Source organism: Argopecten irradians, chromosome 13 (assembly GCF_041381155.1).
Source record: "Argopecten irradians isolate NY chromosome 13, Ai_NY, whole genome shotgun sequence".
NCBI classification, from domain to species: Eukaryota; Metazoa; Mollusca; class Bivalvia; order Pectinida; family Pectinidae; genus Argopecten; species Argopecten irradians.
The window spans coordinates 24,810,958-24,883,046 of record NC_091146.1 but is presented as its reverse complement, the minus strand read 5'-3'; the positions used below and the strand labels follow the sequence as shown (position 1 = coordinate 24,883,046).

General features: G+C 33.9%; 2 protein-coding genes and 1 pseudogene across 2 annotated transcripts; 1 reads left to right on the top strand and 2 right to left on the bottom strand.

The window, feature by feature from the left end:
- Positions 1 to 261: 261 nt before the first annotated feature.
- LOC138305739 (uncharacterized) lies at positions 262 to 12,379 on the bottom strand. Its single transcript, XM_069246019.1, has 7 exons — positions 12,244 to 12,379; positions 8,528 to 8,743; positions 7,785 to 8,114; positions 4,081 to 4,221; positions 3,569 to 3,652; positions 3,067 to 3,234; positions 262 to 611 (listed from the first exon to the last, which is right to left on the bottom strand). Exons 2-7 carry the CDS (start codon positions 8,721 to 8,723, stop codon positions 262 to 264), a joined length of 1,269 nt encoding a protein of 422 aa, XP_069102120.1. The 5' UTR covers positions 8,724 to 8,743; positions 12,244 to 12,379.
- Positions 12,380 to 35,228: 22,849 nt separating this feature from the next.
- LOC138305738 (putative ankyrin repeat protein RF_0381) lies at positions 35,229 to 56,485 on the top strand. Its single transcript, XM_069246018.1, has 12 exons — positions 35,229 to 35,594; positions 35,879 to 35,954; positions 37,052 to 37,138; positions 38,719 to 38,796; positions 43,141 to 43,218; positions 44,976 to 45,053; positions 47,568 to 47,651; positions 48,710 to 48,793; positions 48,955 to 49,038; positions 53,710 to 53,793; positions 55,267 to 55,350; positions 56,022 to 56,485. Exons 1-12 carry the CDS (start codon positions 35,494 to 35,496, stop codon positions 56,058 to 56,060), a joined length of 957 nt encoding a protein of 318 aa, XP_069102119.1. The 5' UTR covers positions 35,229 to 35,493; the 3' UTR covers positions 56,061 to 56,485.
- A 472-nt stretch (positions 56,486 to 56,957) lies between these two features.
- LOC138306710 (piggyBac transposable element-derived protein 4-like) lies at positions 56,958 to 58,243 on the bottom strand (annotated as a pseudogene).
- Positions 58,244 to 72,089: the final 13,846 nt, after the last annotated feature.

Below are 72,089 nucleotides of genomic sequence, written 5' to 3'. Positions count from 1 at the left end.
GAATGCATAAGCATGTATCCCCTCCCAATCTAGAGATAGAGCGTCCACAGCCCAAGTCATTTGGTCTGGCACCGGGGAGACAAAAGTGGACAATTAGTGGCGAAGTGGCGAAAAGGTATATATGAGGTATGTTCCACACCTAGCAAATGCCCCCTAAGATCGGGAGATTTAGCTGCTTTTCTGTCACAACTAGCTTGCAACGCCTGGAAAGAGTATCCGCCAGAACATTCAACCTGTCTGGAAGATGTTTGACTAAGAGAGTCAACCGCATTTCCTGACAGAAGAGAAGAACAAGAATGACGATGTTACAAAGGACGTGGGACTTTGCTCCCCATCCTCTCTTTCCAGATACGCGACAACTGTAGACTTGGAATGTAGAATCTTCCGAAAAGTCTGCAGAGCCAACCGAACAGCCTTATCTCCAGCACATTGATGTGCTCGGAGACCTGATCCCCAGACCACTCCCCCGACTGGCAATGTTCGTCGAGGTAAGACCCTCAACCTGTCATCTGTCATCGCTTCAACGATTCCTAGACTCGGTGGAGTATGAGGGAATCGTCGAAATAGATGTGTACATTTATTTTCCCGGAGTGATGAAATCCTACGCCAACCTGCAGCAGTTTTGATGAAGCAACAGTTTTGATACCGAAAGGATTTAGTTTTGTGGTAATAAGCTGTGTTATACCATCGTGTATTCAGGACAAAAAAAAATCAAGTATAATAATTCGAACACAGTGGTACGTTTCGTTCTGGCACGAGCCGAAAATATATGAAAAATTCTATGTTTCTAGTTGTTCACTAAAAGAAAATGGATTATTACGGCTCTAACCACATTCTAGTTGTAATTGGGGCCGCGATAGCTGATTGGTATGATGTCTCGACACAAGCCCTCTACTCTGGGTAGCTTGTTCGAATCTACAGTGGCTGTTGCCAGGTATTGACTACTGGCGGTGTTTTTTTCTCCGGGAACTCCGCCTTTCCTCCACCAATAAACCTAGCACATCCTTACATGACCCTGACTGTTTAAAAATGTAATTGTAGTTTGGAACTGTCTGTATCATAGATCAGGAAATATGTAACTTATGTAATAATAATTATGAGATTTTTTCTCTAGGAGTAGTGTTGGGAGGGGGGATGTCCATGATTCTTCTGCTAAAACAACATAAAATCCTTTTAAAATACGCATATGTTTACACAGGTGTTAGTGCAATTCGAAATGGCTGTTACAAGGTGATTTGTCCATCAATTTTGTTTTACTTGTGATATAAATTATGACATGCATCGATTTTTTAGGGAAAAAAAGCTGAAACTTTTATTGTTTTCCCGTCATTTCACAAAATTGAGAAAATGTAACGTCATTATTATGATTTAATCGTATTCAGCATGATTCAATCATATTTAAAATATGTTTATTTGCCTCTGTGTGTTGTCTGGTTCTCTATCTATGCGCGTATATACGAATGTGTCATTTTGGCTATTTTTTGATAAATTTCTAGGGGGATGGTCCCTCTCTTTTTCCGACCTCATTGATGTGATCTATCATTTTATAGTACACATATGTTTACACAAGGGTTAGTGCAATTCGAAATGACTGTTACAAGGTGATTTGTACATCAATTTTTTTACTTGTGATAAAAATTATGAGATTTATCGACTTTTTAGGGGAAAAAAAGCTGAAAATTTTATTGTTTTCCCGTCATGTCACAAAAATGAGAAGATGTAACGTCATTATTATGATTTAATTGTATTCAGCAGGTTACAATCATATCAAAAAATGTGTTTATTTGCCTCTGAATGTTCTTTGGTTGTCTATCTATGCGCATATATGCGAATGTGTCATTTTGGCCAGTTTTGATACCTGAAATCCAAGATGGCCGCCATATGACCCCCATGGGACTTTAGTTGTCAAAATAAAATGAAACTAGACATCATACCGGTCCTAAAAAAACATGTTTCGAAAAACTGCCAGAGGGGTACATGGGAACCTATTTCTCCTCCCCCACTATGTTTATTTAATTGTTTCTGGTTCATGGTCCCTGGTTTATTTGCCCCGACCATACAAGTATAATACCCTATAGCCATTATTCACCAGTTAAGGAAACGAGTATCAATGGATTCCCTGCATTTTCTTTTTTTCCTCTCGGCTCTGGGATATATTTATACATGTTTATGCCATAGTTTTGCCACTGATGTGACCAAATTGACCATTCATGTACCTCTATGGGAATATAATGTGAACTTAATTTGATTTTCCATCTAATGATTAAGGTAAGTAAAATTATTTACAACACATTATATACTATTACTGCACATGTATTACTACCACCGCTATGCATATTAAGAGTGACAACCATTATTTTGGGGCGAGTCTTACGTATATCTGCTTGTTATAGAATTAAAAAGCACAACATCGTTATTTGATGCTTATTTTATAGCCAAGTTCAGTGCAATAAACAAATTTCCCATTGAAACGAGACATACTCCATTGTACATCAAAGATCAATTACAAAGATTCGCATCATCTTGAAAGAAAGAATAGTGTAGAAAATGTGTAAATTAAGGATTTACATAGCTATCCTCTAAAATATACTACTTTGTATAATTTGAATAAATAATGCTTTATATATAAATCAAAACCGTATATTGTACGCACATGATCCACTGCATTATCAGAACAGCATATATCGCACACAATGAGTAATTGGCAGAGATATAGAAAGCCAGTGACGTTTTATGTCAAGTGTAACGATAAGTTAATGCTTATTTAGATGTTGTTAATAATCAATACAATTGACAGGAGAACTAGTTATTCTGCGTTTGTACGATTTAGTATAATGTTTAATAAAAGTTTTGATATAATCTATGTATAACAAAATGGATAACACTGGTGTTTGAAATTTACCCCATACACATATCATCATTTCAACCGCAAACATTACGTCATTTTTCGTTTGTTTTGATTACTTATAAAATATGTCTCAGTGAATTTGGATAAAGATGATGTTATATGTTGATATACACTTACTTGTCAAGCTATTCACGTACTAGTTTACATAATACACTTACCAATGATGAACTCCACATTGACGATCCTATTGAATATTTTTAATGCTTCTTTGACTTGTTTCTCGATGCTTGTTTTCAGTTCCGGACTCGGTATACATTTCCCGATAATAAATTGCACCCTGCATACTCGTTGGTCAGATGGACAGTGATTGTCAAATTCTACAAATTCTAAAAGCATAACAAACATGAGGTATCAAGCATGTTTCTGACCATTTGTTAAACTAGTACAGAATTATTTACTATGTGTTTCAGGATACTAAACCATGAAAATGCTAGGGAATAGTCCGTCTTTCTCTCTTCGGTAAACTTTTAAAAGAATTTTAAATTTCAAATTACAAAAATGTATGATTTTATTCTTTCTCTCGTATCTTAAACGACGAATCAACCTTTCTATGGTTACAAACTCGTAATTTACAATGGTTTAAAGAGTTTTTTTTCTTCATACCAAATGCATAAGTATGTATAACGAATTTTCTTAGAATCGAATAACCATAACACGAACCTGATGTATCAACACAATCTCCCACATATCTGTTAACGTCATCCCTGGGAGCTTCCAATTTTGTCTTATCCCTGTCATCTGTATCTAGTCAATGTCAAAAGTGATACGTATATAAATTGGTGACAAACTAATACTACAATAGTAATGGCCGATTCAGTTGTTTACTGTAGCATAACATCAGCAAGTTTCATTTAAAACTTAGTAACCGAACAGATGTCAAACTAAATTACGAAAATATAATGCAATATAGAATTTACGGTATACACAATAAATAAAAAGAAAACTGGACCACACTTTGAGCGATCTCATTGTATCTAGGGATATTTCAGAACATGTATTCGAAGATTATTACGTCATTGCTACTGACGTCAAGTCACTAGTATATTTTCTCGCCTTATATCAATCTTACTATTCATTTGAACAACCATGTGACTGCCAACTTTCATTCATGGTTTTTCAATGTAAAAATATCCCTGCTTATTTCTATGTAAATGTATAGAACTTTAACTTACTCTGGTTCTGAATTCGTCCAGCATCCCCCAATATGACATTGTCGGCGCTTTCGATATAAGTGGTTAAATTCACGTTGATGTTTGCATTGACGTGTTTTGGTATCATGTCCTGCATCTGGTTCCTTGTCGGTACTACTGAAACTAGAATAGGAACTATTGATACATGAAAGGTGATAAAAACTCCTTTTAAATATGCTATCTTTGTGTCGATACTTGTTTATTGTGGTGAACTTTATGATTTCCAACAAAAAATACAGGTTGTATTTGACGTAATTTCAATAAAATGTGCTTGAAACCAAGTCCACAACGACCCTTGTCTAGAACGATCGCATCGCTTATCGCCTCTGGCCGTATATTCTGACGCATCTGAGACAAACAGTTGTGACAAGAGCCGGGAAATTCAAGGGGCAGTGTTGCGGTATTTGCGATTATAGATATTTAAAACAGTCGCGCTACGTGTAATTGCTATATTGATAAGTGGAAATGTATCCGTATATATAATATGCAATCTATAACATACCCTGATATAATAAAAACGATCGTTTACTCATTCTAATCGTTATGTTCTGGGCTACACAATTGTTATGTTCTTTAGGTCAAAAGTCATTTGACATCGTGTACGTGTATGTCAACTCAGGTTCGAGGAGGTTGCGGTTGACTTTTGTCTGTAAATTAAAACTCTAAACATAGACTTTAAAGTATATATCAACAAGAAGAAATATAAGTTTACAAGAAAATGGACCAAAACAACAATGCAATGGCACTACATGCTACATGTACATACATATAATGTATATTTATGAAAGTAGACCCCGCCACCCTTCATACCCTTTCTAAAAACCCTATCATATCGCGACAAACGTACCCATATCCCACCTTATGTAAATATGTACTACACACCTCAATTTCCTATTTGAAACTTCATCCTTCAGAACACCGCACAGAAAGAGTTAGGCTTATTTATTTTTTAAAGTTCTGTAATGAGGTTACGAATTTATTCGATAAAATTTCGGGGCTTTCCTTGTACGAAAACAGAATAACATTACAGTAGTAATAATGCACGCACGGCCGATATAGAAGACGGGACAAAACACAGATACTAGATACAATGACCAAATATGCATGACATGTATTCGTGGACAAGATATGCATGTTAAATAGTTCAACTAACACAGGGCCATGGAACAACATATTTCTTATAAAACCCAAACCATTTACATGACCGCTTCATTATATTATCTAACCGTGCGCAGTTTTGGTAATAACAAACCTGTCAACCTTAAGTAAATTTCAAAAGTATACGAACAGTCCACAGGGATTTGAGAATAAGTTAGTTTATATCAACATGGGCACATTAGATATCCTATTGACCATTATGAGACGATTTAGGGGTCTAGATAAAAAACAAAACGGTAAAATTCGTATTCTACAAATACGCAACTGTACTATGTAGAAATAACAGGAAATTAATGAGTACGCAAATTGGCCAAATTGGCAAGCATTGTGGTGTTTTGAGGGTTCGGGAGAGATACCCGGGAAAAATATTACGATTTAAGATATGAGTTTCACGATGTATTTTTGACGATTTTGCGAGCAGCGAAGGCGCGATATTTTGGTGTTTGAGAAGGAAAAAATATTACTATTTATCATGGTTGTGATGAGTTTTACGATGTATTTTGATGATTTTAAAGCTTTCTGTACATTGTAATTTTTCGATTTTTAATTACCTGTATTTAAATAATGATAATATTGTGAATATCGTCATATCACTATGCAACCCTGCTCGATCTGAACATACCGGCTTCACACCATCGGCACATTGTTGTGTAACGCAAAGTACAAAGAAATGTAATAATGAATTAATTGTCTTGCTAAGACTTATACACATTTTTTTTAAATACATATAGTAGAATCCCTAAAAGGAAGTATGAAAACTGTGCAGGAGGACCCTTTTTTTCTTTTAAATGCGCAGAACAATAATGGGGGCAAAGACACAACAGATAAATTATCGGTTTTTTTTTCTTTGAATCTGCGTGTATTTTTTATGTCTCCGTATGTTTGTAACGGATGATTTTTTTTCATCAAAACGTAGGTCGTTTTACTCCAAGGTGGACTGAATAGGAAAGTAATACTTATTCATTCGTGAATAATGACCTTATGTTTAACCCCTCACATGATACTCCATATGATATACTCGACATTAATGACATCATCATTTACATAAAGTGACGTCATTTTATAAGTTATGGCGTCAATACTGTGTCATTATGTAGGGGAAAAACACGCTACCCAATAAGTTAAAATAGAACATATTTTTCTCCGTGTGTATTTCCGTAAGTACTAAGACCTGTGGCAAAAATCAACATGCATGTTGGCAGTTCCGCGATCGGCACACCGGCTTCCGCTAGTTGATTGTCTCAGATGACGTCACAACTCATCGGAACTCAAGGGAGGTAAGTCATAGAAAAAAAACTGTCGTCAAAAAGATGTGAAGATTGCTTTCATTAATTGTACTATTTAGAGACAAAATATAAGCAAATTTCAAACTGATTTATGTTTTAATAGGACATACAGATGTTTTTAGCGTATTATCTCATTTTCCATTTCCCTTCTGTTTTTATCGCCTTTAGGTATTAAAGAATCTTAATAATTTCCTTGTTTCCTCGGAAATATTCTATTCAGGTATCAGAGCTAATTACTTTGTCTTAATAAAATTGAAATAGTATTTTGTCGATATAATGCTGTGAAGAACAATACTTTTGTATTAGATAATGAAACATGAATTTGACCAGGTCATCTGAGAGTGAAAGAGTGGTGTATGCAAGGTACATGTTAACTAGCAAAATTATTGAATAAGCGGATAGCAAAGCTGAAAGCAACTATGAATAAAAGATATATATTGTTGTAAGCCCTTCTTGGGTAGGTAATGAAAACAAATAAAATCGTGTATTACTTAAGTACTTTAGTTAGAATCGAAAATTGGTTATCATAGAAGACATTAACATAAAGCATACATAGACACATGTTTAATTAGTTATTCTCCAAAAAATGATCTTTATTTCAAAGTGAGAAATAATGTATTGACACAAATGTGTTAAAAGTCAAAGGATTGATAAGCCTATTATAGTGTTTTGCCTTATAAAGGCAATATATACAAACAAACTAACATGAAGTTAAGAGGAGGCAACTCGCTGACGAAGAAACACTATAATCACAATACTTATTTACAATCTTACTTGGATACTTTTTCCTCTTTTTTGTTTCAACTGTGTTTCTTAAATTAACAGTGTAGTCCGTATGTATATCATATTTGCTATTCATATAAATATGATACTAAATATGACACGGCAGTGACGATAGGAACTTAATAACAAGTAGATGTAAGATTGTTGTTAGACTAAACCCTAATACACATACTTTAAAAACTGGACTACAATAGTATGAGTTTTATCGGAAAGAAACTGTTCTTTGACTGAAATGTTTTGTTCCAACAATGGCTACATGAATACTTATTTTTCGAAACGTCATGAACTAGTGACGATGTAGAATATGAGTTGAGGTGTAGTTTCTGATGGAAGATAAACATACAGTAGTATGGAATGAAAGTGTGTTCAAATAAGCAACCAACTGATGATCGTTGCTGATATATGAAAAAAAATCGATGAGTGAGTAAGTTTTTGCTTATATTTTAAATCTATACTTACAATTGGTTGTTACAGCATCCCTAACGGTAACGTCAATCTCCCCACTTACTCCGTCTCCTGCATGATTTGTAGCTCGGCATATGTATGTACCGGCATCTTCTTCATCGACCGATACTATAACTAGGGATGGGGAAGCAACAGATCCGCTGAAATACTTTATGTTGTCTACTTTTATATCGGCGAATGTATTGTCATGCCGCGCTCTTTTGCTCCAAATCACCTTATGGATTTCCCCTTCAATCGTGCACTTTAAGATCGAAGTACTTCCAGCCACGGCACTATGACTAGTACCCGTTTGTATGATAGGAATTATCAAATCATTTTCAGTATCTGAAAACAACAACAAAATTGTAATATTTTTGTTCATTGTGTTCATTTCTAGATATATCCTGAGAACAGATACAAAGTAAAAAATCTTTTTTTCATTGTGTTCATTTCTAGATATATCCTGAGAACAGATACAAGGTAAAAAATCAAACATAAACAAATATCTATTGATGTAGTCAAATAGCAATTATCTGATATCTAATCAAATAAAACCGCTTGTTTCCGAAACTTGTTTCAAGGTTTCAAATTTATTCTGTTATCAAAATCGACAATCACGATTAAGACTTTTTGTGACGGTCCATTACAAAGTGTAAGAAACTGTTAATTGAATTTTTCAAAACCAGTCTCATTACATAATCATCCTCATAGCTGATGTTTGGCAAAAGCAAAATAATATTCAAAACCAGCAACTTAACCTTCAGAGTTATCATTACTCTCACACCCCGTTGGTTGGTGGTCCACAGCCGGTTGGTCTTTATCTGGGTTGTAGTCAGCTGACCTCTTAAGTCCGTCTTCCTGTGTAGCGTCTTGCTCTGTCCCACAGAAACATCGACCTATACTGCCGCACACACTACTGAATCCTGAACAGATGATCTCTCTGCAGGTATCCATATTTGATTAGGAACCTACAACTAACATATAATAGGTAACAGTGATTTGAAGGTCATAAAGTGTCCGGAGCCGATTATTCGAATATAATGAATTGTGTATTCCCTTGACGTTGCAAACAAGCATATGTCCATACTCGTGCTTCTTCGGTTACTTTCATCCAAGGATTATCTATAGTAAGATTGAAGGCAATCAAAGAGAAAAATCCTTCAAATATTATAGGGATACCGATACCTAATTTTAAAGCAAAACAAATGATCACAGATTACCGTTATTCAATTACTTTGGTTTACATAAAAAAGCTTAGTGGTAAAGTCTGAATTTGGATTTTGTTTTCATATATGATACCAATCTTCCATATGTGGATATGAAGGATCGGGATATATGCCCGAGGGTCACAGGCTGCTGTAAGATCCGCGTCTTGCCGAGGGTTTTACAATATTGTGTTGTTCCGATTTTACAACTTTGATATCGCGACGTTTTGCAAAACAAATCCCAAGACATGAACTTTCCGTAATATTTTCTACACAAATCCCATTGTTTGTATGTTAAAAAACAGCCTATTTAAAAAAAAATAACAGCGTTACCGATGAAATAGTTATTTCGTTGGCGGCGTGACGTCTCGAGGCTTTATGAAAATTACCATTTGCATTTAATTTCTATTTAGAATGGTTCAGAGAATCATTCTTAGCGTAGTATATACAGAAGTTAACAACATTTGGAACTAAGAAAACACTGAAATGTGTATATATAGTAGCTGGCATCACTATGATTTGGCTAGCAGTGTCCACTGTGATCGAAGTTTATGAAATGTTCAAACTCGCTCGCTGCATCTGTTACTACACATTGTGGTCCGACGTTTTGTATGCCGAACCGTGGTCGGCGCTTTTGGAATAAAAATAAATTTTATCTACAACTACGTAACTTACTCTTTCAGTAGAGTGTTTACCTTATTAGGCACATCATATTGTTTAAACAACAGTTTTACCAACTCATTCTTGGCTATTTGGTACATCTGTATAACTTAGGTTATACCGGCTCGGCTATGGGTATAGCGTGCATATTGTACTTGCTTAATCATATAGCTATACGACATTCACTTGGGAGCGTGGATGTATAACAAAACTAGCATTGTATCTTTAATGCTGCCAGGTATCTTAAATTTCAGATTGGCTGCCATTTTGCAATTCAAAGAAGAATCGGATTACTTTTCATCAAACACAGCAAAATATGAAAATTCACTTCATTTGATTATATTTAATTCGCTTAATGTCAGTTTAGCCAATTATCATACTAATATTATATACGGATACATGTACATAAGTATAAGTATATATAGGTATATATGTAAACAAAATGGAGTAGATTAAGCATGGATGGATGCAGAGCAGAAACATAACAATATATAATCTGGTTTTATGACACATCACCATTTTTAACATTTTGCCCGACGACATAGATCCCATTTGCTGTTGTTGTGATGTGAAATATAAAACGTGATACGATGTTAAAGGTTTCTCCTTGGTGTAGATAATGCCCTATGTTCTTTGAACTGTAAAATACGATCACGCTATACGTCTTTACTCCGTACAACATTTGATATTTTGCGGTTGCGCTGTTCTCTTCAATTTACAAAAGTTATGTTTATCACCATTGTCATCAAAATAACTGCCCTAATAGTATAACAACAAACAATAGTTGTCATATTTTTGGTTTAGCTCGATGTCACGGAAACGCTACCCTAGGAAATTCCATATAGTTGTGTCGGACTACAATTTATGATTTGCATGTACATGTAATGTAAATATTTGTCCTATAAACCATTTGTGCTAACTTTACGTTTTAAATATACCTCAACATATATATACTATAGTGGCAGGTCAGGGGATTATTAACCTAAAATATGACATTTTAACCTGGAGCAGGATACGATGTTCGTGTCTAAACAAACTTTAGTGTCTCTTTACATTTAGGGCAATTACTTGTTTATTCTACTAGAAAATTGTTTTCTCGCATTACAATAGCAGTATTGAAACAAACCCTCAGGATTAAACTGTTACATGAGTCGTTCGTCCGCTTCACGGTAAGTCAGTTTCCATACGGTATCGGGGGTAAACATTGCGCATTACTTCTATCAGCTCTATTCTACATTCCAATCAAAATATCAGTGGTTTCATTAAAACCATTTCATTGCCATTGGTTTTTGTATGCACTTCTCTTGTAGTCTGACATACTTTGCGATAGATATGTATTATTTTCTTCGTCACAATAACCACCAATACTTTTTTCAAACAATAGAAAAAAATATTTAGACAAAGTATATCAGAATAAAAAATGTGTCAATGTTTGATATGATCTATAACTTATATGCTTATCACGAGTCCATAGCTTGATAAAATATTTATAATCCATCATTTGAAATTATATTGATACGTATCATACATACAAATATGTTAAAAAAATTGATACACAATTACAGCTAGACAGTGATATTTAATAACATTCTTAATATCCTAGTTAGGTTATGCTAATCTTAAAAAAAAAGTTTTCATAACACGCTTTAATGAGACACATTGTGGAAGTTTGCACAATCACTAACCCCTAATATCTAAAAGCACAATAGTGAAATAATGAATTGTAATAAAAGTTTGTTATAAATTGAAATGATCAAACACAGTCGCAGAATATTGAATACTGTTTGAGAATTACACCGAATGATAAGATGCGAGTGTTGTTACTTATCGGTAAAGTGACATGTATGCTTTTCATATTTCTTATCAGTTAGAAAGTGTCATCTCAAAAACATTTTCACTATAAGTATCCAACCCAAAAAACTGTACATTCCTTGCTGAATTGAAGGGATTTTGTTTTCTTTTACTCTTTATTGTACCATAGGGACGTTTGATTTTACTCCTACAAAACAAAATGTGGCATGCGTATGACTATGCAGTTAGCTTGCCACAATATAAATTTAATTGAACTACCTTGTTTGCAATGTACGGGAAATATGGAGTTAGAAAACAAAGCCACGTATCTGTATCTTACATGAACTTATTTTTTTTACTCGTGATTGTCTTAATGTAAAAAATATTTCACTTTCAGATGAATAATCAATAAAAACCATGCGCTTTTTCACCGTTGTAACTACAACTCTATATTGCACTCTTATTCCCGTAAATTGTTATATGATTAAAAGAATCAATACATCAATTTCTTTACAAACTGATAGACGAATATGATATTAAATGAGTTATAATATATATCACAAAAAATGCAATTTACTCTTTATGAAATATATGTTGACGGTGCATACCTAAACCGAAACCGCTTTAATATAAGAAACTATGAATGCAAAACTAGGTCAATGGTCAAAGTTTCTATTTCATTCTGAAGTATCATCGTTTGAGACCTGCACGTGTCTTCTATTTTGAATGATAGCGGAGTTAAATACAAACTGTATAACGAGTTCAAAAATTTAGTAGAGTGGCAAACGTTATTTACTGTCCGCCAATAGTACACTTACCATCACATGCTGATCAAGGCTAAGAGTTGTTTGTAGAGATCACATTATCATAAAGAAATTGAGACAATCCAGTAATCCATTTCAACCATACATGTTTAGAACAGGTTCAGTTTAAGTATGACGTGCAAAACTTAATTATCGTTTAGCAATGGTAGCATATGTGCGCATGCGTATGGTTGACATTGATATGTCTGTCGGTGTATATGTTTTAAGTTAAATGCATGCCACAGTTGTATAACATTAGTTATGAATACTAAATTGTGCATTTAAAACGAGTTAAAGTATGCATTTAGTTATACTATATTTTACATCGACTGTGACCTTCACATAATAAACTCCCGCCAAAGTAGATGCTAAGCCTAATTGATATATTTTTGCTATGTCCACTTTGAGTTTAAACTTATTTCTAGAAGTTTTTTTTTCCTTTGATCATAGTGGTTATCTCTGGGTATGTTTATTTAGTTTATTAATTAACATATGGTTGAGGCGCATTGGTAGTAATGACGGTATAAACACCATAGGGTAGGTTACATTAGCCTTAAGAAATAAAAAAAATAAGATGCATTGCCTTAAAAGCATTTAAATTCTATATTCTAATTTAGATGACCACGCCAACCGATTTCACCTATCAACAGACATTTAAATAGCTAATGCTTATCGACATCATATTGTAAATCATTATACACAAGTATGTGTATCGCATTCACTTCTGCGTCGTGTCACTTAAAATACTTATACTTACTTAAAATATGTTCTATCCAGTAAATCTGTCTATCTGATTAAATGTTCTATCTTGGATTCTTATCAAATACCAAATTAAGCGAGTCTGATTTTGTTACATTAGTTGTTCTACCTGTGTTCCATCCAGACTAGGCCAGCACGCTTGATTCCGATGTCAGATTCCTGTGTGTTGTATCAGTGTAATTAAAGAGACGCGGAAGGTATAGTGATGGGCAAATGTCGCTATTAAAACAGCAGATCATCATTGAAATATTAAAGCAAATGATCGAAGATGTAACCGATTTTTTAATACGCCTGGTTGGTGTTTAACGTAAATAACCACCGTCACTGGATAAAACAATAACTATCCAATGCTATCCAATACCTAGACAAACAAACATCCATTCATATTTCAGGGAACCTACCGCAAGTGTTTGACTCTGCGCAAGGTACCTTTAAATGCAATATTCATAACAGTTTAATGGTGTCAATGGTATTATTATTTCCTTCCTATTTTATTCTGAAGTATGATGCTTGAGAACCGCATGTGTCTTCTATTTTGAATGATGACGGAGTAAAATTGCACATGTAAAATTAAAGGGATTGACAGGTATAATGATAAACAATCGTCGACAATTAAAATGCTCCGTACTGATCACAGTTAGAATATTAAAACAAAATAATGGTGATATATTCGTGCCAATTTCAATTGTTATGTAGACCTCTCTAGCTATGCAAATTTCGTTGCATTGATTCAGAAAGTTTTGGATTATTTTATAACGATTGAATATGGCAATGTGTCTTTTTGAATTTTAAATATCGTATCATCTAGCATTTTAGTTTGCCAATATTCATACTCGTATCTTTAATCATGTTTTTTATCGATCGTCTCCATTGTACTTTGTGACATTAAATGCAAATACCGAAAGTATTATATGCCAATTCGCGAAATATACGAAAAGAAAAAAAAAACAATCAGAAACACTGCAACGTAATTAATATTATAAAATGTCATTAAACACATTGAACGGTTTTTAATTATAAAACTATCATTGTATTTGAATGATTATGTTCCTTTATTTCAACAGTTACCTATAATAGTGGAGAAATATCGGTAAGCAGAGGGTAGATACCCCGTACAACAGGAAGTGCTTACTTTATTATCCTTCTAGGATTAACATTATGTTTGATGGTGTGTGTTAATAAGAAACACGTCCTCAGATACTTTATGCATTACATTACTGCCTACAGAATCCTAGTACCCGGAAAATACCTAATGACCGACATATACAGCTGTATATCATACTTATACAAAAATATTTCCATTTTCAAAATCTTTAAACAGAAGACTACCAACAGGCCTTTAACAGCCACTAGTTATATAAATTAAACTTCAACCTGCTGTAAATCGCAATATGTTAACTAGATTAAATAGATTATTGCATGCAGTGGGAAGTAAAGAGTGGATTCATCAACTAATCATAAATAAGATACACATTGTCGCGTACTCTCTAATCTGTAACATTATCTGACTACATATACAAAGTGGCACACGTTATCTGTCATTTCCGATTACACATGTCGGTAAAATAGATCATTACATTACATTGCGTTCACTGGAAGTAAAGAGTTGATAAAAATGGTCGTAAATAAAATACACAACGTCGCGTGTTTTATTTCGCTATAATAGTCCATGCTCTGTAGTATGTAACCTAAACTAAAGCGACTACATTGTACCTCACGTTTGTAAATATCTGTCTTTTCCCATTTAAGATCTTTTTGTATGTTGTCCTTGTCCAAGTAAAGGAACGGTGGGTTATATTGACATGCACTCGTCCTCAGATAAACTGCTCTGTAATAATACCATAAAAGTGTTGACGTAAAAAGAGGGAATGCCATTTCTCAATCATATGATGTACATTTTTGTTCAGTTAAGTGGTTTTAGAAAAAATGGGATTCTTTATTGATATCTCGCCTCTTTATTAGCAACAAATAGTTAATTCATTAAATTAAAAGATAAATTATTTGATCACCAGAATACTTTGGAATTGGTTGTATTCGCTGTTTAATGTTAAATAGGCGACCACTTTAACAATTGCAATTGATGTAGTTTGAAGCAATTGTCCTCGACTTCTGTCTTTAAATGATGTTCAATATCATCTTTGTGAATCGAAATAACATTTTCTTCTATCTCACACAGAGTAAATAACTTATGTTGTAATTCATTATATTTTCTTTTAAATCGGACCCATGATTGTTCAATACTTTTTATTTAAAGTTTACTTACATTTAATAGCCACATATAGACAATTCGTGTTCTCCATAACAACGACCTGTACTCCACAACATCTAAACCTGAACTGTCTAACCAAACTTCCCCCTAACTATCCTGACAATAGATCGCATTAAATCTTGAATACCTACTTACATTACCTGACAGCCCCTCATGAACCTAATCTCACCGAGGTCGTTTAAATTGACCCCTTTTGACGTGCACGCTCTCCTTACTGTAGACAGACCCTTACCAGCACTGATACAGAGCTTGTCTACCCTGGAATAGTGTGAGATAAAACAATACAGTCTTAAAACTAATTTATATTCAACCCTATACACTGTCACTTCCCCACGATATGTACTGTAACATAGAATTTCCCCTGCATTTGTTATGTATATATGCATTTAATGTAAATCATAAAATGTTGATTACACTATGTATTAAGAGTAGACAGCTCGATGTGTATAACACAATGGGCCGTATGTAATACAGTTAAATGCCTCTGTTTTCACTTCAATATCACTTGTTAACCTTAAGCTTTAAAACACTAGACTCTTAGTTTCGTAATGGCCGCTGACCCAAGGTTCCTAACGGAATAGTTTATACTATTAACCGCATCTATAACCGGGATCCATCTACTGTACCACAAAGTTTATCTTTTTTTTTCAGCTCAAAAACCCTGCTATGTTGTACTTGGCTCAATAAAGGGACGGGCAAAGATAAACAGATATGTTTCACTTAGTTAATCTTTTGTCAAGTTGTTTAAGCACACACCTATAGATTTCATTGAGTCATGTCACAGTTGACAGGCATTTTTCTTTCAGTCAATAGAGGCGTAGTTTATGTGTGGTATTTCCTGTTCTTCTACAGTGCACTAATATATACGGTGACTGAGAAAGAAAATGAAAAACAAAAATAGTACGTACGGACGCAATAATATATAACTGAGTTAGTGACAGTTAATTATCAGGTTTACCATTGTGCTCACACGCAATAGTATATTGCGTTCGCACGCATTGCTTTTGCGTTCACGTGCAACACTTTTTATTTTTCATGTCCATTCCCAGCCATCGTAAATATCAGGTACCCAGTGATATTAAAGTAATGGAAAAGGTAGGGACAATCTACGGAGAAATGTCAGATCATCGCACTTCATCTATGGTAGTTATACATATTTGTAAAGGAAATCGACGCTTATTCGCTTAGATGAGACACGAAATATTACACATTGCAGTTCCAAAATTCCATTTAAATCGCCGATTGACAACACTTCTAGCTATATTATGTAGAGGTGTTGGCAATTCTAGCTATGTTATGTTGGGGCCTTGGTGGCCGAATGGTTAAGATGTCCGGAAATAATATCACAAGCCCTCACTCAACCTATCCCATGTAGGGCAGGTGCCAGGTACTGACCACCGTTCGGTGTTTTTCTCCGGGTTATCCGGCTCTCCTTCATCAACAAACCTGACATGTCCTTACTTGACCCTGGTTGTTAATTAGGACGTTAAACTAATTAAACCAAACCAACACATGTTATGTATATATCCTGTGAATTGTTGTACATGAAGGTAGAAATATCAAGAATTTAAATGTGGATTGGTAAACTTTTGTTTTCTTATTATTTGTTTTTTTCATTTATGAAAGTATTTTGAATTTTCAGCACAAAATGCGGTAAACTGGCAAATACACACAGATCATACTGATCTGAAAAATAATTTTGGACGATATTACTTTGGCTTGTCCTGTGTATGGCCAAGATAATGAAATTACAGTAAAATATGACATTGTGTCAAATAGATATATATTGAATTTACAATAGAACCCCAATATATGAATTTTATTCCATTTTCAAGGTTCGTACTTCTTGTGGCCAGTTATCTATATTGGAATAAGTAAGTCTTGGGAAAAGATCCATTATTCAGAAAAATGGATCATCAAATTTCCCCCTTCATTGATCAATTTCCTAAATAGTATATCCATCGGCGTCTAGACCTGTCCTTCGATATTCACTCCCATTTATGGTTGACAAAACCTTGTTTTGTTTTGATCCGATACCACGCGTCTATAAATGACTTTCTCCACAATAAGATACTTCAAGAAGAGTTTTAACTGACTAGTTATTAGTTAGGGTCATTAGACACTGTTAAAGGGACAATTCAATCTAAGAGAACATTACAATTTGTACACATATCGGAAAAAAACCGTTCTAATGGAAATTGTACCAGTCGGTTTTACTATGATATGCCTGAAAAGCCCATGGTTGTGACATGTGTGTAGATGTTAAAACTCGCTCGCTGTCCGCCATTACACATTGTGGTCGAACTTCTTGTACGCCGAACCCTGTCCCTTGCTCGTAGAGTAATGCAACTTTTGTCTAGAACTGCTCAAATCGCTCTGACAGTAGTGTGTTTACCTTATTAGGTGAATTGTCTTGCCTAAAATCATTTTATCACCTTCTCAGTGGTTATGTAGTTTATTTGTTTAACGTGCGTGACTTTGGCTCAAGTATGGGTACATCGTCCATATTGTACCTGCTTAATCGTATTGATCAACGATTTGATATTTCAACGATATTAATTAAAATACTAAACAATGACGTGGAATTTGTCAATATTTTATGTTATATGTTTCATAAGAAATGTAGAACAATACATTTATGCCATATTTTGCTTTTTGGTTATGTAAAAGAATTGGCCTGAGTGAATTGTCCCTTTAACATTGTAACGGCGTAAAGATGATAAATTTAACATATGACAGATTTGTCAACGAGATTTATTTTTTATCAGAAACTGATCCAGAAAAAAATCATTAAAAGACGAAAGCAAAGAAAATTATCTCAGTTACTTTAATTTATTTTACCATTTAAAAAAACATTTTCATAATCAGATGCATTAATTCAAATCTAAAGTTTATGTTAATCAAACAAATTAACATAAATTATGTAATTACATCCAATCAAAGTAATGTACCGTATAGAAGTCAAACCCAATTATCATAAAATACATTCTACAAAAAATTCTCCACCGCCGAAGAGCATAAACGATGCCTCTCATTTGAACATTGGTGTTTAAACGTGTATATAAATTCTAATTAACACACAGAATAATACAAAATTAATATATTTTGCTTTTGGTGAATGCACAATCAGTATTTCATTCCATATTGGCCATAGTGTCACGGGTTTTTTTTTCGAAATGCAATTAGTTATTTTTAATATTGTTTATCTTGAAGTAAACTAAGAAGCTCAAATGCGTCAAAGGTGGCAATGGAGTAAAGTAAGTAACGTTTGTAACTGAAAGAAAACTATTAATTCGTCTGCTCCTGTTTTTGATAGAGAAAATATACCATTAGTCAGCGTAGGAGCATCTTTAACTGTGAGTCAGTAGGGATTGACAGTCGAAAATTTATTTAACTATGGTCCAAAAATAAATGTAATATTTCAACATTACATTTTTTGGACCTTCGTTCAAATTTTAGGTTTTTTTCTCACAAATTCTTTGGAACTGTGTTGACTCTCACATACTTTTGTTATAAATGTGCATTCTGTCCTATTTCATAAATGTGTGGAGGCCCACATGTTTGAACAGTTGTGAGTAGCTACACCTTTTTGACCATAATGATGTTTTGGGAACCAGAGTTACTTTCCATTTAGATGAAAAATGTGTGAAGGCCCACATGTTTGAATAAATGTGAGCGTCCATACCTTTTTGACCAGAATGAATGTTTGGGAAACAAGATTTACGTCCCCCTTAAAGAAATATGTGGACACCCACATGTTTGAAAAGTGGTGAGAATCCACACCTTATTGACCTTAATGGAGTTTTGGGAAACAAGAGTTACTCCCCCTTTAAGAAATGTGTGGAGGCCAACATGTTTGAAAAATGTGAGAGTCCACACCTTTTTTACCATAATGATGTCTTGGGAACTAGAGTTGCTTTCCCTTTAGGACAAAAATGTGTGGAGGCCCACATGTTTGAAAAGTTGTGAGCGTCCACACATTTTTGATCAGAATGACAATTAGGGAAACAGAGGTACTTCTCCTTTAGAAATGTTTGGAGGCCCACAGGTTTGAAAAGTTGTGAGAGTCCACAACTTATTGACCTGAATGAAATTTTGGGAAACAGAGTTACCCCATCCACTTATTAGTTTAGAAATGTGTTCAGGCCACATATTTAAATGAATGTTGGGAAACAAGATTTACGTCCCCTTAAAGAAATATGTGGACACCCACATGTTTGAAAAGTGGTGAGAATCCACACCTTATTGACCTTAATGGAGTTTTGGGAAACAAGAGTTACTCCCCCCTTTAAGAAATGTGTGGAGGCCAACATGTTTGAAAAAATGTGAGAGTCCACACCTTTTTTACCATAATGATGTCTTGGGAACTAGAGTTGCTTTCCCTTTAGGACAAAAATGTGTGGAGGCCCACATGTTTGAAAAGTTGTGAGCGTCCACACATTTTTGATCAGAATGACAATTAGGGAAACAAGAGGTACTTCTCCCTTTAAGAAATGTTTGGAGGCCCACAGGTTTGAAAAGTTGTGAGAGTCCACAACTTATTGACCTGAATGAAATTTTGGGAAACAAGAGTTACCCCCATCCACCTTATTAGTTTAGAAATGTGTTCAGGCCCACATATTTTAAAAGTTATTAGTATCAACACCTTTTTAACCAGAATGAAGTTTTGGAAAACAAGAGTTGCTTCCCCCTTTTAGAAACGTGTGGATGCCCACATTTTTGAAAAGTTTTGGGCGTCTATACCTTTTAGACCAGAATAATGTTGGGAATATAAGATTAACTCCACTCTTTCAGAAATGTGTGGAGGCCCACATTTTTGAAAAGTTTTGAGCGTCCATGTCTTTTGGACCACAATGATATTTTGAAAACCAAGAGTTACTTCCCCCTTTAAGAAATGTGTGGAGGCCCACATGTTTAAAAAGTTGTGAGTGTATACAATATATTGATCAAAATGAAGTTTTTTAAGAGTTACTCCTCTTACTTTAGAAAGATCTCTACAAATGTTACTTGAAAAATTGCAAGTTTCAATACAATGAAGTATTTATAAGCAAGCAGTTGCCATTAATTAAAGTTAAACATTGTAAAGCCTATAATTATGGGGTCGTCATACATTGTACAAGGTTCAACTGCAATCGGCATATCTTAAACATCATGACATGCTATTATATTTTCTCTACAGAATATTGTTGGAAATCGCGGTATTTTTAAAAATTACCCTAAAATGAAATGCATGTACATAATTTCCATGTGTGATATTAGGTAATACAAACATAAATAGAATTATATCGTAAGCAAAGTATCAAACATTCTCGGCCCTTTTGTTGCACATCAAATGAGTAAATATTACCCGTCCTGTTCTGTTGACTCCAAGTTTCCAAATAGTCCAGGGGTGTAGGGTTCGTAAGTGATCGGAACCCCTGGAGTATTAAGGATGAGTATCAAACAAAAAACAAATATGTTTACATTTCATTATTTGTATTTTAATCAAATCAATATGTTTCTTTTATATTCCGAGGCATAGTACAGCAATTAACAATAAGCGTATTTGCGTTGTAATTTAACAATTTATGATTAATGATATGCTATTTTCATTTATTCTGTGTCATCATAGTAAATTCAAGACTGTTTGATAAATATTCATAAAATGCTGTATATTTTTTTAATATTTAGTATGGAAAATTATATTCTGAAAACGAGATATACGTTTCGCAGTATATCGTGCATTGAAAAAAAAACTGTGAGTATAATAGTAGATATGAATTTGAAAAATAATTTCATTATCGCCAATGTACTTGTCATTAAATTGAATATCGCACAAACCGATTTTTCAAATGAGATATGGTGTAACTTATTAATCGCATTGAACATATTTAATGCAAAGAGGCAAGGATAATTTCTATTTCTATTAAGATATAATAAACATGTATATACAGGCACATTGTAAACCATTTAAAAATCTGGTGTGTGTATTGTTGACAAATATATCTTTACTGGTGTGAAGTTCACCAAAATCGATCGTGTTTCTGAGTTTATTAATAAAGGATTAAAATTCTAAAAGTTTTGTCTTTGTTTTTTATAGCTAAACCTATGACTATACTTGGAAAACATAACAATGTCAGTAATTAAATGTTTTACAATCCCAGTGACGTCAGCTTTTAGTCGTTTAAGCCTTGCTTACTGATGCTGTGAAGGAATAAGCATTCATTATTGGCATGCATGGTGGCAATTTGCACTTACATATAGAACAAAACATAGTATAGAATAATTGTGTTAGTTTATCCTCAAACATTATCAAACAGTAAACAACACTTCCTAAGATATATCAGGAGAAATGTAGTGCAAATTGTATCCTTCGATTTTGATCTTTTGATATGAAAATTATTTGTTTTAATATATATCATGCAAACATTTTTTGTCAGCAAATAATATCAAAATATTATGGAAATATCGATTAGCTTGCAATGATAATAATAATACGAAGAAGGAGAAAAAAACAGAACAAAAACAATAGGGATTTCCATCCCCGTCAGAGTAGAATTTGTAACAATGCATCGATTGTTGATCATCCCCAGTATCCTGTCCGTACCGTCCGTTCAGGTTACTATTAGTACAGCCTCCGTACCACCAGGCTCCGTGATGTTGTACAGCACAACTCTCACCAGCTCCCAACATATCATTATCATTGCCATAGGTAGTGAACTGATAACCGTCGTTGTGACGCATACCATCATCTGTCAAAACACGGGTAGGTTATACAGGATTACACCTATCATCGAGGTAATATTGTACTATTTCAGGATCCATTATGTATTTTCAGGATACAAACAAAAACAAAATTGAAACAATCGATCCTCACATCATAATCAACAACTTCATCATCATCATCATCATCATCATCATCATCATCATCATCATCATCATCATCATCATCATCATCATCATCATCATCATCACCAGCAAAATCATCATTATCATCATCATTGTCAACAACAACAACATCATTATCACACATCACTAACATCACCATCATCAGTGTCCTCCTCCTCCTCCTCCTCCTCCTCATCATCATCATTGTCATCATCATCACCATTATCATCATTAACATCATCATCAATATCATCATCACTATCATCATAATCATCGATAACAGCATCACATCATTTATAACCATAAACACAGAGAGACAAGATACATTATACAAGAGAGTGTGATGTGTGTGAAGAATACAGGCAAAGGAGGTTTAGAGAGAGGGGGCCGGATATTCAATCACTGTATTGCTTATATACTTAGACGAAGAATGGTGCATGGTATTTTATTTGACTGGTATTATACAAATGTATCTACATTCAGCAATGAAATGGTCAAGGAAAACTATAAACCATGAGTGAAAAGTACATGCAGTAATCGACTTATTAACAGTAACATGGTTATTGCATCATCGCCTTGACGACAAGCGCGTTAGATGGATGGGAAATGGGCTGAAATATTACTACCTTAATTTATTGAGAAACTTACTTTGCAATTTACATTTTACATTTCTATTCTTTGTGTTGAAGTACTTGTTGTAAAACTGCAGAACCAATACAGATGTTAATAGTATTGAAGTATAACACACATATTCTCAATGTATAGTATGATGATAATACTGGGTTAGTGCTGGATGTCATAGAGACTTATTCAAAATATTCTATACTCAAATTAAGCACATTTTCCCGTATGTAACGGTCTGATTAAAAACCTGTTTTGTCATCATTTATTAACATATCTTACACTGATCTAATTATCTGAGTAATTACTCCAGAAGCTATCTTATATGCAAATTTTAGAGGGGAAATGGGTCTCCAATTTATTGTTTAATTACGTGGTTTGTTTCCCTTCTGGTTGCATGTAATAATACCCTTTATATCATACATGTGTTATACTGCTAGTGTAAGGCAGCCCACGTGTCTCGTGAGGCTCTTTTTCATTGCTACTCATACAATAAAGCTTCGTGACGTCACAAAATTACAATTTTCTCGCTACAATTGACATTTTTTTTCTGAAATTACGTTGAATTTACTTTAAAAATTACATACAGCAGGATTTTGTGTTGAGAATATTAAGCAATTTCAATGTATGGAAAATTGACTGTCGCATTTTATTCCGTTTTTTTTTTTCAAAATGACGGAAAAAATAATAGTAAAGTTGCAATAAAACGTCGGGGTATGAAAGGGCAAATAGAGATATTCTACCCTCGGGATCATAAACCTTGGGTTTTACAACATTTTCTGACCCTTCGGTAAAATATCACTATTCATCATATATATATATGAAAGAATCTTATAGGCTTTGTAATGGACAACTGCCCGACTGCCCGAAAATAGCTGGCTCCAATTTGGAGGGAAATGTTGTAAAGTTCAGAAAGTACATAACATATACTTCCACAATAATACTATCTTTTTCATTCCATTGATGCAATATTTCTCACATATTTTATTCTTCATACTATTATTTAAGATATCAATTGTAATGAGATTGTTTAATTGAAGAAATCATTATACAGAAACAATATAGGCCAAATCTGATAAGCATTAACACTTCTTACAGAAGCCGGGTTTTCCGGTGTATGTATTGTTGCGCGACAACCCACTGCGTTTACCCAAGTGCAAACGATTTCCCAGTTGGTTTAATAGAAATAAATATTACTCAAATAAAATACAAAACTAGATTTCCATATCGTAATCCCTTTGCGAAGTTGTGTGATCGGCCCGAATCGGCCTTTGACAGACAGGGTACGTGTATGATAAGCCCGAATCGGCCTTTGACAGACAGGGTACGGTGATACGTGTACTGTATGATAGATAATTTTCAGTCATCTTTACAGATTTATTATTTCACGCATTGTAAATACCACAGTCCCGTGTTTCAGCAGGTTAGAGTGCCCGGAATGGAACATATGGTTTGATTAATACATATCCAGACATAATCATACGTATTTGAATTAATTTAAAGGGTCACTACCTTTCCGAAACTGTTTTTATTTTTTTAAGATGGGAATGAAAAATGAAATTAAAAATTGTATAGACTCACAGAATATACGTGTATGATAAGCCCAGAATCGGCCTTTGACAGACAGGGTACGTGCATGATAAGCCCGAATCGGCCTTTGACAGACAGGGTACGTGTATGATAAGCCCGAATCGGCCTTTGACAGACAGGGTACGTGTATGATTTCAATGACAGTGAAATGTAACTGAATGCTGTATTTCCGTCTGCTATATTTTGCAACTAACATTCAAATATATATTTGATAATACCTACGGTGAAACACAACCCTGTGTGTATGGTATGCGATGCAGTCCAATAACATGGTGTTTGTACAAACAATCCTTCGTACAAACTAACAACACATAAAATCAAAAACTCACTTAATAATACTTACCGGCCCAGAATTCCCCGTCCAAGTCTCCAAATCCTGTCTGGTAATCCGCCCAGTTCCGGTAGAAGTCTAGAGTACCGTCCTCTCTGCTCTGTATTACCTGAAAATGCAAATCACAAAATTATACATATCAATGTAGCAGATTCTTAATTTTCATGATCAGACGTCAGATGGCGACCTACCGTAATTAAAACGTAGAAAGGAAAATCATGGGATGGGGTGTGTTGCTTGGTGTCTTCCACTATACATGAAGACCAAAAACGAATATATCGCGGTTTCCCAAAACACGCACCTCGCACTTCACACACACAAGACATCGCAATAACTTTTTGCAAATCTACAAACTTATCAATTCTCGGAGATGACCTTAAATGACCCTGGTTATTTTAAAATAGGACGTAAGTTACATATAACCAAATTAAAAAAATAATAATAATAAGGACACAATAGTCAACCGTGATACATGTAACCATTGACTTATCGTGATAGCAATACATATATATGTATACTAAAACTTGTTTGTTCGTGTCTGAGGTTGATTATATTTACATGTATCCTAGTTCGTCATGGTTGCCTACCAGTTAATACTAAAAATATTTAGGAATGGAGGAACTGGCGTTGCTTGTCAAAAGTATTTTCTTACATAAAAAGATCATCTTGTAAATGATTATCAGAGGGTATACGTATATTAGAACAGGGATACAAACCTCTGGAACACATTGAAAAGGTGTAAGTCCGAAGTTAGCGCGGTTAAAAAATGCCTTGTAAATTAAAAATGACATGTTGCTACGTGTATGTCTAAATTATTATCTTTCATTATTGCAGATTTTAAAAGCAATTCAAGTGTCTTAATTGAGAATGTATTGAAAGTGTGCATTTTATAATTCCCATATATATAGTTCGCAAATAAAGGCAATTTATCACCTACTCCTTTATTTTCTTAAAGTGTTAATTTCTTCTGATGAAGTTATTTATATTTTTATGAAAGGATTGAATAATTGAAATTCTTACAGTCCAAGGCCCTCCGTCTGTGTCCATGTCACAGTAAACATCGTTACTGCGACCAGGGGTCAAGGTCACCCTGTAAATACCGGAAGGACTGCCAGGTAAGCCTTCATTGCTATTTGTGATGCCTATACAAGAAATATTAAAGTGATAGTATTTGTATTATATAAACAGTCCGCACATTAAAGTCTAGTTTCTCAAACAAAGTAATAGAACACCAGTGTAACGTGATTAATTATAAACTGGTCTGTGTATTTAGTGAAATTCAAAGGACAGACAAAGTAATTATAAGTGGTTGTTCTGTTTTCTGATTTGTCAATACCAAATAATAAATTAATCTAATGTCAAACTGAGAATTTGGGCATTTGGGATCATCGGGCATTAGTCACAATACATATGATGCGACATTGCGACATGATTCAGAATGTTTGCATGATATCACTGTGGTGAATTATGTCAGTAATACATTAAGAACCGGTAAATATAAGTTTCCATGATTATTTGTTTAATATTTAGCGATTGTGTTTCAAATACTAAAGCTTGTAATTACACAGGCATCGTTTGTATAACAAACTGAAACTGTTGAAAATATTTTGTAGGTTCGGTCTCTGGGAATATCACCTTTTAATGGTGTAACAATTCCTTGTAACAACCTTCACACTGACTACTCTGTGTCTATGCATTTAACGAGAAAAATATCCCGGTATTATCTGATTAAATTTTACCACAGGAGGATGAAGTTGTCCCCAGATTAAGGAGTTTCAGATGTATCTCCTTTATAACTCAATCGATAACCAATGGTAGGATTTATGGACATTTATTTATCAAACCTTTAGCATGTTTCTGGAATATCTAAATATATCATCAATCCGCGTACAAACTATTGGACATTTTAAGATGGTCAATACATATGTTATAATAGCATACAATTTATAATGTTTCCATATATTTTTTTTTACAAATCTGCTTCAAATAAGACTTAATTAGTCCAAACTTAAGTTTTTGTTCTTTTCTTACCTGGGGTTATTTGAAATCAAAAAGTATTCTCAACATTAAAGATACTGAGTAAAAACGATTTTTTTGAGTCTTGATCAATAATGTTTTCGATATTTATTCTTAACAGACACAAGTGAAAAATAATTTAGATAAAATGTCAATAACCTTCATAAAAGAACTGAACACATATATATATATATGAACAAAATTATATAAATATTTTGTTGTGCTTTCCTGCATTATACTGCAAAATACTCTAGATCGACCTAAGATACGCATGAACAATAGTAAAGTTAAACTGTAGCAATTATAAATCGCTAATATCAAATTGACATATGACGTGTATCACATAATGTTTAAATTTTGCTAGTAACGAGAATTTTCATTGCCTTAGCAATTTACTCTATCAGCCCATAAAAGAAAAAATGATGTCTACGATTGTAACGTAGATTATGATAGAGAAAAGAGTCCCAAAATGAATTTTGTATATTGAAGACATTATCTATAGTAAATTGAATTATGATGATAAGCTTGAATATATTTTTTATGTTGTGGAGATATGACGCAAACATATGCGTGTATTCTCATCATAAACTGCTTCGCGGTTTGTTTAGAGTACACTCAGATTTTTGTTTTACTTCTTCATCACATAAAAAAATATATTCAAGTAAACTCTTAAATCCGTCTGATATTCAATGATTTCTCCCGTGTAATATTTTGGCGTATGTCACTAGTGTAATATGACCTGAAGCGATTTCCATCGGCTGGCCATTCATGGTGACATCGGACAGAAACAAGAAGATGACGTCAGGAAAAATGACATGACGTCAGGATAACAAAGACGGCAGGACAAACTGCCGGCCTCTGTTGGATTTTCAAAAAATATTTTGACGTGAAATTCTTTGTTATGTGTAGTTATTTGTAGTTATGTAATAAAAAAGTATCTTAAATTTGTGTTAATTTGATACGAGATTTTAAGAAACTCGTCTCGCCAAAGCTCGCAAAAAAAAAAAAAAAAAATCTTAAACTCGTTTCATTAAATCTCATAAAATGAACACTCATGTAAGATCTTATATTTATTTCAACATTCTCGTCTTTCAAACAGTATATACTACTAGTACTGATTTTTATTTCACCTGTTGTACTTCATGGTTTAAATATACGTGAAGAAATGATAGTATGTGAATGATGAACAAGTTTGCTAAATTGTATGGGTGAATAAATATAAGATACAATGTAGATACAAAGTGGACAGTCAAAGTATAAAGTTTTACTGAGTACACTGCTGCATATTTCTTTTGAACGTGTTTCTTACATTATTATCGTTATATTTTATCTGCCTTATACTTATCTTCTCTTTCCTACAACCAATCATACATATTTACTATACACCAAAGTAATCACACGTGGAATTAAATCTTAAAAAAGATATTCTTAGGATAGTCCTACCATATAAGTTTAACCCCACGTGATGTTCACCTCTCTCAACAAATAGGGATGTGGAAGATATGTGTGTCCAGTTCGGAGCCGAGAGAGAGCGAAAAAAACTTTCTCTCTACGGTCTCTCCGACTGAACAATTTATGTTATGGAGATAAGCCGAAAACTGTACAATATGTTGGAGAGAGAACTGTATCGAGACCCGTCATAGCCGAGATCTGTTCTCTCTCCCACACATTGTACAGTTTGAGGCTTACCTCTAACTTAAAACATAGCACGTCTTTGCGGTAATAAAGTACACTTTTATTTCTTATATAAGCCAGTTTGTCTATGAGCCCAGGTAACTCTACCAATGTGCATTCAACCATGACAAATGCTATATAGACAATGGCAACATAAAATTACCTTTGCATGTGTTATATGTGATGAATAGCATTCATAAATTGAATGCATGAAGCATGGTTTTGGGTTGGACAACTATCTGTAAATTCATTTTCACCATGTCTGCCAACAGTGATGGAGGTATATTACTTTCTCAATTTAAGCGATATATTAACGTGGCTTTAGTGACTTTTATTGCTAAAAGGACATTTCTTTCCAATGTCTGATGTGGTAAAGAAATGACATATGAAGCTAGACTTGCAATTTAGGCGTTTGTTTGAAAGCGTCTTGCTAAAATGATCGCATATAACAGTGATTTTCATGCCAGTTCAAAACACTTGATGCACCCAGAAATGTAATTGAATTCAGAGGATTTAAAATTTCGGTGTCTCTAGGGACAATTTTGGATTTATTTATACCATGTGCAATTTCATTCAACAAGCCATTGGGATGTAGGTGAAATTCTGAAATACTATTGAAACAACACCAAAATAAGTGTGAAACTACAACTACAGTGTAGATGATTTGGAAATTTTAAATTAAAAGTGGTGTACAAAAACAGCAAGGTTTCAGAAAGCAGAAATTTAAATTAATGTTGTAGATAGGTGTTAAATGATGAATTCATAATAAGGAGGAAAACTGGGAAATCTGGGATATAAACAGAAACTCGGTGAATATGTTTAATTCCGCATCAATAGAGGATTAAATTCTCGTCATATTCATTGTGTGGGATTTTTTCGTAATTTGGATTAAAAAAAAAACAATTAAATATTCTGGCAGATTGTGTGTTGTGTGTTAACAAAATTAGGGGATTATGCCCGGAGACATATACTCACCCGTATCGTGTAACTCTCCCATATCATACCTTTTACTGTCTTATATTAGAGTCACATATATGACAGTAAAGGGTAACATATAGGACAGTTACAGGTAATGTTCCGATAATCCGTGAGTTAAAGTACAGCAACAACAATAGATGGCATTACAACTATGTTTTAAGTTTATGTATAGGTTGTACTTTAAATAGTGTATTGATTGTTTCGGTAGACCACCTTTGTTGTCAATGGTGCTTACTGATTGACTGATTTGAAGGTTTGATGTCGGTAGTTTCAAATCTGTTTGTGATAGGCGCAGAACAGCCTTAGTTCAAATATGTTGTAGATAGGTGTTAAATGGTGAATTCATAATATGGAGGAAAACTCTCTCTGGGATATAAACAGAAATTCGCTGAATATGTTTAAAAGGTCATCCTTCTTTTAAATTACAAGCTCGTACTGGTTGAATGCAAAATATAGGTTTGGGTGATACAGAATGGACCAAACTGGACGTTAATCGTTTTATTAAAATCATCATATATAGACTTGACGCCAACAAACTATTTAGTTTTTGTCATAACCAAATCTGATATAAAGAATGACTACGGTCGGCGTTGTGGTTTATCATTTCTTTGACCTTGACCTTTATATAATGGAACAAATGAATGATAATTAGATGACCTTAAATTCGACATCAGGCTTGTTACATGGAAATATGAAGTTGTTTAAATCTTATTCAAAGGGGTAAATGGATATGGTACTTTGCTCTTTGTGGTTTGATATGCTTCAAATGTCTAAACGACTTCATCTAACAAAAGACATCTAGACCCGCTATCAGACGTGTAACAGAAAAAAGTCATCAAGTATGATGTTATGGGGCCGCGGTGGCCGAGTGGTTAAGATGTCTCGACATATTATCACAAGCTCCCATATCTCTGGTTAGCGAGTTCGAATTCAATGTAGGGCAGTTGCCAGGTACTGACCGCTGGTCGGTGGTTTTTCTCCGGGTACTGCGTCTTTCCTACACCGATAAATCTAACACATTCACAAACTATTCCACAGCAAAAGGTAACTATTCCACAGTAGTAGGTGTTAATAGTAAACTTTGATCATACTATATCTCAAGCTATAACAATAGATGACATCACAGCCATGTTTTAATGTAGCTTACATTTTTTTGCCTGGCTGAACAATACAGATAATGTGTCTTACACACTATTTTATCTGACTGGACAATACAGATAATATACTTAAGACAATCGCTTACCTGGCTGAACATTACAGATAAAGTATCTTATACAATATGTTATCTGGCTGTACAATACAGATAATTTACCTTACACAATTTTTTACCTGACTGGACAATAAAGCCAATTTGCTTTACACAATATTTTGTATGAATGGACAATACAGATAATGTACCTCACACAATTTGTGTATCTTACTTAAATTATATATAATGCACTTGCACATTTTTCCTTCTCAAACTACACACTTTGTTTTTTAAGAAACAGTAAACTTCACTATGATATGTGCTTTTGACAGGGTGACTTCCATCATTGTGTTATCATTTTATGAAGGAATTTTGATGTGTTATGCTGATTTATGACGTATCGATTCTTTTCTTATAGTTTGACCAACATCACATAAATTGTAATCCATGAAGAAGTTTAATAATCATAAGAACGCCATGATAATAACGGTACCCGGTATGTGATAAATACAAAATAGTTTGTTAGCGCGGATGGAAAATATCGCTTAGGTGCTGTAGTTTGGTTGAAAAATGTCAATGTTATGACTATTTTTCACTTTTTTTTGTGAAATTCGAGATGAAGGCCATCTTGATGACGTCACAACCGGAAGTTCATCCCAACTTATGCAATGTTAACATTTTGATTGTGATCAGTGGGCCATAAGGGTTCAGTAAAATATTGGTTGGAAGGTTTGGTGTGTGCATATAGCAACAACTTAGTCCATGGCCTAAACGGCCTGCGTTCAGTATCAACTAAGTAAGACTAAGTAAGTAATATATTCCTCGAACTTACGATCAGTACTGAAAATGCCCAACAGTTTCTGATGAGAAACATCGTAAATTCATCCGCGCGGCTCCAAATCGGGCGTGACATACGCAATCTACCAATAAATAAAGTTGAGTAGCCTTTGATTGAAATCAACGGGGTTTATACTATCAACTCACCACTGACTGTAAATATTATTTTGTCAATTGCATTTTGAACATGAAAATGCAAAAGCTGATAAACAGTCATCTTGTATTTGTCACTTCAAAAAAAAGTATCCAAAAGTCCTAGCTGCCTCAAATTAAACTTGTAGGGTATCCATTTTGCCAGACAGAAACCATATTTTTTATGTAGTTGATTTATTATATTTACTTCTAATGTCATTTACGGACAGCCTTCTGTGTACACTGACTGCGAAACGTTATAGGAACAAAATGACCGACCCTATTGTGCAGCAATTCGCGAGTGCAATTGGTGGTGATTTATACGCATGGATGACAATGCGTATTAATTGTGCAAGGATAGGCAATAACTAACTAAAAGTTGAAACTGTTTCCATACTTGAATCCTATAGACAGTAAATATGAGAGACAGATTCAGAGGGAATTATTCAACAGTCGTCAATTTCTGAACTGGAAACCACACTTTAAGAGGGATGGCGGCATAACCTGGTCAAGATGCAGCTTCTTCAGGACGCGTTGTCGTGCCGTCATTCAGGCCAGATGAGGTCACGTTAGATACCGATAACCGAGTGATCACTCCTGGATGGTATTAACATTTAGCACCATACCTGTCTCCATGGCTATTCCGTCTTTGCATATTACAGAGTTAGCTCCCTTGCGGGTAGGTATCGATTGTTACGTCATTATTTTGTGAGCGCAATTCACGTCATTTTCTCCGAATCGTATGACGCTACGCTCGCAAACATATGACGTCACAATCAATACCTACCCGCAAGTGCAGATAACTCTGTAATATGCAAATTCAGAATAGTTTGATATATGTCCCATTTTCTGGTTAGGAATCATTTTAAAGGCCAACTACCTTTCCGAAACCAAAATTTAAAATATTCTTAAAATCAATGATAGCATAATAACATGTATATCGTTGGTATAATATGAAGTTACAGCACTAAACAAATGTAATATTTTCTGTGCCATCTATGTTCATAGTGAACATCAAATTCACTGTTTTGACGCAGTGATAGTCAACTTACATTCAGTAATTAGGAAGACGGCGCAGAATACAATACGATCTGCGTTATGAAAATTAATATATTGTTTTTATTTCAATTTAATTGTTCAGAAGGTGATGATAAGTGCAGTATTTTAAATAAACTTATAACTTGAGTGACGCTACAAAAGTATTTATCGCGTTTCAAATTTCCATTTTAAACTTGAACTGTAATTTCTAGATTTTTTTTATGAAATATGTATACAGCGTTAACTTAAAATACTTTAAATGGCGAATCATTGCGGACGTATTCAGGTAGATTACATTGTTGTAACAAGCTGATATGTTTTCCGTATAGGGAAGAAAATACGACCAGATGTCATTTGAAATAGGGAAGGAAACTCATTCAATTATCACAAAGTGAATTATTATCAAAAATCAAACAAACAAGTTAATCATCTTCCAAATAAACCGTACACTATATACTTAAAAGCAAAACAACCTTTTGTAATATCAATGTTTACTCATATCTTCTGTGATTGGAACATGTACATATGGGTTAAACAAAGACACCAGAAGATTGAACTCACTAGGATCTACAAGATGCGATAAGATAAGTTAAACCTATTTAAACGTTTTAACATTGGTACCCCGAGCAGCGTGCATGCAGGCGAACTATCGATAAGTACGCCTCCTTTTCAAAGACTGTTCATCTTGAAGAACGTTTTATTATCAGCATTAATCCCTAATTAAAGGTAAGAACGATTGTTATAGTCTGCTTGCAAAATATAGATCGAAACTGTTTCGTTTAGTCTAAAAACTGAAAATTAGAAGAAAACAATGTAAAATGGATAGGTTATATGGAGATTTCAAACAAAGCCGGTCGAGGGTATACATACATTGTGTTTCTTCGTCTTTTCCTCTTCTTGCACGGATTTAGTTTTGGAAATTTAAGCCTCGCTTATATTTGTCATGATTCTTTTAATAAAATTTGAAACATTCTGTAAATGTACTTTTAACATGATGCCTCGGTTACCATTTCATGAAAAGATACTTTGTGAATAACGTCTTCAAGTGATATTTGGAACTTCTTATTCCATTCAAATCCTTTTAATTCAGTAGTTATATATAACAGTGCTAGAATTTTAAAAATTTTGACCCGAACTACGTTCTCGCAGTGTCACATTACAAATTGTTAACGTACATACGAACCTTTTTTCACATTCGTAACTTATTATCTGTTTAAGTTCAATAAGGAAAATATTTCACCTGTGTGTTATGTAAGTTTCCTTTTTTGAAATACCCAACTCCTGTGAACCAAATTTCATACCAAACAAGCACTCGTTGTTTAACTTGCTAGTTTGTTATTGTATTGAAATCCGTGACATTTTCGATAAATCAGCATAAATCAATGATATATATTTCATAACCGATGCGATGGGAATCAAATGCTGAAACAAGCATCGCCATGGTTTTGTCACGGTGTTTCTGAAATTTATTGGACAGAATAGACAATAAAAAAGAAAATGGGGAAGTAACAAACAATTTCATGCGGAAGTTGTTGCAAAAACGTTTTCGCTGGCCATCATATTAGATAAAACGTTATCACATAATCACAACAACAGTAAGTATTAGACTCCACAACCTTTGAGATCACAGGCCATCCTCTGTCTGAACAGATACCACTGGTAAACGTTATCAAGTGTATACCCGCACAGATTGTTTGCATGATCTTGACCTAACTATGTAGTGATAAACTAAGATAGCTATAGAATGAAATATCAGACAGAGCTAATTTAGAAGATTAATTAATTAAAATCTTATTTTTAACAGAAGAAAAACATTATATAAATATAGTTTTGAATGTTGTAATACAAAGCCCCTTAAGCAAATTGATTAATACACATATTATTTCGTTATTTTGAAATCATATACGAATCCCTCGATAGTGACATCACTGACTTTTACACTACAAAAATACAGCTAATCGACATGCTACTTCAGTCAAACTCTAGACCGCCACATGCTTAAAACGGAAGAAAACGAGAACACAACACCATGTGACTTCTCACGTAATGATACTGTTTCTCATACTGTTTTGTGATGAATAAATGAAATATACAGATACAGACGCCATTAGATAATAGTAAAAAGATATTAGAGTGTTTCGTAAACAACTGTTGAAGGGCGAGTTTACAATCTTAGTGTATCATTCTCGAATCTAACTGATGCGATATGATAGGTAATGCCAGGTTATACTAGTTGTTTTGACACTTGTGTGGTTTACGAGGTACTGACAATACGTCCTTTTCTAAAATGTGTTATATAAGACAAACGAGTGTTTACCTTCATAGATTATTTTTGAGTGTGTATCTCAATATGCTTGTATTTTCAAACCGTTTTGTGTTGAACTATATTCAAACGTTGAAATTATGGCTGTTTCGTATATTGAACTTTGTGACGTCAACATTAGCGCAGGTGGGGGGGGGGCAAAAGATATACATGTACAGTTTGGAATTTGAATGATCGTAATTAAAATATAAGTGATAAACTGCGACCAGATTGGACATACAGTTAATATGAAGTCCATCCGTTAGAAAGATAAATATCCATGGCGTCCTAACGGGCATCATTCTATTCATTTTTCTTCTGGATGAGCTTCATGTCAATTGCATGTCCAATCTGGTAACAGTTTATTGCTTAAATGTATGCATCGATATATAAATATCTACATTCTGCTACATAGTAGTGATCAGTAGTTAAGCAGTTGTTATATACATGCTCATCTCAGACATTTCAGTGCAATATGGTTGAAAGACAAGAAAAAAGTTACAATGTAATAGAAGCGAACATGTTTGGCTCTGGCAACCAAGTGATATTTCAGAGTTGCAATTATGGCTTTTTTCTTAGTCTTATCTTTTAGCGTTATTTGTTGATAGAGTTGAACGATTAATGTTTTTTTTTTTTTTTTTTTTTTTTTTTTTTTTTTAGAAATGTTCAGTGACAAATCACATTGGGTCGTCAAACTATGGAAATCGAAATCGTGTGGAGTCGAGTACATAGACCAAGTGGGCAAGTGGCAGAGGAATGCAAGGTACAATTTAATTCATACTTTTAATTTGAAATGTTTAATCTTTAATAAAGAAACCAAGTCAACAGTTATGATCAATACAATAAATATTTGACTGTCGATACATATATGTCTATATATGAAATGTATGCATGCCTAATACTATACCATAATTTTAGAAGTTCAAAGGTATATTAATATTATTGAATTCTGCTGTATCACTGGGAAGTTTTTAATTGTCTTTCTCTATGCTGATGTTATTACAAAACATACAGAGCTACATGTAACTTGTCGTTTAATAAATTTAGGTGTACCCTACACACAGCTCTACTAAGCCAGTTTGATTCAACAACACATACCTTAACGGATATAACAATTGATGCAGTAGGTATATCTTTAACACTATTCTTAATCTACATGATTGATAAAATGCATCATTAATACTGTTTTGATGCAATTTTGTAATAATAATTTTGAAGAAACCAGCACACGTGGTGACCGACTAATTCTTTCTCAGTCACTTGATACTATATGAAACTAGTTAAAAAGACATATCCTCGAAAATCTCGGAGTAATTACGATTATTAAACAAACTAAGCAGGTGTATATTGAAACAAACTAAGCAGGTGTATATTGAAATAGATCAATATCATAGTTCTATCGCCATTTTGTTCTGTTCCATAAGGAATAAACTAAATCACGGGATTTCGATTATATATGCTGTAGGTGTAAAGTTGTCAGATTGATAATATGTTTCGTCGGTGTAAAGTTGTCATATTGATAATGTGTTTCGTCGTGGTGAAGTTGTCAGATTGATAATATGTTTCGTCGGTGTAAAGTTGTCTGATTGATAATATGTTTCGTCGGTGTAAAGTTGTCAGATTGATAATATGTTTCGTCGGTGTAAAGTTGTCAGATTGATAATATGCTTCGTCGGTGGTAAAGTTGTCAGATTGATAATATGTTTCGTCGGTGTAAAGTTGTCAGATTGATAATATGTTTCGTCGGTGTAAAGTTGTCAGATTGATAATATGTTTCGTCGGTGTAAAGTTGTCAGATTGATAATATGTTTCGTCGGTGTAAAGTTGTCTGATTGATAATATGTTTCATCGGTGTTAAGTTGTCTAATTGATAATATGTTTCGTCGGTGTAAAGTTGTCAGATTGATAATATGTTTCGTCGGTGTAAAGTTGTCTGAATGATAATATGTTTCGTCGGTGTAAAGTTGTCTGATTGATAATATGTTTCGTCGGTGTAAAGTTGTCAGATTGATAATATGTTTCGTCGTGGTAAAGTTGACAGTTTGATCAATGAGCTGATTAACAAAAATGAACCGAACACCCACATGAGGTTCATACACCGCCATATGTCCGTGAACGTAACTGAAATTCATCGGTCATAATGTATAATTATGTCATCAACTGATAGTGTATAAACACACTCTAGTACACGATGATGTTTGATATTATTTATCCTTTTAGCTTAACACGAGACTGTCTGATGAAGTTCATAGAGGCAACAAGAGAGCATTAAAAAACCTCTTGAGAAAGGGAGCGGACCCAAACAGTGTGAGTAATTAGTAACAGTTTTTACAACTAAGACGATATGTCTATACCTAATATTATGTGATACTATTTTAATATCATTCAAATGTTATAAATATCGACCATGCGTATGTATTATGCTATATTTTTTTATGTCAAAATATGATTGTCAAGTTGCTTCCACGACTAAATATGTCGCATTAGTATATTAATGCCTTTTCTAATGGTAAAAGTTTTATATGAACCTAATTTCATGTCAGGTTCACATGTAGTATTTATCGCTAGTCGTTATGTTAATCTAGTGCATAGTTTGATTAAACATCACAGTAAGTCTTAAACATGCAATGTGGTTATAATGTGCGCAGTGTTAAACAGTATTTGATATATTTGAAGTCGTATCTTAATTATGCTTTGTGTTAGACAGCCTAAACAAAAACTGGGTTACTAGATGATCATTTAATGCAATTCTTTCAAAACCCGTTTCTTTAAAATAAGAAAGTGATGATAAGATGGAAAAGAAATAAGTGATATGGATTATATTTTTAGAAATGAGACAGAACCGTTTGGGTTACGTGTTAAAGTATTATAATCAAATGCTTTATCAATATTACAAGCATGCGGATTTGATTAAACCAATAGTTTTTATATTGAAGCAGTTATGGTTCGCATTAGAATGATAATAATTTTTGTAACTATTGTATTGTAATTTTGTGTTCAATGAATCATCTCTAAGGTGATGTGTGGAGATATAAATACAACCATCGTATCGCGCAAACTGGTGCATATCCAAATTGCTGGGTCAATGACCATGATGATGTCATTCAAATGATAAATTCACATCGATTTATAACATCATATATAACATTGAATATTTTTTTCATAGTTGGCTACTTATTGTTGTGTCAAATTTACTCGTGCGAAATAAGGGAGGATGTGGACACACAGACATACCACATATATCCCATAATGTGTTTTTATATGCACTAGAAAGGTCTTAATTAAAACAAACACAAAAACTGTAGACCAGTGGGACACTTTTGGGGTTATGAAGTCATAGACAAAAAACGGAAGGACATTCTTCATAAATATGGTTATGTCATTTGTTTTATTATTTCTTCGCACCCTATATTTCCAATCAAATAATATCACATTTTGAATCATATCATTAATATTTTATGCAACGAAATAATCGTTTTAGTAGTACTAACTCGTAGTGTTTAGATAATATTAGCTGTTGAAAAAAAGCAGTCATAGCGTTTAACAATATTAACCGTAACATTTTCTATGATAAGCTTATAGTTAGACCTTGCTAACTTTAATTCGTCGATATCGTCAACCAATGACCATTTGCGTAATGCTTTAATGTGGTGGCTTACATTATACAAAACATAAAAAAACTGATTGTTATGCATTACTAAAAAATAAAATTAAATGGAATGAAAATATATACATAATCTTTGTAAAAAAGCTTTTGTATCATGTAATACTGTTTTAGATTATATACTGTTTATATAACCCTAGTTGTAATGAAGTGAAAATATAAGATATGTTTCAAATAAATTAGTGACATTCAATTTAACGATCTGATATTATTATAATCCCAGGCATTACGTCCCGCAGTAGTCAGGGACAATGTGGATATCATTAACGTGCTGCTAGAACACGGAGCACATGCAAATAAGGTACGTTTTATTTTAAATTTCTGCAGCTTATTTCCTAACAATTACTTTGAGTTTGGAATTTGGTTTATGTAATGATCTTTATCAAACGACCATTGATTATGTCATGTGTGACGTTTCGATGACTTGTAATTTGTTTACAATTAATAACCACGCAGTGTAAATACATAATGGTGTAAAACGTGTACGAGTTGTCTTCGGAATGATTAAACAGTACTAATAATTAATCAGGGAGAGGGCTTATATAGACATAGCCTGCTGCCCAAGCTCTATTGCATCGAATTATTTAATGAAATATTTTGAAATTGAAATTATTAGTCAGTATCATAATAAGTATGTTCATGAAAACATGACCCCTGGAACATGCAATGGTTATATGTGACAACCTATCAAAGCATACGCCATTTAGTTTATATTATCCTGTACTCAGAGATAAGATTATCAACAAAAGAGTGATAGTCAAATATGTCCACAATACGACAGTTGAAATGTCTCACCTACAACACCGAAAGTGTGCGATTGTTTCAGCGGATATACTCTTGGTATTTTAAAGGTGTTAGTGTTTATCGAAATAGAAAACAGTGTAACTGACTATGTACCCTGCAATCGACATTCGAGATTAACAATGATCAATTTTAACATCCAATTATGACTAATAATTTCCACGTCGCCCCTCTTGCTGTTAATTTTTTTTATTTACACGTTCTATGAAATCAATTATTCGTGTCGAGCATATTTTGTTTCTCGGTACATACACACACACTTTACGATTATCTCTCTACAAGTAGTATAGCTTATACAATGCAGATTATCACAGTCCTGGCTTGTCTGCACCAAATCAGCTGCAATAGATTACACATATCAGCCTTTTAACTTGAAATGATTGCTCTTGATACACTGATGTTAAGATATATAATAATAATCCAACCTAACCTCTCACTGATTTTGGGTTTGATCAGAAGCTCCTCATCAACTAAGAGATAATATAAGGGCCGAATGTGAATTTCCTATTGAGTTATTTAATTACTACGAAAGCCCATATGAAGCTGATACGTACACGCCTAAATTATCAATTACACTTATTGAGGTTGGTATTATACCAAAAGCGATATAAGGATTTTGCCATACAAGTACTGCTGCTTGCGGCATCTTTGGTGTCAATGAATGGTCAGTCCTACTTTCGGCAACTTTTTCACGCTTGGCGGACTAGTAGGTGCTGAAATAATCCAATGACTAGCTGTCGCTGACTCTGCTTTAGTCAAAATAACCTGGCTGCATCTTTACTTACTACACTTGCCGTTCAATGTGAACATTTACATCAATTTCCAGTTAAACCATCACTTGCAGTCTCTACTTTGAACAAAATGATTAATTATTTAACGAGTCAATTCGGAAAAGACAAACGTCTACGTGGATACCTTTTGGAAGTGTTTATTAGCTAAAATGCGATGAAAAGCAACACCTGGAGTTATGGAAATAAAATCACCGACCAGCGTCCAAACGAAGTGATATAATTAACAACAACTATACGGTTATATACATATGATAGAAACATTAAGTAATTAGGAATTATAGCAAGGAATAAAACACTCATATGTTGACCCTGTTGGTATCGCAAAACGGGGCAATTGAGTTTTATATTACCGTTGATTTAGAGACGAACGCATATTAATGCACCAAATGCGTGGTTTAGGTGAAATTAGACGTAAAATGTGAAATAAAATACAGTCTTACAAGAGCATTGTCATTAATATGGTATTTACAGTCCTGCTATGGAATTCCGATATATATTTAGGAAAAAAAAAACAGAAAATATTATTTCAAAAAACTGGAAATATCAATAGGTAAACCATACGATGTACTTCCTTGATATGTCTAATGCCTAATTGTCAATTGTGTTGTATCAATGACTGGATCAACTGGTTCCGGAAACCAGTAATATCCATTTAACAATTAAGAACGGAAATCTGAAAATATTACTGATACTAATAAATACGAAATAATATTGTACATAACCATATCTCGTAGGATGTATACATTTGATTCAATAAACAAATGCATATATTATATGTATTATCAAATTATGATTACCTATTTTATATTTCTACTTATACACTCAACATTGGAACGAAGAAATTATATTTTGTTTGATTTAATTTAGTTATTAGGCCATGCCGTGGTCAAGAATGATTTTAAGAGTGTGATTCGGAGAATGAAAATTTGTAATAAAACAATTATAACAGAATGCTTTCCTTATATTAATTCGACGTAAACCCCCCCTCCGTATATATTCTTGTCAGTGGTTCCAATATAGATTAATCCATTATATTTTGGCAACAAATTCATTTCTGTTTAAAATCAGAGTAGTTATCTCCCCTCTTTGTGTACTCTGTAATACTGAGCCTGAAACTATTACACACTTGTTATGGGAGTGTGACGAAGTGCAAGAATTACTTGAAAGTTTTGACACATTATTACAAGCTCTCTTAATTCCCTTTTCTGTTAATAAAAAATCCTTTCTTTTTGGACTCTTGCATGAAAATTATCTCCATAGTAATAGAGTGGACAATGAAATTATCATAATTATAAAGCAATACATTTACAGAATGAGATGTTTACACAACTCATTAAGCACCAACGCTCTAATCAACACAATTAAAGACCATTATACAATTCAAAAATATATTTCAAATAGTAAAGATGAAAAAGTAAAACTTAAATTTGAAAATGAATGGAGAAAATGGGAAAAACTAATCAAGTTATAATTGCACTTTGTCACACATTTACTTTATTAAACTTTTTAAATCCATATTTATAATTTGTTTATTTTATTTCATTTTATTCCCCCCTTCCCCTTTCCCTGCACAAAGCCGAAATTGCATTTTTTTTCTTTTTTTTTTGATTAAAGATTTTTTATACAGTTATAATTGTTCCTCCGTCTCCATCCTACCTAGACTCTTTTAACTTTTTTTTTCTTTTTTCTTTCTTTTCATTTTCCTTTTTCTTTCTTTATAACTCTATCACTTTTTTCTTTTTCTTCTAATCCTGTCTTTGATTCCTTTCCTTAATATTCAGTACAATATAATTTTCCCCCTCATCTCCAAACTCCTAATTCGTATATTTTTTTCTACGTATGTACTAGAAATTTAAGCTTCGTATTTGTATGTATGTGAATGTATATGCATGTGTTAAATATATGAGTGTATGTTTTTTACGTAAGTATGTATGTGTTTGAGAGTCTATTGAGTGTATTTGTATATTTAATTGTACTGAATGAAAATCATGAATAAAAAGATAATTATAAAAAAAAAGTTTGATTATAAAAAAAAAATATTTTTGTCATCATTAGTTGACATAGACACCATAATATACTTAGTAGTCATTGCTCTCCCTCTCCCTTGCGTCATAATGATTGTAAAGTATAATCTACTCGTGGTAGTTTTTTTAATGAGCAAAAGTAATAATATAAAAAAGTAATTGGAATCGTAACCGACTTCACGCATATAATCTTGAAAACCAAACAGATTTAAAGCGAGAATGTTTTTAAATGACATGTGCTTAGTGTTGCATCAGACAGGAATATATAAAAGACTGTGGATATATATGCGTCATGTTTTGACAATTTTAATAGATAAATTATATCATGATATACATTTGCACCATTAAGCACTTTACTTAGCTGCATAACCAAGCATTAAGTAAGTCAAACATGTAAAACACCGGTCGAATGACAAATGTGTAAGTTCCAGAAAAAAACGACCTCTGTAATATTCGTGACACTAACGATATGGTTGTTGATATTTGCTACACGTGTAGTAAGATATTTGTATCTTGTTCTTTAACTCTCGCAACAGACCTTATTACAAGTACTTTTATTTGAGTTTAGCAGATATATACATTTATAGTAAAATCATACAATGCATACCCAGAAAGACTGTGGATTATTACACAAGGGCAGGTACACATTTGAACACTCCATTCGTGGCCATATAATGATTTGTCAACGATATCATAATATTAAATAGTTGGTAACTGCAAATCTCACAATGATTTAATCAGTGCAAAATTAATAATTCATCGAAAAAACTAAAATATAGATGTCCATATCTTGGTGCCCGATGATAAAGCTCCCCCCCCCTTCTCTCTCTCTCTCCTTCTCTTTCTCTCTCTCTCTCTCTCTCTCTCTCTCTCTCTCTCTCTCTCTCTCTCTCTCTCTCTCTCTCTCTCTCTCTCTCTCTCTCTCTCTCTCTCTCTCTCTAGCATAATTGTTTGACACTTAAACTCTACACTGTGATGCAAATAAACACTAACCTTTCATCTAGCTATATAAGATTGTTATAATTTCAGGCCTTACATGATGCAGTATTGTGGACTAAAGACGATATTGTTCAGGTGTTACTGGCACACGGAGCAGATCCAAATAAGGTACATCTTGTTTTGCGGTTTATTTTAAAGAAAGTGTTAAGGTTTGTGAAAGTTTTTGTCTAATAATGGTTTTTGTTCTCAGCGAATGTTCCATGTATGAGGAAATGATGACTTGTAATACGTATATTGGGTTAGACAAATGATTATGCAACATAGGTACACACCAGAATAAAATGTGTACGGGTTGTATTCGAAAGGATTTTACAGCACTATCATAAATCAAATAAGTAAGCTTTATTTAAATTTCTTCGGTGTATTTTAAAACAAATACTTAAAATTGGGAAGTATCGTTTACACAATGGTTTTTGTAATACAGCAAGTGAATGTTTCATTTGTGACGTTTTCAATGACTTCAGACAAATGTCTGCAGCGTAAGAATGGTGTAAAGAGTGTACGAGTTGTCTCCCACAATATTTACTTAGCACTACTTTTATTCAGTATCACGAGTTTTAATATAGTTTATATTTGCTGGCTGACGGAGGTGATAATGTACACATCGCATAAGTCATCGAAACATGAACATCCAAGGGTTACGTAAAGCATATCATCAGATATTATTTTCCAGTTTATATCCTCTTTTACGCCGAAATAAGGTGAATTAACCAATTGATAGCCAAAAAAGTTGACCATACGACAGGTGAAATATTCTTTTCTTACTTTACATCTACACTCGGACCTCACCTGTATGCTTATGATATTTACTTATTTGCCCCCACCCACCCTCAACACACACATGCACACAAGCTTGTATTATGCGTATGGAAAGGGAACGAACTTAATAAAAACGTTAATACAAATAGCTTTGCAATATTGTGAAATTCAAAAACTGAGTCTAGGTTGTGTAACTAATAAGCTCTCCGAAGTATTAAAGATCCGTTTTCCCCGATTTGTTTTCTATTGAGCTAGTGTTGGCAAATAGATGAAACATATTCCAAACTTCGGAATAGAACCTTACATACGACAGTATTATATTTGCTGTTTTAGCATAAAAATCAATGATTTAACAATTTTCAAAATTTCAAGATTACCCAGAATAATATGCTTATTATTTTTTGAAATTATAGAAATGCTGCGTGTTGTTATGTTCAATGTACCAAACAATAAACTGTTCAACTAATCTTTGCACATTGCGAAAACAAATGCTTTACATTCTCCTTGTTATAACATGTACAATGTCTGTTATTATGTTATTTCTTTTCACTTACAACTTTTTTGTAGTAAGAATTATACGATTGCTTTTATATTGAAATATTCTGACTCTTTCATTTTATTACTAACAAGCTTATATAACAATTAGATTCAAAATGACAATATTTCATTTAACAATGTTTTCCAGGTTTTCCTAGCATCTACAAGTATTCTTCTGATCCATTTCATTTTCGAATATTTAATCAAAGATAAAACATGCTTACATTCAATTAGAGTGTTCCATTTGAATTTATCAGGCTTAAAATATCAAATGAAACAAGCTTTTATTTAACTTAGTAATAAACGAGTTAAACTGGTTTGGAAGTCTCGAAAACAGATGTACAGAGGATGAGTGTTAATTTGGGACCTCTGGCGGTCATGACATATTTTGTGTTTACAGATACACATGGGTTAGGACTTCATCATAGGACTAATGATTAAGGTCAGGTCTGAGTCATTTGTCAGTTATAGAGGGTTAAACGGGGAGGTCAATTTGAAACATTGGAAAAATCACAATAAATTAATGGCAATAACAAGCCATTCAACGCTATAATTTTGTTATATTTTAGGCCTTGGATTATGCAGTATTCTGGAATAGAATAAATATCGTTCAAATGTCATTGAAACACGGAGCAGATCCAAATAAGGTGCGTTTTATTTTAAATTGCCTGTCTGCCTGCCTGCCTGCCTGTCTGCCGACCCGCCCACCCGTCTGGCCGGCCATATGTCTGTCGGTCTGTCTGTCCGGATTTGTTGTCCAGACGATAACTTTTGAACGAATAGATGAAATGTGATCAAACTTCAAACAGTGGTAGTATTTAGCAAAATGCAGTTTTGGAGTGACTTTGGAGTCAAAAGGTCAATGACAAGGGTCGCTGTTACTAAAAATAATATGCATTACAAATGTTAGCCTCCGGATGATAACTTCAGAATACATCAACATAATTTGTCAAATCTTCAGACAATGATACAATGGAGTAAAACTAAGCAATGATGCTTTATAATGATCTGCTATAGATAAGAAAATGTAATTGACGACAGGGAACGGGTGTTGATTGCAACATATACTGTATTTTTTGACCTTGTTATACGAGCCGACGAGATGAAAATACTTAATGTTAAATGTAATCATGTAGATATGCTTGAACACGGCTTTCCTATATGTGTCAGTTGTTATGGCTTTACGGGAGCGATAAAGTACTGAGACAGATGTGCCTAAACAAGACTTGCCTATAGTAATGATAAAGAACGGATATAGGCGTGCCTAAATAAGATAAGGCTTGCCTATAGTAGTGATAAAGTACTGAGACAGGTGTGCCTAAATAAGACTTGCCTATAGTAATGATAAAGAACGGAGATAGGCGTGCCTAAATAAGATAAGACTTGCCTATAGTAGTGATAAAGTACTGAGACAGGTGTGCCTAAATAAGACTTGTCTATAGTAGTGATAAAGTACTGAGACAGGTGTGCCTAAACAATACTTGCCTATAGTAGTGATAAAGAACGGAGATTGGCGTGCCTAAATAAGATAAGACTTGCCTATAGTAGTGATAAAGTACGGAGACAGGTGTAACTTAATAAGACTTGCCTATAGCAGTGATAAAGTACGGAGATAGGTGTGTCTAAATAAGACTTGTCTTAAGTAGTGATAAAGTACGGAGACAGTTGTGCCTAAATTAGGCTTGTCGATAGTAGTGATAAAGTACGGAGTTACACTTGCCTGAATAAGGCTTTCCTTCTGTGAAAATACTCTGAAGAATAAATTGTAGACTGAAACCTGAAGTTTGCTCGTACCGATTGAATGATTGTACACGAATCATTAAGGGAGCTTGTGATAGAGCGATAAAAGTGAGTCCTCTGTTACAGTGAGAAATCTACATAATAGGAGTGATCAGTGATTATATGTAATAATTATGTCGAAAACAAAACATAAATTATGATACTAGCAAAATTAGAACAAAATAAACAATGAGTTGAAGAAGGTTATTATGTAGGTATCAAGTTTTTTACCATTTTTTTACACATCAAGTATTCGAATACATACATGTATAATGTCATTGTTTTACAAACTGCTGTGCTTTCAAATTGTTGACAATTGACATAAAATCACACCAATCGTGTGATAGATTGTACTACCCTTTCTACATTTAACATGTCTTTGCAGTACAAGATTAAGATGTGTTCAGAATATCTTGCGATCAATCAACTGAAATTTTGAGTAATTGCATCAAGTAACATATATCCTTTTATTGTTATTGAAATAGTCAATAGTTTTCGGAGTCACATATTTATTTTTCAAAAATACCTTTGTGTATTCTAAGCACACTATCCTATCAATCAGAATGATTTAAGGTGTATCATTTCATGCATTGAAATTTGATTTAATAAGAAATGTTGTTATGACAACAAGAAGTATACATATTAGGGAGAGATAAATGAATCCATTAATGACACAGAGCTATGGTAACATACAATAGACGTGTTACACTGTATCTAAATTAATTCCAGTTTGATTATCAAATAATGCATGGAATTCAATCAGGATTATTGACAATGCAGATAACATCGCACTTTACGATCTACTTATTATAATTAGATAGCGCGTAATTCCATCATTAAAATCTGCTAAATTCAGTTAGCTATTTTGCAAGATGAAAGACATATTTGACTTTTGCAAGTTGCCCGACAAAAGTAAACATAAACTCTAAAACAGCCTATGCAAAAACGTTCTGCAATTAACATGTATCAACATGAATGTTAATATATCAGGAGTATGAAGTGCTGCATCAAATATTGTATTAACCTGCAAATAATTGAACTAGGTTGAACTTAATAGTATGTAACATGTTAACTCTTCGCTCTCAAACCACACGATTACAGAATCCCATTTTAATCACCGTGTTTATTGTAAATTATATTAAAATAGTAACTATCGAATCATGTAAATAATATAGATTTGCAGATATAGGAATCTCGAACATTAATTATATTCTTTTATTATTGTACTATATAAACACGAATCCATATTTAGATATAAACATGGGATCAAGCATTAAAACAATATCCAATAAACACATTTTCTTTGGTGTTTTAGTTGTAACATTGCAAACCACTCCTGAGCAACGTGACTACTGCAATAACTGATTTTCTTTGTATTCCAGGTTAATGCTCTTCAGAAAGCAGCGGATGAAGGTCACATACACATTGTAAGACTTCTAATTGATAAAGGAGCTGACGTCAATAAGGTAATATTTGTCTATGAACTATTATTAACATGTTCACTACAAGCCCACGATGTAATATTACCAAATGTAGTTGGTCACCACATTAACTGCAGTTCGCCAACTTTATTTTAGGACATAGCTTTCTATCATGGTCATGTTTATTATCAGAAACTCTACTTTAAAAGGACATTATCTTGCTAATTATTAGAAACATTAAAATTTAATATGGATTCCAATTGATGAGCGGCTAATTCAACAAATGTGTAGTTAAAACATATAAGTTTATGGAACAGGTTTTCATTTTGCATGTAGTAGACGGAACTCACAGCAATATGCGATCGTGTTTCGCAATATCAGAAATATGCATAATTAATGTGTTGTACAAACATATAAATGATTAAAATGGCAGGTTATAGATCTAACATGTTACATGTATATGTATATATTGGATTTATATAGTATTTTCTTTCTAATCATACAAATAACGATTTAGCTATAATGTTCAGTAGAATTTTAAAAGAAAAAAAATAAAGGCAAAACGTTTACGATTTTAGAATCAGCAAATCTTTACTCCTATTCCATACTCCTTTATTGTCAAAGCATTTGTAATTAATACGCTGCTTTAGGCAGCATCGGAGCACTTCTTTGTTAGTATACCTAGCTATACATTTCCAGATTGAAAAAAAATCCAGAGTCCGATATAAGTAAACATAAGTTGTATTCAGCATGTTTCAATCATATAAAAAGTGTTTATTTGCCTATGTATGTTGTTTAGTTCTCTCTCTATGCCCGTATATGCAAATTTGACCGTTTTTTGATAATTTGATAACTGAAATCCAAGATGGCCGTCATGATATATCCATATGACAATAGTTCTCAATGAGAACTAGCATAAAATTAAAGTAGACATCATACCACTCCTAAAATCATATTTCGAAAAACTGCCAGAGGGATAAACGGGCAACTATTTTTCCTCCCCTACTACATTATCATATACTTACAATGTGTAATTTTTCAGTTAAAACATCGAAAAATAGATCTGAGTAACTGAACTACTACTGCTTTTATTTGTATCCCAGGGTTATGCTCTTGAAGAAGCAGCGCGGGCAGGTCACATACACATTGTCAAATTTCTTATTGCTAAAGGGGCTGACGTCAATAGGGTAGGTATTTGGCTATTGTGTATTATTTACATCTACACATCAACACCACTATGTAATCTTACAAAGTGTAGTTGATCATCACATTAACTGACATTCGCTAATGTTAACATCGTTATCGCTCCAGAGATCATAATTTGTTTTTTCTTTTCTTTGTGTCCAAGGGTAATGGTCTTCAGGAAGCAGCACAGGCAGGTCACATACAGATTGTCAGACTTCTTATCGATAAAGGAGCTGACGTCAATAGGGTAGGTATTTGTCTATGTGACAGGGATGGGTTCAATTACATAGCAATGTAATTGATTAGATTACACATTACATTTTAAAATGGCATTACTATTACCATTACCATTACATGTATGTTGCAATGTAATTAATTAAATTACCATTACTTTAACAATGTAATTAATTAAATTACACCTTACTTTCAGTTTTTAATAAAAGAAAAAAACGTGTATCCCACGGACTTGGCACTATATCAATAAAAATAAATATCTTTATACAATACAAATCCATGTACATTTGTATACTAATTTAAGATATGCATTCATAAATAAGGTACTTTAAATTTTCATGTTAGTATGTATTTATGTTTTACATTTCATCGGTCAATACAATCATGTTAAAGTACATTTAATTTTTGAGGTTACATTGATAATTATCAGACTTTCAAAATTGGTGTGGTCAGAAATTCAGTATTACATAGTACTGATACTAAGATAGTCTACATTGGTAGAAGTAATAGAAAGAAAAGAAACATTAGGTAATAATTGTGTTTCTATGATATGTTATAACTTTGCTACTTTTGAAATCTATAGATGTGATAAAGTCTTTGTATTCATTTTACCCCATAGTTTTTCTATATATATAAATACATTTTATTTACTAATATGTGCTGGAAACTAAATCTTTTATTAAGCCATATACCTAGTGTCACTTATAAGTTCACAATAGGTGTGATTTTAACGTTATACCGAGCTACCAGTGAATGTAATATGCTATTTGCCCCAAAGGTATGATTATTTATAATTACCAAATATCTGGTCTAGACCCCTTGTTCCTCAAATCAAACTTTATTGTGTACCTAATTTAATACAATTAAGGGCATAGATGAGGAAGACACTGTTCTCACTATTGATCAGGAATGCTAAATAAAGAACTTTTATCAAAATATATGGTAGACATGCATGGTAACTAATTATAAAGACATTAAAGCTAAAGTGAAAAGCCAAAAATTATAGTGAGAACAGAAATATGGAAAACGTAATCTGACAAATCTATCTTTATTCATGTCCTTTAAAAAACATCACATGTAATTGAAAAGTAATTGAGCATTGCATGCATTTTTGTAATGTAAATAATAAAATTACCATTACATGTAATTGCAATTTGCTTCAATTATATTTGACCCCTTTTGACCCTACCCTGTAGACCTCAGGGTGTCAGTAATGGGAAATTGTTAATATTATTAAATGGTCATCTCATAATGATAATTCTGACATTTGACTTATTTCTTATTACGAATGACCAAATAATGCTCAAAAATGTGTTTTACCTACCTGTATATAAAGTATAGTAAAGATGACCCCATCCCTGGGGAAACGAGAGAAGCCAGGGTCATATAATTCACACTTTTTAAAAAGACCTTGAAATATTCCCATCTATGATTTGATTGATTTGATTTGACCATATCTATAGTCCCAGAATATCTATTCGCCTATTTGGCCACTTTCGGTCCCACCCGCTAGGCTCATTGGGGAACTTGGGCCATATAAATCACAATTTCAATTGATCTTTAATCAAGATCTTTTTTTCCGAAAAAAAATCAACGAACTTGAAGTCGAGAATGAAAATCGTGCATTGCTATACGACGAACGACGGACAAAAAGTAGATAGAATCAAGATGATAGTTAAGTCGTCGCATGATGGTTTTTTTTAATTTTGAACTTATTATTCAAACATTACAAAGGCTACAACATTAAATTAATATAAAACATCCAGTGGCCTTAATTTTGTTATCATGTACAGAAACAAAACCATACATATATATTTACACTTGCTATGCTTGGTCACTATACGCTAATACTAGCCGATTTTGTTTACCATAACTGCATGGTAACATTGAACTTTGAACTTGCGTAAGAAAATGTTCTATGCAACGTAAAAGGACTACTTTTTTTAAACAAACACATGGCTTTGTTTACATTTTGATGCAACATTACGTGTATATTGTTGTTTTTCATAGAATTTTGGAAAAATGTAAACAATAAATACATGTTTTATATTTATATATGATTCAAACAAGTTTTAAATTAACAATTGTATAAAGAAACGGAAAAATATCCCGACCGGGGCGACGTGCTTTCATTTTTGTTAAAAATGATGGGTGTCAAATGTAAACATTACCTCTGTGTCTGTGTTCGTCATACGATCTAGTCTTTTGGGTGGACGGGCGTGAGACCTCCTGATAGAGGTCAGTTATAAACATATCCTCTTGTCTTTGTTCTTTGAGAATTTAATCATGTGTATTATAAAACATGCACCGCTAGTAATCCACGTGTTGACAGTTACGCGTCACCACAAATACATTGTATCCATCGAACACAAGTGAAGTTGTTCCATCTATAGCCTAGATGGCGATGGATATAAGCGTAGATTATATAATCACATGGCTCCGAAGGATGTAATATCGTCAAGTCAGACGACAATCTCAAACAATGTTAGCTACTTGAACACTGGTGTTTTGACAACTTCGGAAAACTCCACTGTGTAAGCGTGCGTCAGCCTCGCCTCGCTGCACAATAACGGTCACCGAGTTCACACATGTGGCCGAGAACAAATACTTCATGTTATTACGCTATATATGAATTTTTTTGCAAAATTTAATACCTACTTAAAGTTCTGATCTGATTAAATAAAATTATCTCTGAAATTTACTTTGTCATGTTTATTTTACACTAAAATATTGAACTTTTTTTGTCGTCGCGGATGAATAATTCTACCTTACGTGCAGCGTCATCATTCGCTGTTCAATTGAGTAAGCTCCTCCCACTTTTGACCGACTTTTATTGAATAATTACGTCACTTTCAAATGACGATTTTATTGCATAAAATATAAATAAAAAGTCGTGTGAGTGTAAATATAGGGATTGGATTTCGTTTGTATGTTAACCATGCTTGTATGGAGCAATTCCTCTAAGAATATATTCAATATGGGGAGCTAACGCGCCCCATAGAATATATTCTTAGAGGAATTGCTCCATACAAGCATGGTTAACATAAAACGAAATCCAATCCCTATATATATGCATCTGTTGAATATATCCATATGTTAATTGTTGTAATAGTATGACATTTGGTTACTCTATATTTTTCCCTGGGTTGTATTAAACAACAAGGTAAATATCATCATGCCAAGTGCGAGAAAACACATGAAGTTTCACACTGACTGTGATAAACAATTATATCAAACGCCATTTTCGCATATAAATTCTGGGAAAATGTTGAAGTAGTACACATTGTAAGGTGGTACGTTTCCCAGATTGAAGACGAGAAATGGTCATCTCGGTTAAAGTAATGTTGGTATGGGATAAAGTTCCCCAACGCGTGTATGTTGTTTATCATATCTATCTAAACTCTAGTTAAGTAATGTTCAATAAAGCTCGTGTCAATTCAAAATGTGAAAATTAACTAACTTTAGTTTAATGGACATGATGGGCAACAGTCGCTTATTTGTGAACCTCTATTGACCTGCGCGGTAATTAAACGGTTGTTTAATCAGCATAGTAGTTACATCAACAAGGTGTGTTTAACGATACACGGCCAGAAATCCATTAATCTTCATAATTTCTCAAAAAACAAATAAAAAATGTAGGTTGTTAGTTTTGGGATGTTTTCAACAAAGACAAAAATAACATATTGCCGGGTCATTTTCTTTCAGGCAAATATTTTAATAGAAGATTAATTTGAGGTGTTTCATATATCCGTGTCGTAAAAATCATCTGATAGTCCTCAGTATTGAAGCTTTCTTTAATAAAAAAAACAATGTGTGCGTCGAGGTGACAAATATATGAACGATGCTATATTTTTTTTCCTTTCTTTAATGTAATACTCTTTATTTACACCGTGGATCAGTAATGTTAATGTTATTTAAAATGTATGTAAATTGTAAATTATCTTCTTTAAAATTAGGAATGTTTTATGTGAAGTATTTATGCATAATTCAAACATCCTGGTATCTTAAAAAAAACATCTCATCAAACAAGTAAAAGTAGAAAAAAGAGCCAGTAGTAGTTAGTAGCATTTTCATTTGAATCACACAAGAAGCAGCACGTCAACATATTTGCACAAAGTGACTTGATACCTCCCAAAATAGCATATATCACAGAGGAGACAACATACGTAACTCCACATTTTCTAGGTGCATCAATGTCTGATAATACTACAATATGTTGGGACATGAAATACGTTTATGATATTCAAATCATGAATTAAGCATATTAGCTTTGTTACCATTTATGGTAGTTAAATTTCAGAATGACACAGCAATTATATCAACACCCGTTTTGCTCGTAAATGGTCAGAGAAACTGTAGTCACAGTGTAGAAATATTCCATGAGGATGCAATAAAACCAGCAAAGAAATTTTACTCTTTGAAGTAATATTTTCAAACCCATTTAATATTATTAGTTAAATATTGTTGTACATGTAATTATGTTGTTACACGCATACGGAACTTCCAGATGTTATTATAAATTATTATACATTTGTGCCTTGGCTACTTTACTAAATGCTTCTTTATAAGATATGCATAAATATTGTATATGATTTATTTTTTTTATGTTTGGAAGTCTTCCATTTTCCAAACATGATAGACGTATTGATATAACTGCAACTGATTTGTTTTAATTGTCTTCCAGGATGATGTTCTTGAAGGAGCTGTGGAAGGAGATAACATAAGCGTAGTCAAGCTTTGTATTGAAAAGGGAGCTAACATTAAGAAGGTAATGTTTTTTTAGAGTTTAATATAATTCGTAGATCTGGAATTATTGATTATTAAGATCTCCATACTAGATACTATGTCTCACTGGCAAAGGAAACAAGGCGTTGTTTGTTTCTTCCGATAATAATGTACTATTTCTGCTTTGATATTCATGAAATTTGATTACAAAATGTTGCGACATTGGAAAAGAGGTGGCTAGCAAATACGAATTTAGAAATGACGATAGTATCGCACAGGCTTTTGAAACACAAAAATAAATCACAAACGATGAAGATTTATAAAAAGAATTCAAAATAGAACAAACAATTGAAACATATAAATGACCTAAAATAGAATATTTGTCACAAAGCAAAGTAGAAAAACTGGGCTCTTTATAACCCTTTGATACATTGTCACTGCGAGCTTTATTTGAATGTCAATGCATTTGATAAAATATCGGCAGCCAAGCATAACTTAAAGAAAATGCCTTTTCATTGTCGAGAAAACAACAATAAACATTTAATTTCTTCCATTGTAGTAGTTAATTAGTTCTTTGACAGCTTACATTGATGAGATAGACCCATGTTCTTTTCGAAAACCTAATTGATGAGTAAATGTAATTTTCCGTTCATGCTATCTATTTTCTATTCGAAGAAGTAAAAGTTTTTCAATAAAATGCCTATTGCTGAAGTTAGTATGATGGCTCTATAGTTAGTAGGATCTGATTTATCTTTATGCATCTTATATAATCATTCCCTGTTTGAATGATGTCGAAACATATTCACATTTAAAAATTACATTTAAAATACTTTACCAAGCATTTCATTAAACCAGCAATAATCATATGTTCGTTTGTTATAAAATCTTCTTTCTTTTAACTCATTTTATTAAATCTTTAATTTCTTCCATTTTAACGTTGAAACGATCTGTAGATCCTCATTGGTATGTTCTATTTTTTATTAAATTTGTTATTTCATAATTAACAGAATTATAAAAAAATCAAAATTTGGACGTTTCAGAACAAATCCGAAAAAAATATACACTCCATAGATTAGTCAAAATGGAGACGGCAATATTGATGACGTCATAACCAGAAGTTCATTCCAACTAATGCAGTGTTAACAGTTTGATCTGTGACCAGTTAGTCATAAGGGTTCAAAAAATATTGGTTCGGAAGTTTGGGGGTGCATGTGGAACCTTCCTAGCCTATGGCATATACTGTTTATGTAAGCATCAACAATTAATGTGATATAATTAGTACCGCAAACAGTAAGTCAGTATTTGATATATTTATTTAAAAGGATGTCAGCAGTGGGAGGGAGTCATAAAATGATCAGTATAACTTTTGACGAGGAACATTGTGATTTCACTAAAACAATAACGATCATATAGATAGCATCTAGTCACTACATGGTGACTGTCACGTAGTTTTTGTGATCGTGTTTGTGTCGTGCATAGGCTTGTTAATAGTGCATGCCAATGTATTCTTTTGCAGTCTAAAGCATTGAGGACAGCTGCAAGTAAAGGTCGGACAGATACCGTATCTATGCTTCTGGACAAAGGTGCAAGTCCTGATCAGGTAAATATTTGTTTGATTATTAACCATAGTGGTGCTGAATTGTTCTGAATAGAGATACCCCCAGTACTGAATTGTCTGATTTTTTTTTTTAAAAATCAATATTTTTTTTTTCATGTTTAAATGTTCTAAGGAATGTGATCTAAGTCCTAAAAGTCATTTGATGACCGACATTTGCATAAAACTTAATATTTTCTTACATTTAGTAAGCAGTATGTGTTATTGTTACTCTCAAATTGTGTGTCATAATTTCCATATATAAAACTGTCTTAGTTTTCAACATAATTTGCAAAATCATTCTGAATTTGAATGATTATTATATCCATTGGTTAAAAGAGTGAAATGTAGATTTAGTGATGTATTGGACAATTTATCTTAGTATTCAGGCCAAGTTCCCAGCATGTATATAATGAAGTAGGGGAGATAACTCTGTATGCTGAAAATTCAAGGCATCAAATATTCATTCATTCCGCTCAAAAGACATACCTGCTGAAAGTAATCTTCGTATCCTAGAGGTTCCACAATTCCGTAAAACAATATGTAACAAAATCCCAGGACTTTAAGTCTACCGTTAATTAATCAATTGTGCAATATAATGTAAAGAAACATTTGGTGAAACATATATACACTGATGAAACTTCTAATGAATTATTCTTCTGTGTTCGGCTGTGCAGATTTTTGGCGTTTATAGGCCAAGATGTAATCTGACTTAGTGTGGTACAACTGAAAACATGGCTCGATACACATTGGAAGATGGCACTGCTGGCACTGATAGGAAGTTTCACGCCCTGTTCTTTTTGGGAGAGGGATGCCTGGATTTGAAGATCTGAATATGTCTGCTTCACCTGGTCCACACACAACACATTGTCTTCGTCCATGACTTCTCTTACTTGTTGATGGCAAATGAGTAATAAAATGTCTCCCTGGTAACCTCTGAAGGTTCTCTACTGACTTGACCTTTCTTCCTTTCTGTCCTGTTGGTGGAATATCAGCAGCCTCAATCATTTGGCCCACTAGCTCCCTCCCGAATACCCTTTGTTGCTCAGGTTGACGGGCTCTGTATTGGTATAGCAGGTATGAAGTCAGCACTGCAAGACCAATCAAATGGAAAAACACATTTTTCCACCATTTCAACGTTCTCCTGTCGAAGCCACCGTATGCAACCATTTGGTCGCAACGATCAACTGCACCCATGTGGCGGTTATATGAAAGAACACTGTCGGGCTTTCTAATTGGATTGCCGTCGTTATCACGCGTCCCAGTATCAACCATGTTACCTAAATGCAGGATACAAGTATTGAACCATATAAATATTTCTAGATTCTAGCTTATGTTACTGGAGAACATGTTGTAAACTAGTTTGTCTTTGTTAATCCATAAAATGTAAATAAATAGTTTCATGTCAAAAAACATGAATTGTGAACATTTATTCAACAATATTAATGTTATGAGTACGGCCACCTTGCAGAGATTGACCGCGGAGAATTGCAGGAATTTACGTCATACCTATTTTTAACTCGATGTTATTCAAGTAAAAAATGTAGGTAATATGTTCAGCAAAAGCTATTGTACGTACTGTGTACCATTATATAATGTTTTGAATATATGAATTAAAAATGAAAATAAATGTACTTGAATAGTGAAAGTGCTGTACATCTTTGAACTGAATACAACAAGATGATGATACAATTCATCAGTTTACCTTCATGTATTGTAGTCAGGAGACAGACATCCTTCTTATCTGCATATTTCATAGCAACTAATGTGCCATTGTTGACAACAAATATTTCCCCTTTAGCAGGCTTTGATGATTTCAAACTTTGTGGAATTCCACGACGGTTACTTCTAACGGTTCCACAGGCAAGTGTTGCGTTTAGATACAAGTTATACAACACGTGAGGGGAACTAAAGTAATTATCCATATACAAATGGTATCTTTTGTTCTGTTCAAATAGGGACCGACGAGGCGCATCACCAAGTCGTATGTAATTCCGTATGAACTTTGTGGAGCCAGTTGTCCTTCCCGTCCTGTATAAAGTTCAAGTCTACAACAATATCCGTTGCTAGAATCGCACAGCATATATACTTTTAGGCCATACTTTGTAGGCTTATCTGGACTGTACACACGGAAGTTCAGGTTTCCTCTCCATGGAATCATTCCCTCATCTACAGCAATGTTTTGTCCAGGATTATAAACACGTGTAAAATTGTTCAAGATATCTTTATAGGGTTTTCCTAATTTCTGCAACGGTGAATAGCCTTCCTGACCACGTTGAGGGGCCTCAGAGTTGTCGGTCAGATGCAAGAAAGACATAATAGCTAGAAACCTGTCTCTGGGCATAACTTTACCAAAAAATGGTGTACTAATCACAGCATCAGGTGACCAGTAATCATGTAGGCTGGCTTGTTTAACAAGTCCCATTGCTATGGTCATGCCTAAGAACACTTTCACTTCTGCAACTGACACTGGAGTCCATTTTCTGAGTCTTGAATGCAGTGAAAGATTTGGGTGATTTTGTAAATATTGTGTAGCATACCTATTTGTCTCTGTTACAATATCAGGACTGACAATACTTTCAAAATATTTCAAATAACTGAAGTCAGTTTGATCATGGTTTTGTAAATGCAATGCATCCTGAATTCCAGCAGTTCCAGTAAAAGTGAAAGTAAATGGAATGTTTGACCCTTGATGTCAACTTTCTTTCGAAAAAACATCATGATAATCTGGTTCTGATTCACAATCATCAGTTTGAAATCCTTCAAATTCGTCACTGTCATCATCAACGAAGACTTCCTCAAAAATATCTCTGAATTCTGGCAGGACATTATCGAGATCGGCGTGATCGCCGTCGTCCGCCATGTTGTTTACATTGACGATCTGATAGGCCTACCTGTCTACACGACACCAAACATCTAGAAAGTGCATGCGAACGATAATTGATTTCGTAGAACATGAAGAGCAAGTACAACAGGAAATATTTATGCATGATTCAGTCATTTATTTTCAAAGGAAATTACTTTAAAATGTACAATATTGCAAAAAACGGCCCCTGTGTTGTCTGGTATATTTCCAAATCACGTGATCTTGACGAAGTCGGAATCCCCATCTATGATGGATTTTTAAGCCTTGCGAATAACGTAGATAATACAAATTATATTCATCAATTAGGTTTAAAGTCAGTAATTTATTCATGGTTTTATTCAGCAGACGAAAATTGGTCTATTAGACCGGGGACATTTGACCCATTTTTCGCATACGAAGGGTATTTCCAGTCGGGGATTCCCATGTTACCGAAAATAGACTAGCAGTGTGATAGAGCCGGTTGATACGCATCGTGTTCTTATTACGGTAAAACAAAAACGTACGAGCTATCAAAACAGAAAACAATGATTATTAGAATGTTTCAAAAATTTAATTTGTCAATCAGCATCGTAAATTGTAGTAATTCGAACGGTAAATCAACTTAGCCAATCTTGTCTAATATGCAGCATCACGTGGCAAGAAGAATTTATTGAATGAAAATTTTAACGTTACTTTTTACATGTCATGTGTTTAAAATCACAAACAGTAGTCAATCCAAATCAAATAGATTTGATATTTACTTACTTGCCAAGAAAAATACACATAACTGTCAAATAATGACCCAATCAGTCAGTGTTTGTCAGAGCACCTGTCAGATAAACATGGGCTTCGGAGCTTTTTAACGCGCATAAAAAGAGTAGCATTTCCGGTGACGTAATGTCACACTAAAAATATCTAATATCCTGACGATTCTGTGCTTTCCAGTAAGTTATTGTTTGTTGCAGCCAAACGACTCGGAGTTTGATTTTCATTTTTGCAGTACAAAGAAATGAAATGCTAACGTTTTAACTTATATCAATTGCATTTTAATATATGTTTTATTTGACACAAAAATTATCGATCACAAATGGGGATTCCCATTGTTTCTGAGGAACGCCAAATGGCGGGTTTAGCACTCGACCAGTAAAACGCCAAATGGCGGGAATAGCATCACTAGGGTTAATCAACGTCCTATTTACACCTAGGGTCATGTAAGGACGGCCTCCCACGTATGCAGTGTGGAGTGTGTATGGAGTGCGTGGTGCATGGTTTGGAAAACCTGTGGTATATTCATGTTGTGTCTTCTTGTTTAATGGTACTCTTGCACTTTTTTATAGTCCTAAATCACTGAAGCATGTTGCCGAAGATACCAAGCAACGCATCGCACACGGTCACATAATACAGTAAAACCCCTATAACTCGAACAGCAGGGGACCAGATCAATAATTCGAGGAATACAGGGTAATCGACTCATCCGAGGTTGGTCATGATCGACCGTTGACAGTCAAAATGTCCGGTCTCCCTATGACAAACAATACATTGCAATGACATTTTAATTACCGTAATTTCAGCATTTTGGATTTTTTATGAAAGTGTTTTTTGATAGCAATATCAAGTTGACAAAATATATATTACATAAAATGAGGGTTTGAAAATACTTACGACAAAGTAAATCAAATGTAAACGATCGTCAAACGTGGTACAAAATACCATATTTGTTAAAACGGTCAATGTGTACAATTTCGATGATTTAATTAACAAAAAATCATTTAACACATTTACAAAATAAATACACTCTATAATGCTATTAACCAGCATAGTTACGAACAAACAACGATACATATGTCTACCTTGTAAAAGCGTTAGGTTACACGTGTTCACGAAGAAAGTTACGAAAATACAATATGCGGTAAAGATACGGAACGCACTGATAAAATCGAACATGGGTCAATGTGATTTGTACTTAGCACTATCAAATTTTGGTATCGTTTATATCTTTTGGGTAAAAAAACACAGAGATTAAAAAAAAAATATTGAACTTATACAAGAAGTCGGACGTCAGCGATTTCTTCCAACTCATTTGTCATTTCACAATGCGTACTTTCTATTAACACGAATCAACATCTCCCGTATTTACGTATTTAAGCGACGCTTATTACGAGAGAGATATCGATTATTTAATGCCTTTTCTGAAATATTCAAATAAAGTTTGCATCAAACAACGACTGGCGATCGTGAAGGTAGGTAATACCGACACCGTTAATCACTTAATTACCAAAAGGCTTGATACGACACCTGTATAAACACAGGTCGTGAGCTATTATCCGTGACGGTCGATGCAGTCAGGTGTGACACAGGTAAACAATTATCAATGGACGAACACCTGTTCGATGAATGCATGGGTACATACTATGCATTTGCTCAAACGGGGATATATTTCTGTTCGAGGAATAAGGGGTATTCGACGAATAGCTGTTCGAGCTATCCGGGGTTTTGTTACATAGATTATATAGGGACACGGTCGGGACCGTACGACCAGTTCGACGAATAGAGGGTATTCGAGGAATCCGGGTTCGAGTTAAAGGGGTTTTACTGTACTAACAAAGGGCGAACCAGTCGTCTCAATCTATTCATTCTGAGCGCGAAGCAAGAGAAGGAAATACCATTTTTTTATGGATTTTTGTGTCTCAGCCAGGGGGACAGAAGCCAGAGCCTACCTCACAGGGGCGAACGCTCGACAGAAGGCCAAAACTAAGACTATGTCAAGGGAGATGTAAGGAAGATGACAATCAATAACATTCTAAATTTAGTCGCCCTTTACGATCATGCAATACCGGCAACATTTGAAATGTTCACGCCCTACCAATCAGATAAACATACTAGCCAAATGTGCCAGTCCTGATCAGGTAAATATACTGATATTCGTTAGTGTTATTGGTATGTGCAAGTTTTCGAAAACTTACAGGCGTTTAAAATTGTTGATTTCAAATCATTAACTTTAAACACTTATCATTTACATCGGTCATGCTAGCTGTGCAATTGTAAGATGATTTTATAAATAGACATGAGTTTTGGGTCTGACAAGTTTTTTTTGTTCTGTTTTTTTTTTTTTTTTTTTTTTTTTTTTTTTTTTTTGGGAGGGGAAACTAACCTTAGAATCCTTAACTACTATTCATTTTTCAATTTAAAACACTTACTGTAATTCAAGTAAAATACATTTGTATATCAATTCCAACCGGTGTTTATTGGAATAAACTGTTTTGCTAGCATACTTACATTGTCACACAGCCACTAAAATGTAATGTCTGCCATTTCGATGACTACTACAATGTATACCGTGTCACTTTAATCAGACAAATCACCAGACTATAGACAGGTGTACAAGTGTCCATGTTGACATTGAAATGAATGTCAAAGATCGATGTTCAATGTCGATTTCGGCATTGCTGATTATACAACAATGTGTCGATTTATTCAACTCTCAGGCCATTGGTTATATGTACACACCGTTGATTATATATATTGATATTCCACTAGTGGAATATAACCTTCCGGGGTTTTGATTGGTGAAGAAATTGACCTTTGACTGGTACTACTTTTTCTACCCCACGTGATCAATGTTTACGTCGTCTGCTTTCAACGTCAACATCATGGCTGCGATGGACGAAGATTTGGTTAATATTGGCGACAGAGTGAAGCTATGTGACGGGGAAAGGGGAGTAATCAAGTCTATTTCAAAGGCAGACACTAATTATGGTTTCGACCGATTTGAAATTCAGTTTGATTCAGACAAAATAGCAACTGAAGCCCGGTATCGGTTCGACGTCATACCGTCATGCCCGGGTCGCGACGTAACAATATCACAAACTAACGTTAGATCTGTCACGATATCGGAATCCATTCAGAGTACATTAACACCCCCAGTTGATAAGCCCCATGATCCATATTTGTCAGACAAAGATTCATTAGAAGATTTTGATGTTGACAGATTCATTGCTTCAGAGGTCAACAAAAACACTAAGAAAAAAACTGATTTAGATATGAAAAAAATACGAAATTTTTTTCAGAGTGTTCTCAAGGAAAACAGGCAATTAGAATCGATTCCGCCAGTTCAGCTGAACAAGTTACTTTGTATCTTTTTTATGAATGTTAGAAACAATCATGGAAAGGAATATGAACCTGCTATCATTTGAAACATGGCATGTAGCATTCATCGGTATTTGAAATCGAAAGATTACGACAAACAACTAACAACAAGTGTAGAGTTTTCTAAGTAAATGGAGGTTATCAAATCTAAGCAAAAAAAGCTGAAACGAGAGGGAAAGGGAAATTTAAAAAAGAGAGCGGATGCTGTTTCAGACAAAGACATAAATAAATTGTATGATGTAGGTCAACTAGGTTCACACAACCCTGACAGTTTGTTAAAAACAGTTTGGTTTCTAAATACTGTGTATTTTGGCATGCGAGGTGTTACTGAACACAGGGATATGTGTTGGTGGGATATTAAGCTATGTAAAGATTCAGAGAATAATGAGTACATTGAATTTCGTGAAAGGCAAACTCAAACAAGGCCTGGATCAAATCCTAAGAATGTAAGGGCCGTCCCCCCGCGCGCCTGGGCTACCCCTAAAACCCCATCACGCTGCCCTGTCGCCACTTATAAGGTCTACCAATCTCGCCGTCCGCCAACATACTGCCATGATGATGCCCCCTATTATATCGCCACTAATACAAACATGGACAAATCTAGCAGGTGGTTTAAGTGCCAGCCTGTCGGCGTAAATGAACTGGGAAGATTCATGACTACAATGGCAGAAAATGCAGGTACTATTTTATGAATTCATCCTAAACTTCCATTATAATAAACAGCTGCTGTCAACAAAATAACAAAAACTAAGCCCCGCCCCTTTCAGATTGTACACAGGCTATACAATGTATTACAGTGTGTACTGAAACAGTACACGATGTCATGTTGCATCTCAAAATTTCACACAACAGGTCAAGGTCGATTGTCCTGGTTATTTGCACTTTAATACTAAATGATTACTGAATTATGACCCGTGATACAGGATTTTTCAATATTTGCAATAAAATGCTTTAGGCTTGACGAGCAAAACAGGGAGAAATGGAAAGCGCCTCACGAACCATAGCGCAAGATAGTATCCTGTACAGAAGTTGAATGATAACGGGTTGCCTCCCAATCAGATTATGCAGGTATTAATAAATATTCTTGTACGTTAAATAATAACAAAATGTGTGTTTTTTAATGCAGACTTACCTTTATTTAAGAAAATACATCCCATCACAAATATTTCGGTACAGTAGGCTACTGTAACTTTTTTACGAATCAGCCAAGGGTGCTTTACTCCGACAGTGACACGGATTAGAGTGGGTTGAACAATCCGCGCGGGAAAATTACGTCACATGCCGAGGGCACACAACTGTTAAATTTGCGCGCATGTAGTCCCCGGTCAATTTTGATTTAAAGACAACGAAATGACTGGGTTTCGGATATCAAATACATTTAATTATCATTATTTTATAGAAATATTTGTGTATTATCAATTATTAAATTAATAAAAAATAATTACGAAATTGAATGTTTTGCATATGAATTAGTTTCTGTATCATACAGGTTATATCACTACGCCTAATTTGCATACGGAACTCTAGCAAAAAAACGTGGGCCTATTGTCATGAAAAACATTGTGGTAGAAACAGGTCACACCACTCGCAACTATTGGATATTGAATTAATTTCTCTCTCGTGAATTATTTTTTTAAAAGTTACAAAAGACACTCGCTAAAGCTCGTGTCTTTTGTAACTTTTAAAAAATAGTTCACTCGAGTGAAATAAATTCAATATCCAATAGCTGCTCGTTGTGTAACCTCTATCTATTCAACACTTTATGCATTGCAATGGACCTAAATTTCACGATCTCGCTCTTTGCCTAACACCTGTATCTTCAGAATGTCAAACGCTCGCTTCTGAACGGACATGTAGGCGCGAACATTCGAGAATACAAACGTACCCATTCACAGTAGTAAAAATGATGACAGGGAAATTTTATAAAATACGTTTTCTATTAGTACAGACGCCATATATTCTACCATGCCGCTAAAATGAACTCCCTGATAATTAATTACGAAATCTGAAAATAGAAAATGTATTTACCATCATTTTTACATTGTTGAATTGTTAAGATTTAACATTGTTGTTGCGAATAAGACTGGAGATGGGAAAATGCCTGTATTTAATGCAGATGTCCATACAATTATTGCAGATAAACAAGGTAAACTTCAGTTTTTTGCATTTTGTTTGGATTTATTAAACTGATACTTGCTATGATAATGATGTTGTTTGACAATATATTGTACTATTGACATTGGTCGAAACTATCGTGTGCCCTTTGTTAAATACGTTCATCTACAAAGACAAACCATCTCTATTTAAAACATGTCATATTCACTTGGTGTTTCATTTGTGTAGTATTTTGTGCCTAATATGACGTATTAGATTATTTGAACTGGGATTGGGATATATTGAACATTATAGCTATGATATATAAAATGTTGTTTATATACTTTGATTTATCAAAACGCAATAGAGAATGCGCTTACTCATATAAATGCAAATATGACCGACTTCATTTAAATGACTGTTAACATTGCTACACTCCAATTCCTAAGAACTTGGACATGTTATATACTTCGATATATCAATTGCTTTAATTCAGGATATGAAATCTTATAAGAAAATAACTATGCATACTTATGTCAAATCCGAATTAACACAATATTCGAAAATATTAAAATATTCCTATTTCAAACATTTAAATAACATAAGGAATAAATACCCAGATAATTAAATATTGAACTTTAACTAAGCTGTAACCTTATGAAAACAACAGCCAGTTGTCGTTCCTTTCGTTATCTGTTCTAGATGTTTCGCTACGTTATCAACTCACACAATTAATTTTTCATTTGCTGCGTGGTAGTCGGTATATCTAACAATACGATATTAGGTATGTTCTAACATGTGTCAAATTGATTAAATATGACTAGGCCTTGCATGTTACTTTATAAATTACCTATACAAACGATACCCTGATTCCATTTAATAACTATTGCTATATAGGACAGGAGTTCAACAAAATTGTATTTTTTTTGGATGAATTATGAGCAGACTAATATGATATTTCACATTACTTGTGCGTTTTCAACATATCAACGAAATATCATTTTCATCTTGATCAACTATGTCTGGATTAGGACAAATACGTCGACATCGGGAACAGGAATACGCTGAAGGGATAAATGAAACTGTTGAAAGACCTTGTAATGTAACTATTACTGTGGTGGGACATAAAGGAGTCGGTTAATCATGTTTAGTCAAAAAACTTAAAAAAAAAAAAACATTCAAAAAGGGGGACCAGGCTCAACGGATACCGCTAATTTCTACGTGAACTACATCGCCTACAACCCCGACACAAGGTTCAGAAAAACACTTGACAAACATGGAGAAATGGAAACTTATCGTCATCGACTGCGGCAGATCATTAATGAATATCAACACGGGGAAGTGGCAGAGGAACAGAAGACAAAAACAGTCCAGCTCAACATTAACATAAGAGATACCAATAATACCAACGTAACGGCTGGTGATAGAGAACATGGAAATGAACGTTGTTCAGTAGAGGCTCATTCCAACACGGTAGCATCTGTTGTACATTCACCGTTCACGTCAAAAAAACAAAAAGAAAAGTAAGATAACTATACATATGGTTTAAATGCTTTAACAGTTCCAACATAAATCCAACATATTCAATGAAGTAAATATTGACATCATATGTTACTGATACTATACATGAACATTGCTTCCCGAAGTGCCATTTTACATATTCTTGAATTTATCGGATAGCAACCTAATAATACGTATGGAATAAATAGCATCATACTGATAGATGTAATGTCCGTCATACCCAGTTTCTATTATATATATGACATAATTTAAGTTAAATGTCAAAGCAAGTTTCATTTCCACACAGGTATAACAGAGAAGGTATGGAAGTTGTTCTCACTATTCATAAAGGTTTGTACAATTCAATTGCAATGGATTTCTATTCACGCCTTAAGTATGTGAACAGTTAAACTCGGTACTCAATAAGTTCATTGTATAGAAAGAGCGAATGAAAAAAAATATATTGTCTAAATTTAAATCTACATTATTGTTAAAAAACCAAAACAGTTTTCTTTCCCCAGCAGCCTTTGGAGAGCTGCCGGGGTTGGGAGCCCAGAGTGTCAGACCGATCATATAGTTTAGACAGGAATCCAACAAAATTTTGGGTTTTGCTGCAGTATAATTGAAACATAAAACCTGCTTCCATAAGTATAATTCTAAATATTATTGAATACTCAGATAGCAGCTTAATGATATATAAGAAAAAAATAATACCATACTCATACATGCAATGTCTATTATAATCTTCAGTTGTATACTACTACATAATTCATACTTATAAAAGCAATGCCTATTATACTCCTCAAACATATCCTACTACATAATTCATACTTATAAAAAACAATGCCTATTATACTCCTCACTTGTATACCACTACACCATTCATACTTATAAAAGCAATGCCTATTATACTCCTCAGATGTATACTACTACATAATTCATACCTATAAAAGCAATGCCTATTATACTCCTCTGTTGTATACTACTACATAATTCATACTTATAAAAGCAATGCCTATTATACTCCTCTGTTGTATACTACTACATAATTCAAGCTTGGTAATAGTAAATGTTCCATTTCCACACAGGTATCACAGAGAGGCTATGGCAGTTTTTCTCACTCTGCAGAAAAAATACAAAAGGTTTGTGCAATTCACAATGGATTTCTAATCAAGAGTATTTTAAGTATATTTATAGTAAAATCCGCTTATACCGAACACCAAAAGTCACTATTAGTTAATTTGGTATACACAAATTTCATTGTATAGAAAGAACGCATAGAAATAAAAACTGTTTTAAATTTAATTATACATATTTTTTTTACTTTATCCCCTGTAGTTTTTAATCTTTGCTCACCACTTTCAAATTAGTCATATAACATTTTGCATACTCGTTTATACGTTTTCACTTTTCTTAATTATCTAAAATAACATAATACATACACTATAACACAAAAACTAGGAAATTTTGCAACATATAACAATTTTAACTATTAACAACACTCTACTATCGATCATCACTTTCAATTTTGTCAAATATCGTCTCCTCCCTTGTGCATATTAACATTCTCTTTTACACATTATCGAAGACAATTGTGTTTTTATCTATATATTGATGTTTTTTGTTTGGGAATAAAACCTTTGGTTAACATTTCATAGCAAAGGTATGCATGTACAGTCGCACGCATTGACCACGGATTATCAATACTTATTTTAACATAACTTTGTTTACAGACAACGATTCTTGCAGATATGGAAAAGCCAATAAACAAATGATCAATCTGTAGAAATTACAAAATAATATACCATCGCTCGCATGTAAAAAACGTAGACTTGATTTGGCATTAATTAATTTCTTTGTATTTCAGCTGAGGGCCCTTCGGGATTATCCAGGAAACATCGCAAGTGGAAAGGAAGTGGTATCCTTCATTGTGCCTTTGGAATATAGAGTAGATATCATAACAAGACGCCCATGCGCTATAACGGTTATCTTCATTGGCACACAACAATACCTGAAAGAATAAAGTATTGGCAAACAAAGAAGGCAACTCAAAGAACTAAATAAAAGAAGTTCAGTTTCAAATACATTTGATGAATTATACCTTGGATGAAGGTCAAAGTCATTCATTTCAATAAGCATGGCATCCCTTCATGCCAACATGTTACAATAGCAGGTCTTTTGGCCTCTTAGCTATACACATGAAGTCATTTAAAGATTTTAGCCTAATTGACCTCCGTGACCTGGAATGTCGCTTACGGTCATTCATTTGAGCAAAGTTTGTAGTCATTTATCCAAGCATGGCACATGCCAAATATCAGTACCTTGGGCCTTTCGGTAATTGAGGAGAAGTCGTTTGATTAAAAAGTTTACTAACGGCGGCGGCGCATGGCCCAAGTCGACGGACGAAGCATGGTGACTATAGGTCATTCCGACCATTCAGGTCAGATGACTTAAAAATGCGTTGTGTACAATGATATTGTGTAACACGTCATTGTGAAATCACTATAGCTACGTACTGTATACCGTTGTGTTCCGGTGGAAACCGCAGTTCTAGCGTACAAGAAAGTTGTAGACGTTTCCCGGGAAGAGATGGAAGTCGTTGATGAGGTTATGCACACTGAGATATCAGAAAATGATGACGGCATGAAATGATTTATTACCATATACGACTTTGGCGGTAAAGAGGTCTTCTACAACAATCATCATAGTTATTTGTCCAGAAATATGGTGTTTGTTGTTGTGTTCAATGTAGAAATGTGTACAGATCCAGAACGATCAGCAGCGGGATATGGTAAAATACCAATGAATTGTTAATTATAGTTCAACATGATTCACATCTAATAGATATGTGATTACTTAACAATGTTACTGTACCATTATTTATTGTCGGTTTCCTTTTGAAATATATGCGTACTTATGAACCAATGTTGACAGAAATAACAGAGCATTGGCTGAAGAACATTGCCGCCTATGCTATTGACGACTCCGCAGTCGAAGCAAGAACTCCACCCGTGATCCTCGTCGGGTCCCACCTCGACCAGGTGTCGTCTTAGGTAAGAAAATGAATTGTACATCCCCAATAAGTAGAACAGTGTTTTTTATGTCTTCTGACCCGAGTGTCATCGTGCTTCGTCCCTAATGGTCCGTAATCAGTAAATTTTTCAGATTTTAAGTTCCATCATATTTAGCTGAAACATGCCTGAAATGGTTCTGACATGGTTAAATTAAAGTGTTGTTATTTTTTTCAGATCGATTTGGAATCTAAGATTGTGGCCTCGGCTGGCATCAAATGTTGACAAAGCTATTTAACATAAACTCCACATGAATCCGATCAATTTTTGTTATTTTCCGGGTCGAACGGAAATTTAAGACGGCCGCCATCTTGAAAAAAAAAATTTTGAACCTGGTTCTACCAATAGTATTTATCTGATATTTGCCAAGAATGATCCTGACATGGTCTCGACTAAATGTTATCCATCGGGACATTCCGAACGGAAATATGACCGTCATTTCGAAACACATTTTCAACTTCTAATGTCAGTTGTGATTTTGATTACATATTTGCTTGAAATGTTACTCTGACCTTCGTTAATGAACACATGTTTGCCTAATTCGTTGGATGCTTTTGATAATTCAAAGTATTGCCCGCAAACAAACGGTACATCTTGAGAAACACCATTTGAAATTTCTTCGCAACATTAGTCAGTCTTTCGGGAGCCTACAAATCCAACCTATTGCATATATCAATTTAAGTGTGTATCATATTTAACTAATAGTTAAGGATTATCACTATGCTCAATTAAGGCCCTAGGATATGTCGTATATTCATTTCAGATATCACACTTATAGGTTATATGTTTCCTGATTATTAAGTTATGACCAGGAATATTTAAAACTAATGAAAAACAAGACTATGAAAGACTATTTGTTTCTACTTTTTTCTTGATATATATATTGAATACTTAGGAGAGAACAGCAAGAAGCTGCGTTTTGATGGATGATTCTTCAAAAACTCTCCTAGGACAAATCCAAATCTCTGCAAAGAATCTGTTGATAATATTCGCGTCCTAGTTATACATTTCCCCTACCGCACAACCTTAGGGGGGGAAACGATTCATCACCACCCGTTGACCATAGCGACAAGTCACGAAGAAAACTATGTGGCAGAAAGATATTTGATATCCTCCGTCACTCATATCACGGTGGCAAGATGCCTGTTCATGCCGACGGTTGGCCTTGCAGTCCAGGGCATAGCATGCTGTGTATTGGCCTTAAAGCAATCAGGGTAGATCATCGGCTTTGAAATTTATGAAAGAGCTTGCTTGACGTTAAACCGTTAATTTGCCTAGTGCACATTTATAGAAGGACGAAATATATATGGAATTCCCTCCAGTAAAACTGTTTCGGTAATTTCTTTAAAATGTGTTTTTTCCTCTGAACTGGAAAACTTTACGCCTTAGATCTCTTTCCAGATATAAAACAATTTGGGTAAGTAATATTTTTGAGATTATCAAAATTGTAGTGTAAATTGTATGATTATTTCTTATTATTTCTATTTTATCAGAAACTTGAAACTAAACGGACCATTCCATTGTCCAACATCCATGGGGATAATCCGTTTTTCATCCTCCAAGCCCAATGGACTGTAGATGCTTTTAAGAAGGTGATTACGGATCCGAAACTCACAACCAACCTCAGTGGACACAGTATAAACAATCTGGTGTCCTTTTTCAAATTACTGATGGAACGAAGAAAGTTTTCCTGATAATAAAAATATCCTTCGTATCTTAATGGAAATCCTCAACCTCTTGGCCAAGCCACTTTCCGATGATCCAAACGAGTATATCAGCTACTGCATAGTACCATGTATGCTGAAAACCGCTGCTGAATGCTTCGACCCATACTTTCCCAACACCGTCATCAAAGTCACTCTATGTATCCAATTCAACAACCCATTCATCCCACATGCTGTATGAGACAAACTCATTGCATCTTGTATTCACAGATTTGAACGTTTCGAGAAACCGGGGCAGGACGGCTTAAATTTTATTCAACGGGGGTTTGCTTGCCTAGCAGTAAACGGACTATGGGATATGGCATGAACTGCAGATACCATGTAATGAAGGTTATTATATGTACGAAGGATGCACATGTAACAACAAAAGGGGCTGGGATAAGCTTATTCTGCATTATATTACAAAACAAGGGTTGTTTTGATCACCTACCCGTTATTATAAAAGTTTAGGTTGATTCCATTACTGCCATCCTTTTCAAAAGTATTTTCATTTGTTTTTATGTCAAATCGGGTTAAACATCTGTTAAGGGTTTATTAACAGAGTCAAATTCAATCTGTTCTAGGCAGAATGATTTAATGGAACGTGATAAACCTGATGGTGATGATGATTCTCATTTTGTAATACAGTCGTTACGTTAGAAACATGTAACTTTATTTCCTAGAGCACACAGCGATATATATAGCTTATTTAATCATTTTGTTTTATTATTGGTTTCTGAATAGTTGTCTGGGTACAAAGTCCACCGGTTATAATGATAATATTTGTATCCCGAGTGTTTTTATCCATTGTATAGAGGTTTTTCTGTCGTTACATAGTAACACGTAATTTGATTTGCTAGATTACATAATAATAGATAGACGTGTAATTAATTTGCTTCCCTATTGTTTTGTGAAAGTTAATCTTGATTGTTCTATCTGTAAAACCCAAGGGTATGACAAATTGAATACGTTAACTTGAAGTAGGGAATACTTAACAAACTTAGTCTTCTATAAACTGTAATAACGTAAATGATTTACTCATCACTGTAGGACCAGCGGTCAGGTGGTCGCATTTTAAATACTTAGATCAGGTGGTCGAATTTTAAATACTTCATATTGTCGAATATTGTATCCCTTTACTATCTGTGTGAGATAAGATAAGGATTATTAGACACGTTTCTGACAGGTGAAAGAGGCATTCCAATCCTACTGAAATGTTTTACAATGTTTGCACTCCTAAGATTTCACGATAACCACCCAGATCTTGTCAAAATGAGTAGATCTATTACCATAAACTTTACATGACGAGGATATCAAAGTATTGATTTTGTTTCCAATAAAACAAAACTGTCGAATTACATCAGATGGTTATCATACATGTATTAC

What these genes read in the sequence shown, in the direction of transcription:
- LOC138305739 (XM_069246019.1), bottom strand. Translation starts at nt 8,723, where the DNA reads ATGGATACCTGCAGAGAGATCATCTGTTCAGGATTCAGTAGTGTGTGC. An exon ending in AGATTGTGTTGATACATCAG is followed by an intron (nt 3,235 to 3,568) that starts GTTCGTGTTATG and finishes TTATGCTTTTAG; the next exon opens with AATTTGTAGAATTTGACAAT. An exon ending in CAATGTGGAGTTCATCATTG is followed by an intron (nt 612 to 3,066) that starts GTAAGTGTATTA and finishes AAACTGCTGCAG; the next exon opens with GTTGGCGTAGGATTTCATCA.
- LOC138305738 (XM_069246018.1), top strand. Translation starts at nt 35,494, where the DNA reads ATGTTCAGTGACAAATCACATTGGGTCGTCAAACTATGGAAATCGAAA. An exon ending in AAGTGGCAGAGGAATGCAAG is followed by an intron (nt 35,595 to 35,878) that starts GTACAATTTAAT and finishes TAATAAATTTAG; the next exon opens with GTGTACCCTACACACAGCTC. An exon ending in AAGGAGCTGACGTCAATAAG is followed by an intron (nt 47,652 to 48,709) that starts GTAATATTTGTC and finishes TTTGTATCCCAG; the next exon opens with GGTTATGCTCTTGAAGAAGC.